Source organism: Arachis ipaensis, chromosome B3 (genome assembly GCF_059453495.1).
Source record: "Arachis ipaensis isolate K30076 ecotype BB chromosome B3, ASM5945349v1, whole genome shotgun sequence".
Taxonomy (NCBI): Eukaryota; Viridiplantae; Streptophyta; class Magnoliopsida; order Fabales; family Fabaceae; genus Arachis; species Arachis ipaensis.
Window position 1 is genome coordinate 19,325,334 of NC_142438.1, and position 72,089 is coordinate 19,397,422.

The 72,089-nt window shown below is 33.8% G+C and overlaps 1 protein-coding gene, 1 long non-coding RNA gene and 1 pseudogene across 3 annotated transcripts; 2 read left to right on the top strand and 1 right to left on the bottom strand.

Moving 5' to 3' along the window:
• The first annotated feature begins 14,846 nt into the window (after positions 1 to 14,846).
• Positions 14,847 to 20,968, top strand: LOC107629933 (uncharacterized). The gene is made up of 13 exons (XM_088506767.1): positions 14,847 to 15,140; positions 16,703 to 16,898; positions 17,011 to 17,069; positions 17,179 to 17,330; positions 17,619 to 17,886; positions 17,991 to 18,139; positions 18,735 to 18,783; positions 18,891 to 18,965; positions 19,453 to 19,545; positions 19,637 to 19,771; positions 19,865 to 19,986; positions 20,662 to 20,731; positions 20,849 to 20,968. Exons 1-13 carry the CDS (start codon positions 14,847 to 14,849, stop codon positions 20,966 to 20,968), a joined length of 1,782 nt encoding a protein of 593 aa, XP_088362893.1.
• Positions 20,969 to 22,042: 1,074 nt separating this feature from the next.
• Positions 22,043 to 25,566, bottom strand: LOC110270012 (protein FAR1-RELATED SEQUENCE 5-like; annotated as a pseudogene).
• Positions 25,567 to 33,747: 8,181 nt separating this feature from the next.
• On the top strand, positions 33,748 to 38,277 carry LOC107629931 (uncharacterized). 2 transcript variants are annotated; one of them, XR_015907039.1, is made up of 9 exons: positions 33,748 to 34,114; positions 34,610 to 34,778; positions 35,175 to 35,228; positions 35,438 to 35,508; positions 35,959 to 36,008; positions 36,388 to 36,488; positions 36,871 to 36,932; positions 37,676 to 37,742; positions 37,967 to 38,277. It is a non-coding gene; the product is annotated as an uncharacterized LOC107629931 (long non-coding RNA). The 2 variants fall into 2 exon arrangements; XR_015907040.1 differs by lacking the exon at positions 35,959 to 36,008 and having other exon boundaries at positions 33,772 to 34,114.
• The last annotated feature ends 33,812 nt before the right edge of the window (positions 38,278 to 72,089 follow it).

A 72,089-nucleotide genomic window follows, 5' to 3' on the forward strand; every position in this document is an offset into this window, starting at 1 on the left:
TTAATAATCTTTGTTTTGATTTTTCCTTTACTTATAAAAAATAATCAAAAAAAAAAAAAAAGAGAGTGGTGAGAATGACGAAAGTTAACAATAAAATAGTGGTTATGTAGACAAAATGATGAAATTATACTTCGATTACAAAAAACAAAAAAAAATATTATATAAAAATGACATTGTAAAAGTTATTTTATAAATTTGTTTTTTGTGGTTATTTTTGTTTGTTGAGAGGTGGTTTCTTATTGATGAATGACTAATAGCACAAATAACTTTCATAGGTAAAGTTGGACAACAACTTATTTTACGGATGAGTTATTTCAGAGAGAGATCGGATGTAATTTATAGGAGTATTTAAAATACACTATGATAAAATAATATATGTAAATTTTAATAGAAAAAATTTTAAATTTTTAAAAATTTTTATAAGAGATTTTAATTACTTAAAGTATGATTTTGATTTCTATCTATTATAAATTTTATGATGTTTATAATTATAATATTTGTCGTAGTTATGAACTTTTACAGCTAAAATTTCAAAAAAGTAATATTATGAAAAGTGTGATTAAATTAAAAGGTGGTGTGGTGTTATATATATTTTAAATAATGAAAAATTAATCATATTATTGTACATTAAAAATTAGTCACTAAATTAGTTATTTATATTAAAATATATATTAAAATATAAAATATTTATTAAAAATAAATAAAATAATACATATATTTAAATTTAAATATATAATAACTAATTTAATAACTAATTTTCATGTATATATAATATTTTTTTTTTTATAAACAAGCAATGTGACCTTAGACACTAGCTATATAATCAATTAATCATAGACGTCATAAAAATCATCTCTATAACAGGACAACTTAATTTTCCTTCATCAATTCAATCACATGTATTATTTAATCCAAACAAAGTACTATGAAACAAATTATGAAAATAATGAATGGACAACGGACGATGTAACGAATGAACTAAACTAAAAATTTGAAACAAACCTGCTATTGAGTATTTTTTTTATTATTAGTTAGTTGTTAATTAACATTAAGTTGTCAATTACGAATAAGGACAAAAAGTTACAATGTACCTTTTTTGTTTCGAAAAGGAAAAGAAGTAAAAAGACTGTGCGTTTGTATGAGATTGGAACAAAATTATATCGGTATAATTTTAATTTTTAAGCAGTAAAATAGTGCTATAAAATAAGGTGAATGCTATGGTGTTTAAGATACGGTGTCTAACTTACTAAAAAAAGTAAAGAAGTAATATTTAATAAATTTTAAATATTTTACTTTTATTTTACACATTTTATTTTTTACTTATAAAAACAAGTTAGATAATTTAGACACCATAATGAAAGGCATCATAAAAACTACCATAAAATAATACTACAAGTATACAAATTCAATATAAACTGTTTAATAATAATGACTGTTAATCTGTCATAGATTACCGACGAAAATATTGTAATAATGAAAAGACTAAGAGATATAAAGCTGATAGCATGAATTAATCACGTTCTTAATTAATCTAAGCAAAAAAGCATAGCCACGTGGCGAAGCATTTGTCATCCACTACAAGAAAAATATCCATTCAGCCACACTTTTTTTAAGCTACATTTAAAAAGCGTAGCCTATTCATAGAATAGGCTACGCTTTTTTCAGTGATGCCTTTTTATAAGAGAAAAAGAAACACAATTTTGGCATCATTTAAAAAGTGTAGCCTTAGGTATTATAGAAATCACTTAAAAAGCGTAGCCGTATGTTAATATTTATGGGTTCACCTTTTGTATCTAAGGGAACGCTTTTAAAGAGTAGCCTATTTATTAAGTTTTGAGTACACTTCAAAAGTGATGCCTAATGTATCTAGAGCAAAAAATTTGACACTTAGTAAATTTTTTTCTTCAGTTTTCGAAAGCAAAACTCACACACTTAATGAAATTTTTGTCCCTCCAAATCCAAAACCCAGACTTAGCCTTCATCTCGATCCCCTTTCAGAACCCTCCAAAGCTCACCATCGAAGAAACACTCTCGCTACAGAAACCCTCTCACTCACCACTCACCGTCGCTTCTCTTCGCCCTCCTCCTCGTCGCTGCGCCGCCCATACCATCGTCATCTCGTCGCTGCGCCGCCCTTACCTTCGCCAACCCTGTCGCGCACAACTCTCACCTTTGCCATTCTTACCATCGCTGTTGACCGTCGCCACCCAATAACCACTCACCGCCAGTCACCACTCACCGTTCACCATCGTCGCTCATCACCTTTGCCATTGTCACCACTGCACAGACCATCGCTCTTCTTCGCCGTTCTGCACAAATCATCATTGCGCCGCCCTCACCATCGTCATCTCCGTGCTTCTCATCATCGTCATCTCCGTGTTGATTATGTATGTATTGATTTCTATTTGGTTCTGAAATTTCAGAGGTTTAGGGTTCCGATTTTAGGGGTTCTAATTTGGGTGTTTTAATCTGTGAAATATGGGTTTTAATTTGGGGGTTTTATGAATTGATGAAGCTGTATGGTTTAACAGATTAATGAGTATTGTTAGATTATTTGTTAATGAAGCTGCGTTGTTTAACCTTCTGATAAAGAATAGAATAGTGTCCTTACAGTGATTTTTCTTAGTGATTTTTCAAAGGATCATATCAATTCTAGTGACCTATATTATATGCAATGCTACTAACAATTTTCCACAAGCAAAGAAAATCTGGGTTTGCGTATGCTTGTCACTGTTATTAACTTATTTATTATGTCTAATTTGATTTATTTATTTCAAGTTCATAAATCTGGGTGAGTTTATGATTTATTTAATTTAGCTAGTTCTTTCGCCGCTGAATGATTCTGTGAAAAATCACAATTCAAGATGAATAATATAAACTTACCTATTCTTCAATTGGGACAAGGTTTGAAGGCTTATGCTTATATCTTGAGTGCTATCCATTTCTATAAACACAGCCTACGGATTCCCATAGATTTCTGATTTGCTGGCTTTCTACTTTATGCTTTTTTTTGGCACTTTTAACCATCTTTCTTCTTATCAACTATAATTAAAAATTATAATATCAAATCTCAGATTCATTCATAAGACTTACTGCTACCGATTCCAAATTCCAATGCTCATTTACCTACTTGTTTATTGAGAACAGCCAGGCTCTTGGTGTGCAAGAGTGAAGAAAATTCCTCAGTGAACTAATAAAGCCACTAAATCAAACTTTGGGGCCTTTTTAATTAGTAATAATATGAGTATTCCTTTTAGTCATTTTTTTAGTACTTTGTGTTTGCTTTCTCAGATTTTACCTATGATTCAGTTTCGTCTTTTAAATTTCAATTCATGAAAATTAATTTCTGTGAGTAAATTTGGTTTCTTTCGCATTAGAATGTGAAACCAGTTTCTGTAAATTGGTTTATAAATATACATATTGAAAAATAGTGGTTTTGCAGAATCTTGTGTCTTTCAAGTGGGATTGATTGAAAATTTTTGGTACCCTTTCAAGCAGAATCTTACATCTCTAATTTATGTTGTTATTACTTGAGTTTTCTTTTTTAATTATTATAGTTAACTTGTTATTACTGTGATTCGATCACTTGTAGGCCAAACTCACTAAGCTTCTCAAGAACCTTATGGCAAAGGTTTCTACTATGAAGAATACAGAGCAGGTGCACACTTTTATCTGATGCAGGGTAGTGGATGACTGCAAAAACAAGTTTCTAGTGTGTGTAATGCTGGTTGTTTTGCTTTTCAAATTGCAGATTTTAGAGCAACTTCCTCGGGTGATATCATCTTTGGATGCATATATGGATAATGGATTGCAAAAGTTAGAACTTCCTCTTATCTGATTGGCTATACTTACATGTTTAGAAATTGGAACCTCCTTTTTAATCTATGTTTGATTTTTCTCAACTAGAATCAAATTCTTGTCTCTAGAATCAATTTGGATTGAAGTGAAAATTTTTACTGTGTTAGAATTACATTGAGAGGAAGTAGCAGACATAAAAACCAGTTATGTTAGAATTAATTATACCTAAAATCAATTATACAAAATTGTATTTTGACAATGTTGCTTGTGTGGTTTTATGAGCTTCACTGATGTGCTAAATTGCTAATTATAGGTGATAACCCGCTAGCAAGTGCAAGTAAACCTCGTTCAAAGTCAGGAGGGAGATGACTGAAGCTTAACAGGGAGCTGTGTTCCACTCACCCAACTGTTCTTCGAGTTTCTTTGCTAGGTGAGGACAGCGACTTCATCTTCTTTCTTTTCTCCTCTAATTCAAAATTCTGATAATTCTCTTGCTCCATTTTTTTTCAGTTTATTCAATTTCTTTTAACACAACTACCACCACAAGCAAAGAGAGGTGAGTGATTTTCTCTCCTTTATGTTTAATTTGGTCGAATGGCTTTGTGAAATGTAACCAAAATTCTGGTTCTTGGAACGGTTAAGGTTTGGGCTCAAGAGAAAAACAGGGACAAGTCTTGTGTATTTGATCAACAAAGAGGTAAGGGTTAGAATAGTTAGATATTGATTTTAGTTGTATTTGGTGATTAAATGGCAGAAACCTTTCCATTGAGTATGCTTATTGACCAGTCAGCTGCTTGATTCTTGGATCTGTATGTGAATGATTGTTGCTTTCTTAATCAGCACAGTTTACTTTGTAGTGGTAAATGGTAATGTTCTAATAAACAAAAATCAAGTACTAATGGGGACTATTATTCATTTGTCTAGAGTAGTTTACTGATTTCATGTTAATTATTTTTGTTTCATATGGATTATATATGCTGCAGTATTTTCGTGGCTCATTGCAATTTGTCAACTATTGTAATAACCAATTAGATTGGAAGATGGCGCATCATTAGAATTCCTAGGTTTAAATAAAGGAAGGCATTCAGTTACACAATGAGAAATTACATACTAAATGTGGTGTCCCTTGATGATCCGTTTTAATCGTTTCAGGATACTTTCTTGAGCTAATTCATTCTAAATGTGGTGGTTAGAGTAGTCTTTTTAACATGGTATTTTTAAATTCAATATTCTAACTTAAAAAAACTGCTCTGCTTCATTAGTGCTTCTGATCACTCTTGCTGGTTTCATTAGTGAATTTAGTTTATTATGCATATTATTTTTTATTATAAGGCATATTATTAGTGCTTTTGATTACTCTTGCTTATTTAATTTTTATTAGTGCTTCTGATCACTTTTGATTCCGAAGGATATGTGTGTGTGTGTGTGTGTGTGTGTGTGGCTTTTGATTTTAGGCAAGGTTGGAGTTCCCCGGCAATTGTTTGTAACAAAAAATCCATCTACTATCCCTTATGAAATCACTAAGGCTGGGATGAAGTTACCATTAGGTACCTATCTTTATTTTCTCATTGAGGTCTGTACTTTCTTTTGATTAGGGTGATGATTATTTAGAACGTGATATATTTTATTAACTGAGATATATGTAGCATTTCAGAAACAAGCCAATCAACCAGGGTAAACAGAATCTATACATAGACATTTTTTATTGCTGTTATGCTCCCATATAATTCTCATATAGTTTTTTTTATTATGGTTATGAAATCTGGGTTCTGATTTTCTGGTCTTCTGAAGGATATGTGTGTGTGTGTGGCTTTTTTCCATTTTTTCTGAATTACTTAAAATGCACAAGTGTTAGCTTGGATCTGTCTTTTGGTTGGTCATCCTAATAAATGGGGTTGCTTGGTGGTTTAGTATTGAGGGTTGTTCTACCTGCTCTGTTTAACTGTTTTGAGGGTATGGTTTATAATATTAGGAGTATGTACGGTCTATTCCAAAGAAATTTCCTTATTATGATTTTGCCCATGAAATTTTCTAACTCCAGTTTCTTTTCACTGGTTTAGGTGGATACCTTTTTGGATTATGATAATTTATCAAAGGGAATTGTCTTTACTACAGATCGGCCATATCAACCAGGTGAGCAGGTAAACATAGATTGAAAGATTAGAATTTGTTATCTAGGATAAAGTTAGCACAAAGCAAACAAGTTCCAAACAAGTTCCATTTTTGAACTGTGGAACACTAATGAAAAATAACTAAATGTACTACCATTTTTTTAAGTAAATTCGTTATTTTTTAGAATTTTATTTATTTACTGATATAGCTTCTGTTTTCATAATGGCCATAAGCCCATAACCTTTCGTTTCTTACTCTCTCTTGATGACTTTATATTATCTGATATGCCTTTAAGATATCATTCCGATGAATACTTTTAACTTTAATTGTTACCAACTTATTTTGTTCTATTTTTGGTCAGATCTCAATGTTTTCCAATACAGATTACTGGTTGGCCATTGGACTTAATGGCTTATGCTTATTTAGCTGTTAGTCCTCCAAGCATGATAGCGCGATCTGAAGAGGTATGAACTAAACTAACTTTTCTGATATTGTTGTTGTAGAACTCAACTAGTGATTCTTTTGACAGATGGCTGCAGCAGCATCAAATAAAAGTACCGCCAAGAAAGATTTGAGATATCCTGAAATAGAGGAGCAAGCATTGTGCGAATCCAGTATATCAAAATACAACAATAATTTGTAATCCTCTTTATATTCATTGATACATGGAAAGTAGTAGTTTAGACATGTTTCATTTTTTTTACTCTATTGTTGAGTGATTGTTCAATTGGATAGTTGGATCCATTGTTTTATGTACTAATATATTGTAACATTACAGTGCTTGTGAATCTTTAGAATGTATTTGCTGTCTTTTGCTAGAATATTTTTTAGTTTAATATAATTGTGTATTTATTTTTATTTTATAATATTTAATTTATTTAATTAAAAATACATAATTATATATATAATCATATTATTAAATATTATGTTGTACAAAAAATTATTAGAATTATATATATATATATAGAAAATAAAAAAAAACAATGAGGGACCTAAGGCTACACTTATATAGAGTAGCTATAATATACAAAAAAAAAAGAGGGACCTAAGGCTACGCTTATAAAAAGTAGCTATGGTATACAATATGACTACGCTTTACAAGTGATGCAGTAGTGTTAAAAAGCGTAGCCTATTCTAGAAAAATAAAAGTTAAAAAGCGTAGCCTTTGGTCCTGGACAGCATCACTTGAAAAGCGTAGCCTATTCTCAAAAGTCAAAAGCGTAGCCCTTGGTGCAGAAAAGCGTAGCCTTTGAGAATAGGCAACGGCCGAATAGAAATCACTCCAAAAAGCGTAGCCGTAGCCCAAAAAGCGTAGCCGTAGCCTAAGGCATCATTTTTTTTCACTTTTGGCTACACTTTTCAAGTGTACCTGAATGGGTGTTTTTCTTGTAGTGATCGTCGCAGGTGGCACGATTCCACTGCAAATTCCAAAAGAAACCAAACAACTCGTTGCAAATGTACCCGACTTTCTTAGATCATTGTTCATTCATTCATTGCCCATGCCACTCGTCCTGTGTGATTTGTGCGTTTATATAACTTTGCCAGCATTTCTAATTGGAAAATTATAGTATACAGATCAATAAGCATACATAAAGCATACAGAGATTCGTTTATTCTTTCTGCTTAAGTTCCTGATCGACACGTGGTTATAGTGTGGAGGCATGGGATGCGGGCTGACAGGGCTGGCGAATAGGGGGCTCTTTAAGCGTGATGGCTGGCTTGCAGCAGTTGTAACGGCGCCACCATAAAGACCGTGCAAACGTAATGGATCTTTGGGCTGGACCTTGTAATCCCCGTAAAATGGGCCCACTCATACGCTTTCTTGTAGGGATGTCAATGGGGCGGGGCGGGAGCGGAAGATGCCTCCCTGCTCCCCGTCCCCGCCCCCCAGAATTAATCCCCATTCCCGCCCCGATTCCTGCCATGGGAGAATAATTGTCCTCATCTCCATTCCCCGCGTTCCTCATATTTTCCGCGGGCTCCATTCCCCATCCCCTTATATTTAATATTCATATGAAAATTATAGTAAAAAATATCAAAAAAATAAAAAACAAACTACATACTATTACAAACACACAAACATATCTTATCCAAGATTATAAGTCCAGAAATACAACATAGCAAATTATAATCCATAAAATAAAATCTTAAAATACAACTTCCATTCTAAAAAAATGCAATAAGATATAGTCTTTAACATCAAGTATTCTTTGATGGTTAGCATACTCAGTAAGAGAAATCATAATTGCTTTAGATACATAGAAGGAGAGAAAATCAAGCAACTATTTCAAAATCAAACCCTAACTATTTCAAAATTATAAACCTATATGTCTAATTGCTTTAGATAATAAAAGGAGAGAAAATCAAAATTATACAACACAGTGAGTAGGAAGACGGAATAATAGGGTTAGAGTTTTTTTAATTGGTAAAATTACTAAAAAACCCACCTATGTTAGAAATAAAGTAAGGTTATTTGAGAAATTTCAAACATTCGGAGAATTATCGGGGATGGGACGGGGATCCCCGCTCGGGTCCCCGCACTTGTCTCGGAGAAATTTTGCTCCCCATCCCCATCCCCACGAGGAAAATTCTCCACTAACGGGGCCCCATTCGGGGCGGTCCCCGTGGGGATCCCCGCCTCCTGGAGATTTTTGACACCCCTACTTTCTTGTCATTGTTTGCTCCCTGTAAGTAGTGAACTGAAAAATGAATTTTTGTAGTGAAAATAAATGGAGTAAAAAAAAAATGAAGGAATGAAAAAAACGCTGGAGGGAGACGGGCCAAAAGGGTAACTATCCATAGAGTGAAATTGCAACCTCAATGGGGTTATGATAAAGTTACTAAATTAAACGGAAAATACAATAGAATAAAATATAATCCAATGGAGATAAAATAGAAAAATTAAAAGTGTGCCTGAATGCTGTGAGTTATGTGTATTCCAATGGATAATTTTTATATTAATTTAATTTAATTTTTGTTTATGGTTACTTTTTTTAAAATTGAATTATTTTTGAGTTATGTGTATTTACTAAAATGAGAACTAGACTTTGTTAGATATCTTTAAATTAAACAAGATAAGCCAAAAAATGTTTATTAATTGGTGACATATTTTTGTTATTGATAACTGTATGACATCTATTAATATTAATATTTTTTAACATATATATACTTGAATAATGTCATAGATACTAATTAATTAATAAATTAGAGAATAAGTTGATATAGGAAGTTAAATTTTATATAGTTAGTTAATTATGACTGGGTCTATTGGTTGAATCTGTGACCCACCGGTTGAACCCGTGACGCAATGACCTGGCCGGGTTGAGTGCCCGGCCGTTTATGATAACTATGGGGTCTGAGGATTGCTCGTTGAAGAAGATGGATATTAGTTCTAGCGGTGTTATCGATTCGGTTTGCGTCGATTTTGAACCTATGAAAAATTGAACCGGCCTGTACGGTCCTGAGCTAATGGCAACCATTTCGGTTGCTGCTTTATGGACAACCGAACCAAATAGAACCGACAGCGGATCGGCTCGGTCAGTTTTCTCGGTTATTTAAAGGCTGATAATCGTAATTTAAATCAGCATAAAAGGAAGTATAAAATCGTAAATGACTTAAACTAAGTTGAGTAAATGTCGTCCGAATTCAATACAACTTCAACTTGACCGAACGCTTAAACATACGAACGAGGATAGTAAAAAATGACTAACAAACGAAAACAACCAAGACAATTTGGAACACACGTTGGATTCGGTTCTGCTCGATTTGGTGTTGAGGGAGACATGGGAAAACCGAACCGACCCGATCGGGTTAAGCCGAAAAAGACCAGATAAACCCTTTTTTTCCTGTTTACCACGTAGCTGGGTAAATGTCGGTATAATTTTGCAGTACATTTCGGGACGGTTTGCTTACTTACACCCGTAACGGCCGACATGAAGATAACAAACATGAAATTAAAGAGTAGTGCATGTGTTACGATAGGTTTAAGTACATATAGATTAGTTTAATGAATACGGAGAAGAAGGGCAGGCATATAAATTTATAAGTCATGTTGTTATCATTAACGATCGTGTGCGGTAAAGGAGAATCATTACCCATATTTGTCATAACCGGAGCGGACTGGTTGGTAGAACTGGAAAACCTGTAAAGCGGACTATGAACCGGATAGGCTTGTGCGTTGGACCGTTTAAGGATGGTAAAGGGCATGAACCGGGTAGAACCGGCAAAGACCGGTTCAATTCGGTAAATCGGGCCACAACCGGTTTGCCCACGGTGGTCTCTATGGTGTTTCGTGGGACGGCATTCCCACCTGTCTGTTTTTCAAAGTTCTGATCTTTTTAGTTATGTACTGTTATTAATAGGAATATAAACTTCACTGAGGATTTATTAATCATTTTCTATGCAAATGTTACTAATGTGATTAAAGTTATCTATTCTGATACTAGAATTGAACTTTATTAATATTATGGAATGGCATTGTTATTTACTAATGGAAATAGAAAGTTTGTCGAAATTTTATTAATGTTTTTCTAGTTTAATGCTAGTATTGTGATTAAACTTATCTGTTTTCAAACTAGTATTGAATTTTATTAATATAATGGAGTGGCATTCTTGTTGCGTCACATCAAAATATTATTGTGTTAGTAGTAAGTAATTGTTTCTTTCATAGTTATTAGAACCGAACCGGTGATCGAATCGGTCAAACCACCGGGTCACTGGGTTATTGGTTCAACCGGTGGGTTACTGGTTGAACCGATTGGCCCGACACTATATGAATAAAAAATAAAAAATACTAAAAAATTTAAAATTAAAATTTAAAATACTTATTTTTACTAATATTTTTTTAATATCTAGCTATTCTAAAATAATATAGAACATGAACAATAAGTATTTTGTGAAGTTTATTCCATCGTAAATTTTTTTAATTTGTTTTTACATTAAAATAACTATTATTTTAAAATTTTAATAATTTGTTAATTAGTTTATATATATTATACTATTATATATTATAAGTATTTACTTAAAAATTAATGTTAATGAATAATTTATTATTATGAAAAGAAAAAATAAGTGACTTTATAAGTATTGTTAAATAAAACTATAATTAATTTAAGAATGAGTGAGTTTACGACTAAGATTAAAATAAGTTAAATAGAAGTAAACTATTTGATGAAACATACTTATATGTATTATAAATTGTATATATGTTAGTAAGGTGCATGCTAGCTCAGTGGTTATGAAAGATGGTCTTTTTCCATGAAGACAGGGGGTGGAACCTCACATCATACATTTCGTGAAATTTTAATTTCAAGCGGTACGGTCAGAGCAGTCTTCAGCTAGTTTGACCGGTTAAATCTGGGCCTAACCGTTTCGTTTCGGTTGGTAACCTTATGCGGTCTAAATATCGGGTCATATCAAAATGGCTCTGGTTCATCGGTTTTTTGCTTGAACCGGCTGGTCCAGTCCGGTTCAAATAACTATGGTTTCCTTACAGCCAGACCCTTTAGCAATAACTTTGTTGATGTGTCACCATAGTTAGTAAAATCGGACTGGACCGACTGGTTTGACCGAAAAACAGGTGAACCGAACCTAAAATTGGTTCGGTCCTGTTTTTGGATCCCATAAGGTACAGAACCGGAACTAACCGGTCAATTTCGGAGTGCTCCGGTCAAAAACAGTCAAACTAGGTAAGCCCGGTCTGACCAAATCGCTTGAAAGTCAAACACTCAAACTTACCCGAAATGTGTGAACTGGGGTTCGTACCCATGTCTTCTGTCACATAAAAACCTTTCTTTGCCACTGAGCTGTCTTATTTCTCAATAACGTATATGCAAACTATAATATATATACTCGTCGTTCATCAAATTGTTTTCTTCTATTTAATTTATTTTAATTTTAATTATAATATCACTCGTTGTTAAATTATTTATATTTTTATTTAACAATAATCATAAACTCAGTTATTTGTTCTTTTCATAGTTGTATAATATATGAATATTATTTTTTAATAAATACTTGAAGTATATAATAGTTTGTTAGAGATAAACTGAATGATAAACTATTAAAATTTAAAAATAATAGGTTTTTTAATATAAAAAGAAAATAAACATACTCGTGATAGAATAAAATTAACAAAATACTTATTGTTCCTATTCCATATTATTTTAGAGTATCTATATATTCTTAAAATATTAGTGAAAATATTTATTTTAAATTTTAGTTTTAAACTTTTTTGTATTATTTATTTTTTATTTATATAGGATCGGGTCAATCTGTTTAACCAATGACCCACCGATTTGAACCAATAATGTAATGACCCAATAGTTTTACTGGTTCGATGACCAGTTCGGATCTGATAACTTTGTGTGTCAATAAATGTCGCTCTATTTATTTTTCCTGATCCCCGGAATGTAACTTGATGCCTTTTTTGTTTTTTTTATAAGTTTGTGGCAAATAGATTTATTTTACGTACAATAGGCTTCATTATTTTGTGGCCTACGTTGACATAACCATTCATGGATAGTTCACATGGGGAATAAAGCTTAAGGTCATTGCCGTGATTCATGGGAAAATGATGTTTGAGGTATTAAGTTATGCACTCATCTAGATGCACCAGCGAATGAGTTGGTCGTTATGCATGGGAAGCTTGAGTCACGTCAATGCGCATGCAACACGTGTAAATTAATAAACACGTAAACTTCATGGCATGGTGCTCGGAAACCTCCATGCATGCATAGCCCTAGTTACTATATGATTGAACTCTAAAGCAATTCGAGCTCGGAGTGAAACTACAAGAGATATGTTAGGCACAAACCATGTTGATATACAGGGGAATTAAAAACTTGTTACATTACTTTGAGATACAGTTTTTTCCCTTGTACAAGAAATAGTAGTAGAAGCAAAAGTATACTAAGACAAAGCATGATACAAAATGAAAAGGACTAACTGTGCCATTCACCACCAAGGAAGACTTGTTGCTTGTGCACGGAGTCGACCGAGGACAGTGAAGGTCATCGAAAACCGGTTGCGTAGCTTGCATGGATTGTTGCTAAACACATTGGTAGAGCGGCAATCTTGCAAGTCACCATGGCCCTCTTAAATGTGAAATTGGCCATGGAGTGCAACAAGGGAGAGATTGCTCGTAGTTGGAGTCTTAGAAAGTTGACGAAATGTTTGCCGATTTCACCCAATCCCATGACTGGATTCGCTTACAACCATACACGTTTGGGAATTTTGGTGTGCATGGCGGGGGTTGGGGTGGGTTGGATCTAGCCAATTTCATTGCTATCTAATGCATTGCCTTCTTGAGTTGGTGTATTTATTGTGAGGTGAGCCGGGTCTAACCCTTGGTCATATTTCCAGTTTGTTTAAAGGAGAACCCTGGTATTTATAGAAGAAAGGGTGACTTGGCCTTGACCCATTCTTGCAATGTTTGCTTGAAAAATAGATTAGTAAACTGCGACGTCGTTTGCACGTTCCTTGGTGGCTCTTCACTTTCCCGCCAACTCCCAATCGTCCATGACGTGAGCATGGTTGATGGGACAAGGTGATTGACAAGGCAAGGTTTTCCATATTGTGTTCTTCGGGAGACGTGCAACACGAAAATGACGATCTTGGACATCCAAATCCTGGGGTTGTATCAACACGTGGCGTGGGGATTGGTGAGATACGTCTTCGTGTTGCTCCTTGCTCAATCTAACAAGGGCATTTCAGTCATATGGCGTAAACGGTGTTATAGTGATGAAGCGGGAATCTTAGGTGGTTGATAAGAAGGGATGCATTGTGCCTTGGTCCTCTTCCCGAACAAGAGCACGTGACTTTATTCTCTCAAACACTCCCACTGTGCGGAAAAGTTGGGGTAACCTCTGAAATCCTATAGCAATGCAACGAATAAGTATTCATCACAAGGGAATCTAACCAAGGGAAATGACAAAATGCGTCGGGTGGAGGTGTATGCCTTTCTGGTGAGGGCTTGCTAATGCGGGACACGTTCTCCATGCTTTGGCGGGACGTCTTCTCACCAAAGCCACGCGTGGTTGGATACCTATGTAAGTAGGAGCCTGTAAGATGTTATAGCCATCCATGTTATAGCTTTATTCCTGCATCGGTCTCTTCATTCGCAGGGGGAAAGTCTGTGGCGTTCCATATTCCATGGTAAGGCCTAGATGATATGTCATATCCCTTGTCGGCCAGTAGGTATTTTTTTTCTTTCTTTAGGTGGCGATATCGAGATGGTTCTCTCCATGGTGGCATATCAGGCCTGCAGAAATTACCGTACTGGCTTTAGGATTGTCCAAATCTTATACCACCATGAACACTAGTTTGACCTCACGGTTATCGAGGGGCGCTTTCAGGAAGGCCAAAAGGGACGGTTATTCTAGACAGTTTCATTCGTGCTTTGTAGGGGTGTTGAGCTCTCTTGTTGCTAATGCAGCCTGTTAGCCCTTGTTTTTTTTGGGTTTGTCATGCTGGGCCTAGAGGCCCAATTTAAGACCCAGACCCTAGTTGACTATGAGAGCCTAGCTGGGACAGTTGCTACTTCGTGTGGGCCCAGTTGTTTTTTTCCCGTTACGCCCGATCCAAGTATTGTTGAACTGCGATAACTTGCACAACGGATACTTTGTTTGTAAATAAATTAGTTGGGATTTTTTTTTTGTTTGCAATGGGCCTTTAGTTGTCTCTGTTGGTTAAAAGCGAGCCCGATAATGATTGGGTTTACACACTGGACTTGCAGCGAATTATTTTATTCAGGGAGCCTTATCCATAACGTGATTAGGCCTATCCCTCATTTTTTTTCAACACCGGACCCATTTTGTGAGATTTCCTCCATAGGGTGCCGTGTGTAACAGGAGCCCTAACCGGTAACCAAAACGCGCCGCACCTTGTTCACCTCTCATCTCTCACAGTGGCACCCAGCCACGCTCGTCCTTACTCTCATGGAGCTCCTCCTCACTCCGCCCCTTCCCTCTGTCCGGCATCTGTACGAAATTGATGACCAGCGCGGAGAAGAGTACTCGAACGCGGCTTGGATGAAGCATCGTAGCAGCCCTCTATCGTCGCCGGTGGTCTTCGTGAAGCCACCACCGCTGTCCGCGTTGCAACACCGGCGGCACGGCGTCGCCCTTATTATGCTGGGATCTGCCTCGTGTTGTTCCTATCTTCTGCCCCTGTTTTCTGGCCAACCCTTGTCCCCAGGGATCCGTCACGATCTGAAGCTACTCCCTCTCTATGTACTGTATGAATTTCAAACCCACTCCATTCTAGGGTTTTTTATTTTCGCTGTTCATGATCTTTCTTGTATTATTCATTCACTTATTGTTTTTCATTATTTTTGTTTGCCTGGTTAGTATGTTTTCTAGTTCATATTTTGCTGTCGGTTTGCTGTAGTTTACAATTTTAATTGTTCTTGTTATTCTCATTTTGAGTTCTAAATGATGGTGTTTAGTTGTTAAATGGATAAATTATTCTTTCTTTGTTGTTCTCTACCTATTGATTGATAGAGTGTGTTTTCCTGTCGTAGCTTTCATGAATTTCCCATTGAGTGGAAGATAAAAACTTGCGATGGAAAACCTACTTCTACCATGTCATAACTGCTCCTATTGGTTTACTATGGCTGAATCCATGCTTCCAAAGAGATTCAACCACGATGATTGGAGCTTCTCGCTGTGGTTGGTCCTGGGATGATTAAGCATGTATGTCTTGTGGCCCACTTTAGGTTTTTAACCTTTTACTTTGTTTTCGAAAATGGGGTGTGGCAATTTTATTTGTTGATATTAGTAATTTTGTTTGTTTATGTGTGAATATATTCTGTAAATATTCCTGATTAAGTCCCACTGATATACATGCCTTTCCTCCCGTAGATTCTGTATTGTTCCATATTGGTGGATATGCAAGTGTGAAATTTTGTGACATATGGTAGTAACTAGTAAGTAGAGTTGTTTGTTCTTTTAACTTCTAAAAGAGATTCCTCGGATGGAACAATGTACATGCTTTTTAAAACCAAATTGTGTCTGTTGAACCAAAATTTTTGTGATCACCGTTTTCAACATATGCAAGCACTTGTATCTACTGGGCCACAAAGGTTATCAATTTCATTCTGGTATTAGTTCATGTTGGGAATGACTTTGTTTTGCAAATTAAATAGTTGCAAAGTTACTGCAAAACAACGGCATGGAATTTAGTAGTGGTCTTGCTCTCATTTATTTTCTTTGTTTTCCTTTGAAAAAATAACATACTAGCTATTGTCTTTGATTGGAATGTAGAAGATAGTACATGTTTTCATGGTTTTATTTTTTGTTGTAACAACCGGTGAAGCATGATTAACTTTTGAAGCATTCATGGAGTAAATGATTAACTTTTAATGTGTTTATTTGTTTTTTATTTTTCGTTTAAAATAATACAGTTTTTCTGGTTCGACCCCGGTCAAACCGTTTGGATCTCTGTACCAGTGTGTGTCCATATATTATAGTACGATAGTTGGAGATACCCTTTAACTTCAAGAAAGTAACTAGTCGTGTGCGTCGATATATTAATTTTCTTTGCTTTTTCATTGTTATTTCATCTCGGGAGCGGAAATCCCCACCTGTTTAGCCATACCCTGTAAACAATGAAACGATCGGTTGGTTGCTGTTATGTACTTGAGTCTTTGCTGCGACATTTTACCGATTCATTAATTTTTGAATCTCATCATCGGTATATGGCTGCATAGCTGCTTGACTCCTATCATTCGTTATGACCGGCTTGAATGTAATCTCATAATCCACAGGAGTTCCTGTTGATATCCTTATATTAGGTTTTTGTATTTTGCAATCGCATGCTGACGTCTTCCGATGTGCTTGTTTCAGTAGTTCCCCCGGTGTTTCCGTTGGCCAGCACCCAGGCGAGAGCCATTTCCAGCCGTGTAATGTTGTTATTCCATGTCAGGTCCATCCCAGTTCAACATGCTCTGTGTCGTGTGCCCGAAAAAGCACGAAAGAAACCCCTGTTAGGTAAGCCGGTGCCTATCTGCCTGGCTTTGTCACATTTTGCTATTTAGTGGGGGTGTTCCATCTCCACCCATGTTGGGACCAGCTTTGTGAGTCTTCAAAAATGTTCTTGCAGGGGTCCATATGCGGGCGACGATGGTTCTCTCTTCTCAGCCGCAAGTTGTGGCTCATCCTGTGGAGCATACCACCACATAAAAATCCTCAACTTGTTACTCTAATTGATTCTGTTATCAAGACAATCGCAAGAGATTATGTGAAATCTACTATTGTTTGTGTCGTGTAGGATTGCAGTCCCGTTGCGGAGACCGTTGTTACCACTGTCTCCGGTATGAAGTACGATATCAAAAGGTTGTCAGATGCCCTCTCCCGACACGATGAGGTGGTTTTGGAGATCAGAGATGCGATCAGAGAACTGGCGGCCGACAAACCCTTTATGTAGGTAACTGCACCTTCTAAGGGCACTTGCGACAGTTGCAAGTGTTGCCAAATGAGAAACCGGTCAGAAACTGGCGTAACGTTAGTGAGAAGTCAGAAACCCGCAAAGCGACCTCGAACGGTCAAAATCCAGAAACCGCACGCCGCAACAAACTGACCAGTTATCGACACCACCTTCAGTGTTGACCACATTCCGTGTAGCACGAGGAGAAAGAAGAAGCCGATGTTGCGATTCCTCTCAAGTCCTACGACATCACCCGCAAAGCCCTCACCTGAAGTGGTATAAAGTATTCCAGTTGTTCTTTGTTCAATTGCCAAAACTTCTTACTCAATTAAAACTTACGTTGCCGCCCTGACACAATCTGGTGGCATTTTTCAAGTGGATTTAACCGCCGACACCGACGGAGACACGCCTGCATTGAACACGGAGGCTAACGTAGAATGTGTGGGTTATGGAGTTGTTGGACGGCATAGGTGCAACGCCCGGCCCCCTGCTCCTGACGACGTGGTCCACTTAGGCAGTCTGCTGAGTATGAAGGTTGAGCGAATCCCACAGGTTAAGATTTACATTCGATTTTTTCAATACAACATGCCGAATCTTCTTATCGAATAACGTCCTCTGATGTGTAAGTTATCAGTAACGTGAACTATATCTTTCAGATTATGGACCTGGTCTTCCATCCGAAGGATGGGATGAATTTGTCCAAGCTGGAGTTAGCCGTAGCAACGTACATCTTTAGCAGAGACCTTCCACATATGTACATAACACTACCCACTGGTGCACGATTTCCTACGCGACTTGTGCATAGGCAAGGTCATGATATGAATTTAATGTGCTAGAGTTCGAGAAGTCAAACTTACTCATAATAAAAATGAAACAAACAGATGAACAACCAATAACAAGTGTCCCCCCTCTAGCGAATCAGGTGATTAGAGAAATCCAAGTTTGATATCCCAAATATAGAAGTTGTTACAAGTATTTTATAGTTTTCATGAAATTGATGCACACACACACACACACACACACACACACACACACATATGTAAAAAAGGTATTTCTGTGTATGTTTGTGTGTTTGTGTTTTTTTTTTTAATTTAATGAATTTAATTTTACTGTTACTCAGAGTAATTAACTTATCTGACACACACATATATGCTGATGTAGTTTTTTATTCGTCGATGATAAATAATATGATAGTTACGAAATCTTTTAGGAAGGCACTAGTAGTAAAAAATTAAAGGTATCCATGTCAGCATATTGAGATAACAAAGAAATACTTAGTAATCTATTTCCTGATTGATGTATTAATTAAATTATGAAAGTTTTTGGTTACATACTTACGTTTATATACCTCAATATCACGACAACGAAATTCTGATCGACGTTGGCGACTGTATCTCTAGTAGGGGAGCGCTTCTTACCCTGGTGCCACAATGTGAGGTTGTCGATGATGTGAGTAAATAGTACTAAACACACAAACTATTCCAACGATTGCCAAGCCGACTATGTTAGCTCTGTAAATCCTGCTGACGAGGTTTTCTATTTTTTTAATACTGCAGGTCCTTAATGTAGTGGTTCGCATGCTCACAACTACCTCCGAAAGACAACGTTGGTTCCTACCCACAAGTATTATGGTAAGACCGGCAACGTCACTGCGTACCAAAAATGAATGCGGTGATGTTCAGCACTAGCTGTACCCCTTACCCTAAGTAGGAGCTGTTTAATTAAGTAGGATTTACATATAGAATGCCGAGAGTTTTTTGCTAACCCCTGACAGAAAATGTTTCCAACTCGAAATTAGAGACACTACCATATAAATCAGCAAGTCTGAGTTATAGCACATTAATCTGACTATATGCAGCATCAGTATTAAGAAGTGACTCCCGAGTCCCGAGAGATGCATTTGACATACGATATCTGTACGTTTCGTTAGGAGTTTCGATGAATAGTGATTCCACTTGTGCATTCCGAGGGCTAACTTTCGTGATTTCAGTGCGTTGTTCATCTTTTTTAGGTCGATTTAACGATTAGTAGAGGTTTCTTGTCGATAAATTATTTATGGATTTGACCCGCCCCTTGAATACCAAATTCTCTAACGATGTGCGTGTTTGTAATTGTTAGCAAGCTGCAATCGACGATCGTTCCATGACGTTCGGGAACATGACATCCCTCCATAATAAGTACATGCGGAGCAAGGTGGATCGTGTCACGAGGGTACGTACACAGGTCTATATTTTCTTTTATGTTGATCACATTGATGGATAACTTTATTGCGTGGCTGATGTTGGCTGCGAGGTATCTGTAGATTTATCAGCCGATGTGGTGTGACCGGCACTGGTACCTAATGATTATTGATGTTCCAAGGAAGAAGTTGATCTATCTTGACTCACTTCGAGACCCGCATCAAGCTGATGCAAGGAAAACAGGGATGATGCGAGTGGTAAGCAACCATTTGGCTGTTAAAATGTGACGTCTTGCAATCTGATGTTTCATGCGCATGAGTATGATTATGAAGTATACCTGTTTTTTGTAGGCGCTGTATCTCGAGGGACTCACGTTAGGAAAGCCATGGTTGTCGGGCGAGGGGGCGCTGCGTCCTAGGTTTTCGGCATTTGATTTCGAAGAGCCAGATGTCCCTCAACAAAAGGGGAACTCGTAAGTAGATGGCATTTTATATATCATGTGTTCCTAGTCCAATCTCTTGTACATGTTACCATCCTATAATGGAAAATACTAAAGACTACAACCAAATGTGACAAACTTTGCATGGTTTTGGTTAACCTTGCTGATTACTCGCACGTGAGAAAAGTGGCATCTGATCTTTCAACACCTATGCAATTTCTGATTGATCGGAGATTAGCTTATAATAATCAAACAGGAAAATGGTGTAAATTTTAATACCGCTGACAACTATTCTCTTGTTATGAAATCTGGAATTAAGTTACTGAGGGAAAATTTTCATTCAGAGTCCTAAAGTTTGAAATTCAAGATCTTGATTCACCAACCTAACGTCTTTATTCTCTTGGATGAGTGTTTACCCAGTTGCAAAATTTACTCAGATGCATTTGCATGTAATGCACTAGTGTGTCTACACTGTGTAACAATTTACTTAGCAGATATAAGTTTAATTTTTTTGTTTGTAATCTAATGGTCTACGAGGAGCGGTCTTGAGAATGCAGATTACTGTGAATGAATGTGATAATCAACGTGATAGTGATCTCTCATTTTCTTGCATGTACAATGATGTGTATTGTATTGTTTCCTGTCATTTATTGCATAGTTACTTTCATTAATGCCAAAATTCCGATAATTAACTGTGTGCCTAAACAGCATGGACTGTGGCGTATGGGTGGCCCAATGGATGATTCGAGAACACTTATGGAAAGATTATGGAGTACAGGTATGCTGACGTGTGTGATTTAGTGAAACTTTTTTATGGTACCTTGCGTGAATTTTACTAGTAAAATATTTTTGGTTGGTAACAATTTTGAGCTGCATGTTTATCCATTTGTTTCAGCATGTGAATAGTGCGACGCGAATGCGGTTAGCTGCGGATTTAGTGCTGAAATCACACAACGAAATCGCACAGGAGGTAGTCGCAAAGGCATTTGCACACTGGGAGATGAAGTCAACCTAGCTGATTGAAAACTGTCTTTGGATCCGACCAGTGGTTACTAATTTTGCAGTGGCGCCAATCAGGGTCCTTAATTTTTTGCTCCAGCCCTCAATGTTTCGGGACAAAGTTGAGATGACGTCTCGAATTTGTTTTTTGTTTCTAAAGTGTGAAACATCACTGCCACCCTCTTGTTAATATGTGTACATAGTAAACTTGTTGCATAGACTTCAAATTTTTTGGGCTTGTATGAAATAATGTATTGTATACCGAAAGGGCTGTTTTAATTAGAAATGATAAGCAGGAGTTTGCATGAAAATGATCCGTGCCTAAAAGCTTCATCTTCATCATCCTTGCACATTAAAAGGCAACCAATTTTTTTTTTCCACCAATTCTGAACGCAATACATGTTAGCAGCATCATGACTTATCACTTGTTAGGGAAACATGTTGAGGCCTTGGATCGGATACACCTACCACGAATAAAGAAACCCCAGCAACCACCTTCCATGACACATTAGTTGGGATAGGCGGCGCATGACACATTAAAACCGCACTTCATTCACCACTATCCCTACTTCCACGTTTTACCTGCAGTTCAGCTATATAATTTCTTGTATCTCGTTTGGTCATGATCGACATGCATTATGCACTTTCTCTTAATAATGTGGGCTAGTATTAGTAAATGTTGGCCCGCTACACATGGTCCTATGGTTCATGGGCATCTGGAAAGAAAAAAATGAGACAACTAATTCACCAAGAAAGTTAAAAGTAAAACAAGCCAAAATTCTTTCAATCAAACTACTAATGCATGTTTTGTATGTGATACATGTTTACATGTTGCCAGTCAAATACACAGCTATCATATTTCCTTAGTTTTTCCAAATACTCATCGAACTCATGAAGGAAGAAGATATTCGACCGCAGTATACATAAGACAAGATACAAACTTGACATGAGCACGACACACATGCACATAACTGAAATTTCTCCCGTAAAAAATTATTGAAAGAAATAGAATACAAGTTGCTCCTGGGGGGTTGAATCCTAACACATAGCGACACTGAAACTAGTGCTTCATTGGCAGCAATCGTCACCCTCATTGCTTGGGGACACTTCCAGGTTTTCGGGTGCCGGCCATTCTACCTACGGCAGTCTATGTAAGGCCAAAAAGAGTTCGCTATCAAACAATTATAACCACATGGCAGGAGAATAAAAGCACAAAATAAGCAGTATTGAAAGAGGGTTCTCCCAATTGTACCTGCCTCAACCACCTCTCAAACAAATCCTTATTTGTCCACGCATTGAGGTTCCCGAAGCTGGGGTTGGCAGCCTGTGTGGATGGCTGAGCAATGTGCCCGGAGCAACTTTTTGTCGTGTAAAATTGCTCGATGTGTTGCCCACCGAGGAAGAAGTTAGCCCTCGCACCCCCAACACCGACGGGGTTGCGGCAAAATGGACTGCTACACCCGTGAGCGATAGACGGAGTCGTCCCATCTGGTTGCGCCGGGGGAGTGTCACCAGGGTTCCCGTTATCCGGTTGTAGTCCCTCCTGATGAAGCAAAAAATTTTCACAAAAATGATCAATTCTCAATGATTTTAGGTCATCTTATGCACGGCCAAATGATTGTTCTAACAATAAATTTGTAAATGATATTTTCATCAATTCATCAATTCATCAATTTCATAGATTCTTAAGAAATATGATACGTAACAAGTTATTTTGGCCTAGCCTACTATAAAATGCACACTCAAGGTAGCTTAATGTCAAGACGCTTATCAATATAGATACAGACAAGGTTTTTTTTTCACAATGACACCTATTTTATCTACCTAACTGTAACATTGAAGGATCTGCCAATCAACACGACTCAAACATTATAATGCAAACATAGCTGCTATATGAGTTACAAAAGGCTTGCTAAGGTCAGCAAGAGGTAACACCAGACTTTTATAACAAAAAGCAACAACACTATACCAAAAACTTTACCAACTTCGTTGAATTCTCTTCTACCAAAATCACACAATATTTGTAGGCAGTTAAAAAGCAATCCAAATTGTATCGGAGAGTTGTACTACTCCAACTGACATAGCCATATCGTATCAACTATTATTTTTAGGGGTGCAATCAATCCTTTGTTTTGTGGCGTCACATTCCGGCAAGTAACCAAACAACATAACCCATTTGTTTCGAATCTACATGAAACTGCTTACTTACCTCGTTTGTGTGACAATGACGGGTCTGTGGCGTTGCGTAAGGGGCAGCTGAATAATGTGAACCATGCTCCACGTAACTTGGACTGCCTGCACCATCAAACCCTGCAGCACCCTCTCCCCGGTGCCACGTGCAAGTCCTCTTCGTGTGACCCGCAACCTCACAGTTGGTACAACATCATCTCTTCGGCACCCTGTCACCCTGACTAGCCGGTTCGGACTCCTTTCCCTTCCTGGGTGCCCCCTTTGTCTTTGATACCACGGGGTCCTTGATCCCGGCCAACGGTGATAGACTGAGTTTGCTCCCAACCCTGTGAAGCCTTCTCCGCTGAAGCGCTTCGGTGAGACTGGCAATCTCATCCGATCCCTAGCCACAACAAACTCTGCAGCATCTTCAGCCCCAAGTTGTGCAACTAAGCTCATTGCCCCACATAAGGCACCATATCGAAGCAAATGGCCTTCAGGGCCGTCTTTACTATCAACCGGGGTCGATCTACGATCCTTTGCTTCCTTGCACCATCTTCTCAAAATAAGACCGGGCGGTATTTCTTCCAAACCCTCGTATTTCATCGCACAGAAGATATGACTACAGGGAATCCCTTCACTGTTCCACATAGAACACTCACACTCTATTTTTTCCTCGTTCGGGTCAATCAATACCTTGTGTGTTTTGTTTGGTTTTCCCATTCGCGAGAATGTGTACACAGTTGTCATGCCGATGCTGTCCTTACCCCGAAACAATAGCGTAGCCACACCCTTAATTTGTTTCTTCACTTCTCTAAACACTGCTCTTGTATACAACTTCGATGCAAACCGCTCGATCGAATCAAGGCCAGTGGTCAGCACCGGACTATAGTACGTGGAGTAGAATTAGGCTGTTACTTCATTATTACGATAGTCCTTTACAACCCAATCTAAACTATGCATAAGTTCCAAAATGCTGTCGGTCGATTTAAGGAAGCCCTTAATGAAAGCATTGATCCCTTCACATCTTGAGGTCGTCCTGTAACCCGCACAAAAGGTTTCCCTAAGGTACGCCATTGCCCAACTTTCTCTGCATTCATACGTGCACTTAACCCAATTGTTATCATCTAGGCCAAGCGACTCCACGGATGCCTTCCAGTACTCATCAAACTCACTGATTTCAAAGTTTGCATAAATGGCTTTCCTAAACACCTTGCAAAATTCTGCTTCTTTCACTCGTTGGACGCAATTCTTCTCCAAGTGCCAACCACATAGTCTATGTGTCACCGTCGGCATCACCTCCGCAATTGCAGTACGCATCGCCTTGTCCCCGTCGGTCACCACTACACACGGCTTCTTCTGCCCCATTACATCGAGCAGGTTTAGCAACACCCACCTATAAGTGCGAATCTCCTCATCCTCCAACAACGCGAACCCAAATATAGATGTCTGTTTGTGGTGATTTAACCCAGAGAAAACCACCAGTGGTTTCTTGTACTTGTTAGATCGGTACGTTGAATCAAAAGCCAAGACGTCACCAAATAGCTGATAATCCATCATCATCTCACCGTCAGCCCAAAATAGGCTACCCAAACAATTGTCCGGGGTTCGTGTGTATCGGGCCATGGTCCTCATGTCAGCATTTGCCTTTCCCTCTAAATAACTGATAGTCGCCGCAGCGTCGTCGTTGAGTTTTTGCACGACCCTTTGCCAGTGAACATAATTATACACATCCCATTTTGTAAATCGAAGCATGCCATACCCACCAGATTGCCCCGCCATGTAAGCCATTATTTTCGACGTGGCGATCCCAAACTACTTCAAACTATCCACATGTGCCTTGCCACCCTCACTCATCCTCCGATGACTAGGAAGGAGACGTGCAAACACTGCTGGGGCAAGCTCATGGTTGTGTTCGTCCACGATGGTTCTGACCCTCCACACGCTATGCTGTATATCATAGTAAATCTTCAACTTTGCCTTACAGTCCGTCCGACTCTCCAACCTCTCCTCCCTTACTCGCTCAAGACGGTCGTAGTGCTTAGGATGTCTTGTACCTTGTCGATGATAGAAAAAGTCTCTCCTAAGCAACACCCCATTTACACGAGCTACATCTCCCTTCCGAACTCCGAAACCCCTTAATTTAGCGAATTCCTTGTAGGCAGCGTAAGCATCCTCCTCAGTTGCAAACTCTTTTCCCAAGAAGTCCTTCGCATCGACTGGCCGGCGGAGACAACCCTCTGCCACATCATCTGCATCACCCGACCCATTACCATCATCGGCACCACCTTCACTATTTTCCCCGCTAGTGCCGCCCGCACTGCATTCGAGGTTTTCGTCGTCGTCGTATGTATCACCACTCGCACAATAATGTCTGCAACTATCATCGGAGGCACTCCCAACCGAGTCTTCACCCTCACTGTTAAACAAATGACTGAAATTCATTGGAAACATCTTGGCAACCTTCTAGCCTGATCACATACAAAATAGACAAATCATGCTCACAACCACGCCGTTGGTACAGTCTAAACATCAACCATAGCTATCATAAAGGGACTATAACTTACTCCACAAATAAGACAAAACCAATGGGTCTAAACATACCTCACCAGCTTTAGTGCATCTTAAATAAGTTAAAAACAAAAAATTAAGAACCTACCTGGCACCATAAGTTCAGCAAGATTCCTGGCAGAATTGTAGCCAAAAGGACAAAACCCCTATCCAAATTTTATCGCCGGGAATTAAAAAACCAAAAAACAGCAACCGGTCATATAACATCAAAAACATATCAAGATCTAATTAGAAATCGGTTACAATCATCTTTTCATGATATAGTCCATGCTTTCCCGCTACGAAAGAAAACATTGAAATTACCATGTCCATGTCTCTAGTGTCTATAAAGGTGTCCTTCCTTAGTAGATTGATACAACTCCTTAATTTCACAACACCACCCATATTTAGCCGCAAACAGGTAAACAACATTCCATTCGGAAAAAACAAACTACTTTACGATAATGGTACATCCAAATGCCGGTTTCACAAAATCACCCTAGCAAAAATCCGAGCCATCAAACTTATTACTAAACCACGACAACTACCTATGGGGCGGTAACAGGAACTGACCTCTCAACAGCCATGTATACATTATGTTGCCTAGATTGCTAGCAGTACCCATTGCATTAACAATTTTCCAAACCCACAATATATTGAACTTACTAATTTCTCACTATAACCTATTTCTAAAGAATCTACCAATTTGTTCATACAAGACTTCCTCAAATGCTAAGAATGATCTAATTTAACTTACTATTTTACCAACTACCTTAATCCTTTATCCACAAGATCAGCGACATTTCAGATTTCCACCTCCAAGCCAATACCAGAATATATAAATTCACAAAACAAGTTTCAGACGCAATACTCAGATCTAACCTAACCTGATGGTGTTTCGAGACATGCACTCAAAGCTGATCCTTCACTGGGCAGACCAGCTCCTACCTTCGACTAAGAAGCACTGTGGATGACGAGCAACAACACTGACTACAGGACAAGCGCACCTCAGAGGCATGGCGTCTGTGATCACCACCGCTCCTTGTCTACCACCGCTCCTTGGGTACCACACATGCTCTTGACAATGGCGTCCGTGGAGAGGTCTTTGACCCGGAGGGAGCAGCCGGAACAAACGAAGAAGCCAAGCGCCGGAGACAGGGAAAGTCACGAGACCCGCGGCGGCTATCTTGGTGAATGCTGCTAGGGTTTTTTTGGATGACAGGGAAAGACCACTACAAAAAAAAAGGCCTATGGCCACGGTAAAAAACTGTGATCATAGCTAGTAAAAAGGGTGACCATAGATCTATGGTCACGGTTTTGGACCTATGGTCACGGTTTTTTACCGTGACCTATTCTCTCGTGGCCATAGGTCTATGGTCACGGTTTTTTGGGCTATGGTCACGGTTTTTATGGTCACGGTTTTAATTTTTAAAATCTGACACTTTAGGCCACGTTTTTTTACCGTGACCATAGGTTAATCTGTGGTCACGGTAAAAAACCGTGACCATAGCCTTATCTATGGTCACGGTTTTCACCGTGGCCATAGCCACTATGGTCACCCCTCCTTAAAACCGTGACTATAGATAAGGCTATGGTCACCCTTCCTTAAAACCGTGACCATAGCCCTATCTATGGTCACGGTTTTCACCGTGGCCATAGACTCTATGGTCACCCCACCTAAAACCGTGACCATAGCCCTATCTATGGTCACGGTTTTTCACCGTGGCCATAGACTCTATGGTCACCCCACCTAAAACCGTGACCATAGCCCTATCTATGATCACGGTTTTTCACCGTGGCCATAGATTCTATGGTCACCCTATGAAAAACCATGACCATAGCCTATCTATGGTCACGGTTTTTCACCGTGGCCAAAGCCTCTATGGTCACCCCTCCTTAAAATCGTGACCATAGCCCTATCTATGGTCACGGTTTTTCACCGTAGCCATAGACTCTATGGTCACCCTCCTTAAAACCGTGACCGTAGCCCTATCTATGGTCACAGTTTTTCACAATGGCTATAGCCTCTATGGTCACGATTTTTTAAAACGGTGACTATAGCCTGTTGTTGTTTATGAGATTCAATTTTTTTAAATTATAATCACATATCTCAAAATGATAATAATAACAAAATAAATCTAAAAATAAGAAATTCAAGAAATCTAAATCACAAAAGTTTCATTATAAGATACATATGTTTAATTTTTAGTCTAAACAACACAAATCAAAATAGAGTGGAATTTTTCCAATTACATGTAATTCCTCAAAAAGTACATAACACATCAAAATATTACATTTACATAACTAAGGTAGTAAGACCCATCTCATGTGATATTTGTATGGAACATATTTTCTTCATCACATCATGTCTTCCTGCACGTAAAAGAAATAAACATGTTAGATATCTTGCAAAAATGCTTTTGATGATGCAATACATATGCAGCAAAAGAAGGGAAACATTCATCCACAGCAACACTCAAGAATTATTCACAACCATCATTCACTTCAAATAGCAGCTATTGCAAGAATGCAGCAGTAGTGATAGCTTAGACTCAGAAATTCATCAAAGTTATCACTACTGCACAAATAATTCAGAATCTGTTCATTCCAGCAGCAGCCAACACAAAAATAAGGTAGCAATAATACTATGCAGCAGCATCATATAAACCAGTTTAGCACAAAAGTAAAACAATGAAACAGCAACATAGGATCAATAACAGTTTAAACCTAATCAATAGCACCAAAGAAACTAATTTAGCATAGGGCAGATCAATGAAGCAGCAGCAGGAAGCTAAATTAGAAGGAAATGTAAATTTGTAAAGGAAAGTAATAATGAATAATTGAAGGAAGTACATCTCAATACATGCTCACACAGACCAAGCAAAATAAAACTCATAATTTTGTATTATACATACACACATACATGCAGTGGAGGGATATTTACACTTATATATTATACACGCCCTTGTGTTATTAGTTGGAGTTGGAGTATAATCTTTTTATTATGCGCGCAATAAACCACACCTAAAGAGAAAGTTTTAATTTAATGCAAGCTACTCTAGAACACACTCGGCGCCTCCATAAGTTGACAAATCAAATCCATACTTAAAAAAAAATATGCCCTTATATTAGGTTCCTGTGACCTAAACACTTAGCTGCTCTTAAAATATATATTATTAAATCCATAAGTTGACAAATCAAATCCATATTATTATTATATTTTTTATAATAAAAATTTGATAAAAATTAATAAAATATATATTTTTTATTTTTTATTATTTTTTATCAAAAAATATATAATATATTAATTTAATATTTTTAAATATATTATTTTTATTCATATATTATCTGTTAAATATAATTTTATTTTTTTATATCTCTCTCTTAGAATCACGTGTCTGTATAAGGGAATACAACCTTAGATTACATGAAACCAAGTTCCCAAGTCCCAAGTACTTTGAGCCAATAGCTGATAACAATACTTAATTGATTAGTTTTTTTTGTTGTTGGATAATGTCGCATTACTTTCAAATAACTAGACGACAAATCTCACACACAACAAAATAAACAAATAAAAAAGACCAGGTTAATTTAAAATATTTTATTTTGTGTGGAGAATTCTCATCTTACCCAACTAATATCTGGGCCAGAAACAAATAGTGTCAACTTTTATAATCCAGATGCAATAGTAGTTTCTATTATGCTCTCTAATATACTCTATTATGCTCTCTAATATACTCTGACCATAGTCAAAATGGTTAGTATTTTTGATAATCCATAATTACATATTTGGAAGGGTTATTGCTGGGATCTAGCCCATCATCAATGTTGGTTAGAAGGACAGGTGTGAAACAGAATTTTAGTTAGTTATAAACAAATTTCATCCATTAAAATATATTCTAATAAAGTCATATTAATTAGCTATTTAAAACAAATATATGTATGTATTGCATGTGAGTTAGAATCTAAAGGTGAATACTTTTTAACTTTTGAATGTCCAAACTCAATGTATGCATGTTGTCCATGCTGTAAATTAATATTACTCACACAGACCAAATCAAAATGGGAAGAATGAGAAGCCAGAATCTTAGTCAAATAAAGTAGTCATATATCAAAGGCAACAAAACAAAGCCTTTCCTTTAACACCAGCCAAGGCAAACAAACAAGTAAACAAACACAATCTAACATATATCATATTTAAACATCCTTCCTTGTCAGAAAAATTCAAAAGGGAAACAAAAACTGCATATGTTATGTTGTTTTCATGTTAAGCACTAAGCAGTAATAGAGAGTAAAAAGAATAATAATTCATTTTATTATTATTATTATTATTATTATAATAATAATAATAATAATAATAATAATAATAATAATAATAAAGTTATGAGTTTTTGTTTTGATGTTTGCATATTTTTGTGCCCATTTCACAATAAAAACAAAGAGATATCCCAATGATATCTTCCACCGAGTGTATAGGAAACACACATAATTGCACCCAACACCAAACCATAGAAACCTGAGCTCCAAAAACCTTTCTTTTCTTTAATTTCATTGTTTTTTACTGCCTCTTTCAGCTACCCTTTTTTCCATTATATATACCCATCAATCTCCAAAAACCTTTCAGATAGAAAGAGTTCAAACCTAAATTCACTACGAAATCAATTGACTACCTAACCACCTAATTCAACTAAGCTAACCTAATCAAACAGCAACCTAATCAACTAATACTAACATGGAGTTTAAACCAAATTTTGAGTTAACTAAAATTAAGTTTTTTGGTACAAGAACATTAGAAGGGGGAAACAATTAAACAGAAAAAGCTGGAATCAAAGGAAAGAAGAATAATTGGAAGTTTGTGCTTTTAGAAACTCACAGCAATGCCTTTTAAATTGAACAACTTCTCTTTTTTGTTGAATTCTAGCATAAGCTCAGCAAGTTGAGGAACATAGTGTCCTGAAGATAAATTGCAAACATGTTTTAATATAAATATAATCAATTATGCAGGAACCAATTTACATAAAGAACAAATGGGAGGAAAATTTACCAGCATAGCTTTCTCCTATTATGAACAAACTTCTGTTTCTGTAGTGTGGGAACTTTACAAACCAGTTTTGCAAGAATATTAAGTTATCCCTACTATAAAGTGAAAGAATAAATCAGAAAACAAAGCAATCTTTAAAGGTGAAAATTCTCTGTAAATTTTGTAAAGTAACATTTGATACTATCTCAAGATGTAGGCATGGCATAACTGTAAAGTATGACAGAATATAATGCAATACACATTACAGGGAACTTTGAGCAAAAGGGACATGGCAGAGTTTTGCAAAATTAGAATAATGGAAACACTACTTCTTCTTTTTTTTCCTTTTAAATTATAAACTTACACTTCATTCCCTTTCAGATAAAAACCTATTTTATTTTGTCCAATCGTTACTTAGAAGATACTTCAACCTAAAGTAGAAGATTGAATGTTACCTAGAGGATTTTGCTGTGAATCAGACTTGCTCTTGTGACAGGAAGCTCGCGGTGAAACTGAACGGGGCACAGCTCAACGGCGGACTCCACCCGTCGTAACGGCGGCAGGGGCTTCCCCTGGCGGTGGCTCAGACGGCAGCAGCAGCCGTAGCAGAGCTTCAACGGTGGCGGTGACGGCACTGGAGGCGGTGACGGATGGACACGAGCTCAGCTATTGACCCCTCTCTCTCTCATCTTCGTGCACTTTCTCTCTCTCTCTTCGAAGTTCCATGGTGGCTGGATAGCGGAGGAGCGCGACACCTACTCTTCTTCCTCGTGGTGACAAGAAGCTCGCGGTGAGACGCGCTAGAGGAGCTCAGTGACGCTAGGGTTTCTACCTTCTTCGATCATGGGGGCTGTGATGAAGTAGGGGTTGGGAGGAAGGTGAACGACAATGGTAGGGGCTGGGAGGAAGGGTAACGACGTACGATGGAGAGGGTTGGGAGGAGCTCGGCGAAGGTGGGGGCTGGCTTGAAGGAAAACGGTGAGAATAGGGTGGGGTGGGGGGGCTGTCACGAAGTGATGATAGGGTTTTTTTTTTTTCTAAGTTACTAATTAGGAGGGAATGGGGATTTGGTTGGGAGGGAGGGGAATTTTGGGATTTGGGGGGGGGGGGGGGGGCTAAAACGACGGCGTTTATGGAGGGAAGAGTATCTATGGTCACCTCCAAAAACCGTGACCATAGATATCTTTAGGCCACTTTCTAAAACCGTGACCATAGACACTTTTAGGTCACCCTTTCGAAAAATCGTGACCATAGATCCTTTTTGGTCATTGTAAAAAACCGTGACCATAGATCCCTTTAGGTCACTTCTAAAACCGTGACCATAGACCCTTTTAGGCCACCCAACAAAACCGTGACCATAGACCACTTTAGGCCACCTCCCAAAACCGTGACCATAGACCCCTTTAAATCACCCTTTTTTGAAAAACCGTGACCATAGACCCTTTTTGGTCACCGTAAAAAACCGTGGCCATAGACGCTTTTAGGTCACCCCTAAAACCGTGACCATAGACCCTTTTAGGTCACCCCACAAAACCGTGACCATAGACTACTTTAGGTCACCCCCAAAACCGTGACCATAGGTACCCTATGGTCACCCTTTTTGTGAAAACCCTGACCATAGACCATTTTTGGTCACTGTAAAAAACCGTGACCATAGACCCCTTTAGGTCACCCCTCAAAACCGTGACCATAGACCCTTTTAGGCCACCCTTTTTTAGAAAACCGTGACCATAGGTACCCTATGGTCACCCTTTCTGTAAAAACCGTGACCATAGCTTTTTTTTTTTGTCACGGTCAAAAACTGTGACCATAGACCCTCTATGGTCACGGTTTTTTACCGTAACCAAAAAAACCGTGGCCATAGACCCAAAATGTTGTAGTGGACTAACCCACAGCAACAACTCCCTTGGTTACACCCACTCTTCTTGGGAAAAAACCTGAAGGCCCAACAACGGCACTAACAGGATACTGTACAGCGAGAACCCCGTTCTAAATGGCGCTATACAGCCGGCTCACCCAGCCCTTGAATGAGCCTCCCCAACTTCCTGAGAGCTACCTGCTTTCAGCCATACAGAGACAACACGTGTTCACAGCAGATTCAATAAAAATAAAAATCTGTAAATCTGTATAAAGATGCATCTTTACAGTAGATCGACCCTTTCTAATTATATTAGATTATGGGATGGGATGGGATGGGAATATTATAGAGGTTAGTGTTAGTTTACTCCTTTTCTTGTTTTTTTTTTCATTTTTTTAATATCAGTTTTATTAGGGATAAAAGATTTAAAACAAATTTAATGAGAGTAAATTGAGACTGGAGGACTAGAATTGAGTAGTATTATATTTGATAATCAGATATTGGAATTAAAATTTCAATTTTAAAACACAAAATTTCAGTTCTTTCAATATCTTTAGAAAGTGCTAAAATTTATAAAGATGAAGACTGAAATTTTAATAATATTTTTTTAAAAATATTTTTATTTATATTTTTTAATTTTCAAATTTTTTTCTTAAATTTTTTATATTTATTTTAAATTAAATATAATACTAACTACTAAGACATAATTCAATCTAATATATTTTATACCAAATACAATATAAAAATTTAATCTAGTCTCTATCAATTTTTATCTTTATTCTAAATGCAACCTAAAAGCGAGTTTATTTATAAAATTTTATGTAAGGTTGTTATTTTCAAAATATCATTTGATTATTTATTTTTCTTTCATCATCATCAATAAATTTTACCTTTTTCTTTTGGATTAAAATAGAAGACAATATTTAGTTTTAGCGACAAAATTTTAGCGGCAATAATACAATAGCAACAATTTTTTTAATTTAATTTATGTTTTTGTGGCTATTATATATTTGCCATCAATATTATATATTATAATGGTAATTATTATTATTGCCACTAAAAATATAAAAAAAATATTTTTAATAAAAAAATTTTAGTGGCAATAGTATTATAGCCAGTATTATTTTTATTAAAATAGTTTTTTTTCACATCAGTTGGTCAATTGGCAAATAGAGAAGAAATGTCACCAAAAAAACACGAAAAGTCACCAAAGCTTAGAGGCAATGAGTGCGAGAAATAGAGATTTAGAGGGAAGGGAGAGCTCCTCGCCAAAACCCTAAGCTCGATGTCGCCGTTATCACCGCCGTCGCCACCTTAGGTCATCTCCTTTTTGCTGTTGCCATAAAGCTTCCGGGATCAAGCGAAGGCACCTCCTCTGCCAATGCATTCCAAATCAGGTAGCAATTTCCAAGCCTTTTCTGTCAACACATTTCCTCCGAGAACGACGTTGTCGCTGCATTCGCTTCCTCTCTGCGAACAATTGTTGCTGCTCTTCTGTTTCTCTTTGGTGGCCAAACTCGTTGCTCAGCTTGCTCTCCGTCGCCGCCATTTGAACTTTGAAGTAGGTAACGATCGCCAATTCTCCCTCTGGGCTTCTTTTTCTTTTTATTTGTACTGGTAATTGTAACTAATTCATAATTTATTGCTTACTGTAATTGCAATTAACTGCATTTTGTTTGTAATTTATACATTGTCGATTCCTGTAATTCTATTTGCAATTGTTGAATTTTCTTTTTAATCAATTAATTATTTGGTTTGAATATTCGGTCTTTCTTGCCAAAAATCTGGTAAATTATGTTGTCATGTACTAATAATATTCATTCCTTCAAATTCATCTTCTCTTCTACAATTTTGTGTTTGACCTCCTCTGTAAATTAGGAGATATGGTGTTGCTATGCTAATTTTGATGAGAAAGAGAAAATGGGTTGATAAATATTTGTAAATCTGGAATGTGATATAGTAAGAATGATATTTATTTGATATCATTTTGTATAGATATTCCATTATTTTTTTTTTATCAATATAATTCATTGATTAGGAATTGCTTTAATTTGCTATAGGTTTTGTTACTTTCCATGTTGCCACAGCTTCAATATAGTGAAATGCCTTCTTTTTTCTTTAACCATGAGGAAGATCCTGATTTTCTTCAAATGCTAAGGGATCAGTTTTCTAACATTGAAAAAAGCTGATTGGGTCCTTTGCAATAGCTTCTACGAGCTGGAAAAACAGGTAATTAATTAGCAGTTCATCAAGTTTTGGATGTTTTCAGTGTTTTATATAACACAAATTAAATTGTGATATAGCATCCTAAACTTGTTAAATATTCTCATAAATTTTTCACAATATCGCTGCAAAATAAATGTGTCTTTTTTGTATTATAATTTTTATCTGAAAATCATCTTTGTCGTTTCAAAATTTTAGTTCTCCAGGATACCAAAAAATGATTGCTAGTTTGCTATAGGTTTAGAGATGAGGCTATGTATGGGTTTTCTGCCTTCATATAGCCATGTTTCTTTATGCAAAAATTTTTGTAGTTCAATGTTTTCTCCTGGTTACTAATACTATATTTCATGTTTTCGGCTTTCAATATTGGCAACTCATAGTTATTGTTTGGGTTTTCTCCAGAATGATCTTGTCCATGGATGGGGAATGGATATGAAACTAGGATATTGTGCACAGGTGAGCACAACACAACTTCTTACTCGAGTCAATTCCAAAATCACCATCATAAATCCATTCAATTCATTTGATATATCATCTTCATTAGGCTGACGTGCACTTAATTTGTATGTTCTTGTTTCATTCTTAATATTTTTTGCAAGACAAGTATAGCTAATAAAGTCAATGTGATTTTTCCATTTCATTTATTATTATTTTTATTTTCTTAGCACTGAAATTCAACCTAAATCAATTCATTCGCTTACCCGGCCAATTCCCAGCACATCCAATGTGATAAAAGGTAAGTTACCAAGACCCAGCTAAATTCTCTGTATTTCTGATATTTCATATCTTGGATTGTTATTAATTCTCGGGGTTTTTTAGAACACTTACATAAAAAATTGTTCTCTTTTTGAAGCTAATCAATTTATTAGTAGAAGATTATGAACTGCATTTTCAATTTTCATATTTAAATTTGAGGCTAAAACCTATTTAATCAAACATAAGTGCATATAACAGAAAAAACAATGTCATAATTTCATGACATGTTATACATTTTTCTCGCTCTCTCTGTTCTGTTTCAATAATCGAATTGGGAAGCATACTCCACTTCGTTGAGGATAAGACCATTCTCATCACTGGAGTCACTGGCTTCCTTGCCAAAAGTACATATATTATTCTCCCTTTCAATGTATAATTCATTCATATTACTAAATGTATTTATGTGTTTGGTTTTGTAACATAAAAATAGTTAAGGTAGAGAAGATACCGGTGGAAAAGATACAAATTTTGCAAAACGAGGTACTATTAATACTTACTTAGTCTGTTACACTTGCTTGCTTTTCCAAGTAATACTATTAATTGTTGCAGATATCATAGGCAAGGACTTGTTTAGATTGCTAAAGGAAAACTTAGGTCCAAACTTCAATTCCTTTATAGCACAAAAATTGACACTCGTCCAAGGGATATTTCTCGCCAAGATTTGGGTTTAGACTCTCATTCTATTTTCAAGCAACAAATTTATAACCAAACACATGCTATTATTAATTTAGCTGCAACTATCAACGTTGATGAAAGCTACATAGTACATATATATATATATATATATATATATATTCATTCTGATGATCTTTTTAATTTTCTTTTAATATAAAATTAATAAATTAATATTATATTACAGGTATGATATATCGTTGGGCCTAAATACCTTTGGAGTTAAGCACATCATAAACTTGTTCAAAAAATGCACTAAACTCAAAGTGTGTGTACCTATATCAACAGGTTTGTATATATATATATATATATATATATATGATTAGCTACTAATCTGGCTATTAAAATGAGACAAGGAGTGAAGCCATGTTCCAAGATTTGTATCAAGTATTTTAATTTTTTGCTTGAAAAGGGGCATTGACTGTTGTGAATATCCAAGAAACCAAGAGTGGTGCCAAGCTCCAAGATTTGTTTATTGTAATAGTAGTATTTTAGTAGGTTGCAAATCTTTGCCATGCCATAATTAGCTGCAGTAGTATGGTACTTCTAGAAAATTTACTTTGGGTCAAAGTAACAAAATATTTAAGTACTGTGTTTGAAAATTTAATTAGAATTTTTGAATTTATTACTACAAGCTTGATTATAATATCTTCTAGTGTTCTTCTCACAGAGGTCACCATTGCCTTCTTCTTTTTCACCGTCGTATGCCGTATCATACGTGCCAAAGATTTGGTACTCTTCTGTTTCTCTTGAGACTTAATTCTAATTGTATATGCAATCAGTGTTTGTACTATATTGTTCATGTTCTATTGTCTTAAAATTGTAAAGAGGACTACATTGATGTGTTACAGTCCAAACATGTATATACTGATTATAATTTAGCATGTACAAAACACCAAAATGCATGCTAGATTTTATCATAGGCACATCAATGTGTTTGTAGTATTCAGAATTTTTTTTGAAAACTGTTTTAAGATTGAAAATGTTTAATTGCCTGAAACTTGTGACTAATCTAGTGGAGTTAGGAGTGTTAATAAATGTTTGTTGTTACACTTAGTCAAAGTTTCAAACCAAAAGCATAGCTATACTCTGGTCAAAAGTTTAGGTCCTTTCACAATAAATTTGGATAGAATTTATGTACATGGATTATTTTTGTAGAATTTAATTTGGAAGGTTTACTACTTGAGTCTCCCAACATCTTTTAAACTCGCTCTACATAGTTTTTTTTTTTACTTTGCCTTTCAATCTCTATTCTTATAGAGTCTTAGGTGGTGTCAGGATGTGATTCTTTTAGTAGTCTCTATAAAGGCATTTTCTCCTTTTCTTCTCTGTTCTGTAATCTGTAATACTCCTCTCTCACTCGAACACGCTTGGCACTGTTGTCATGTTTATATTGAATATATATGAGTGCTGCCGATATGTTTTTCTTGGTCTTTATTGTCTGTTACTTGTTGCTCTATGCCCTTCTAAATCAGGAAAATGTCAACACAAGACATCCTCAGTTGTATGAGTCCAAATTGTACAGGATTCTCCAAGGAAGAAGTAAGGACTGTTGTCTTACATCTTTATTTCATTAGTGCATTTTTCTGAGCCGCTCTCTTTTAATCTGCAAAACATATTTATTATATAAGTTCATAAATTTAATATTGTCACATTAAACTTTAACTTCAAACATAATCTCCTCAATTTTTCTTGCTCCATTAGTTGGTTGCTTTCTGTTATAACTTCTAAGCCTTGGTTTTGTGCTATCTGGTTCATGGTTCAAGTTTCCGAGATAGAAGATATGAATATAAAGGCCTTAATAAGGTTTGGAAGGGAAAACTGTCAGAAGCCAAGGCCAGTGAAAATCCTATGAAGATCCAGGAAGCACAAGTATGGATTATATTTATAAGCTTGTTCATGGTCTAGGTTACTATGGTCAATACATTTTTATGTTGGGTTTCATTTTGTTTGATTATGTTGTGATCCAGGACATGGTTGTATTTATGATTTATTGCAACTTGCTCACAAGTGTATACTTAAGAGAAATTTGTATATCAATATTTTGAGTTTAATGAAATATCTCATTTTGTAGTAATTAATTTCAGTATAATAATAATAATAATAATAATAATAATAATAATAATAATAATAATAAGAAGAAGAAGAAGAAGAAGAAGAAGAAGGGATAAGTACTGTTTTGGTCCCTAAGATTGAGCATAAAAATCGAAACCGTCCCTCATCTAATTTTCGATTTAGAATCGTCCTTAACGTTTTTTTTCGTATTAAAATTGTCCTTTTTATTTTTTTTGGACAAAAATACCCTCACCACTACCAACATAATTACTTCCTCCACCACCACCACCAACACCACTGCCACAACCTCCACCAACACCACCAGCACCACCAACACCACCACCAACGCCGCCGCCGTCCCCCTCCCTGCCTCCCCTTCCCCCCACTCCCCACCCCCACCCCCACCCCCACCCCACGTCCCCTCCCCCTCCCCCTCCCCGTTTTCCCTTCCCCGCACCCGCACCCCCACCCCGCGTCCCCACCCCCTCCCCGTCTCCCCTTCCCCCAACCCCTCACCTCCACCTCCACCTCCACCAAAGAAGCAGAAACAGAAAGCAGAAAATCAACAAATCCAACACAAATTTAACACAAGCAGAAACAGAAAGCAACAAATCAACAAATCCAACACAAAGCCAAATTAACAAATTCAAGCACAAAGAAGCAGATGCAGAAGGTGAATGGCGGCGGCGGCTGGGTGGTTCCTTTCCCCCACCCCCAACGCGGTGGCAGGAGCATGCATGAACGGCGACGTCTTCCTCTGGTCGTGGTTCCGGCGGCGGCTCGTGGGCGGACCAGTGATGGTGGCGGCGGCGGTTCTTTTTCCCCCGCCCCCAACGGGTTTCCTTTGCCCCCCCCCAAAACGTGTTTTTTATTATTTTTTTAAATTTTATTTTTTTATTAAAAAGGACGATTTTAATACAAAAAAAAAGTTAATGACGATTTTAATTCGAAAATTACAAGAGGGACGATTTCGATTCTGGACCAAAACTTTAGGGACCAAAACCATACTTACCCCTAATAATAATAATAATTGGTGATAGAAATAATTGAGATTCTAGAAAAAAAAGGTAGTTCGTTGTTTCTAAAAAATGAGTATAATATAAATAAAAAAAATTTTAAGATTTTAGGGGCAATACTAATGGCAACTAAAAGTAAATAACATTACAATTTTAGAATTATTTTTAGTGGCCATATAAATTGTCGGTAAAATGGGTTTTGGCGGCAATAGTAATGGCCGCTAAAAATGAATAACATTGCAATTTTAGAATTACTTTTGGTGGCCATATAAATTGCCAAGAAAATGGCTGCTAATAGTTATATACTTTTTGCGGCTATTAAAAAGGTCTTTACCGGCAAATGTTATAATTGCCGCTAAAACCTTTTAGCGGCGAAGTATAAGACGGCTAATGTCTAATTGTCACTAAAAACAAAATAAATTACCACTAAAAATAATTTTTCTTGTAGCGTTTTATCTCATGTATTAATTAATGTATTGTATAAATTATATGGATCCTTTTTATTGTAGAATCTTTATCCAATTAAAAATTTAATAAATGGTAAAATTTGGTCATGGTAAAATGTGTTCTAATTTCTTAACAAATATCCAAATACTATATTAAATATTACAAATTCAATAGGTAACTAAATTAAAAATTCTCAAATTTAAAACATAGATAACGTATTTATTTTAATGAGTTACCGGACAATTTTTTATTGAATAACTAATTTAAGTACGAACTAAAAAAATATTACTACAAATATTATCCAATTGCAATAACCGTGATATACATAACATCATTTAGTGATAAGAAACAAATTTTAATTAAATTACAGTAACTAGATAATAAACTTTTGATGATAAAATTTTTTTATCAAATTAAAATTTAATAATGTATAAAATATAACATAAACACCAAAAAAAAAAAACAAAATAAATTACAATGAATAAACTAATTTTTAAAAATATTTCTGCAATTTTAATGGACAAAATCCTCGTTATATCGTTAATTTGTCATAATAAATTTTAAAAATTAAATTAAAAATATTATAAATTAATAGACGACATTCAAAATTGTTAAAGAAATACAATAAAAGCATTATCATTTTGAAAATATTCTTTGTATATTTCAGCATAGTTGAGAATAAAAATCTATTCTATCGAATATCTCACCTCATATATTACCTAAAACTTTAAACTATGACAATTTTATATTACCTATTTATTGTGTGCTTTTATAATTTAACATTTTAAAAGTTTTTTTATAGTAATTTTAATTTCAATAAAATATGATATAAATAAGATCACATCAATATTAAAATAAAAAAATACTTAGCTAATAAATTTGAAAGGTAAATAATATATTAATAAAAAAATAAAATTAATTTCTTAAAAATAATAAAAAGTGGCTGAACAGAGCTGCTAGTATTAATAATACCAATAATAACTAAACTTCTAATTTTAATTTTTTGTATATATAGAATCAAGAATTATTTTTTGTTCTCTTGACAGATAATTTTTCGCAGGTAGACGTTTTGGCGGTTTTACTCAGTTCACTATTGTTAGTCGTTCATGAATGAATAGAAAATATAATTATTTATTATTCAAATAATGATGGTCAATTAATAATCTTTGTTTTGATTTTCCTTTACTTATAAAAAACAATCAAAAATAAAAAAAGAGAGTGGTGAAAATGACGAAAGTTAACAATAAAATAGTGGTTATGTAGACAAAATGATGAAATTATACTTCGATTACAAAAAACAAAAACAAAAAAAATTATATAAAAATGACATTGTAAAAGTTATTTTATAAATTTATTTTTTGTGGTTATTTTTGTTTGTGGAGAGGTGATTTTTTATTGATGAATGACTAATCGCGCAAATAATTTTCATAGGTAAAGTTGGACAACAACTTATTTTATGAATGAGTTATTTCAGGAGAGATCGGATGCAATTTATAGGAGTTTTAAAATACACTATGATAAAATAATATATGTAGATTTTAATAGAAAAATTTTTAAATTTTTAGAAATTTTTATAAGAGATTTTAATTACTTAAAGTATGATTTTGATTTCTATCTATTATAAATTTTATGATGTCTATAATTATAATATTTGTCGTAGTTATGAACTTTTACCGCTAAAATTTCAAAAAAGTAACATTATGAAAAGTGTGATTAAATTAAAAGGTGATGTGGTGTTATATATATTTTAAATAATGAAAAATTAATCATATTATTGTACATTAAAAATTAGTCACTAAATTAGTTATTTATATTAAAATATATATTAAAATATAAAATATTTATTAAAAATAAATAAAATAATACATATATTTAAATTTAAATATATAATAACTAATTTAATAATTAATTTTCATGTATATATAATATTTTTTTTTATAAACAAGCAATGTGACCTTAGACACTAGCTATATAATCAATTAATCATAGACGTCATAAAAATCATCTCTATAACAGGACAACTTAAATTTCCTTCATCAATTCAATCACATGTATTATTTAATCCAAACAAAGTACTATGAAACAAATTATGAAAATAATGAATGGACAACGGACGATGTAACTAATGAACTAAACTAAAAAATTGAAACAAACCTGCTATTGAGTATTTTTTTTATTATTAGTTAGTTGTTAATTAACATTAAGTTGTCAATTACGAATAAGGACAAAAAGTTACAATGTACCTTTTTTTGTTTCGAAAAGGAAAAGAAGTAAAAAGACTGTGCGTTTGTATGAGATTGGAACAAAATTATATCGGTATAATTTTAATTTTTAAGCAGTAAAATAGTGCTATAAAATAAGGTGAATGCTATGGTGTTAAAAATATGGTGTCTAACTTACTAAAAAAAGTAAAGAAGTAATATTTAATAAATTTTAAATATTTTACTTTTACTTTACACATTTTATTTTTTACTTATAAAAACAAGTTAGATAATTTAGACACCATAATGAAAGGCACCATAGAAACTACCATAAAATAATACTACAAGTATACAAATTCAATATAAACTGTTTAATAATAATGACTGTTAATCTGTCATAGATTACCGACGAAAATATTGTAATAATGAAAAGACTAAGAGATATAAAGCTGATAGCATGAATTAATCACGTTCTTAATTAATCTAAGCAAAAAAGCATAGCCACGTGGCGAAGCATTTGTCATCGTCGCAGGTGGCACGATTCCACTGCAAATTCCAAAAGAAACCAAACAACTCGTTGCAAATGTACCCGACTTTCTTAGATCATTGTTCATTCATTCATTGCCCATGCCACTCGTCCTGTGTGATTTGTGCGTTTATATAACTTTGCCAGCATTTCTAATTATATCAGATTATGGGATTGGATGGGATGGGAATATTATAGAGGTTAGTGTTAGTTTGCTCCTTTTCTTGTTTTTTTTTTTTTCATTTTTTTAATATCAGTTTTATTAGGGATAAAAGATTTAAAACAAATTTGAATGAGAGTAAATTGAGACTCGAGGACTAGAATTGAGTAGTATATTTGATAATGGATATTGGAATTAAAATTTTAATTTTAAAATACAAAATTTCAGTTTTTTCAATATCTTTAGAAAGTACTAAAATTTTTAAACATAAAGACTGAAATTTTAATAATATTTTTTAAAAATATTTTTATTTTTATTTTTTAAATTTTTTTTTATTTTTTATATTTATTTTAAATTAAATATAATACTAACTACTGAGACATAATTCAATCTAATATATTTTATACTAAATACAATACAAAAATTTATTCTAATCTCTATCAATTTTTATCTTTATTCTAAATACAACCTAAAAGCGAGTTTATTTATAAAATTTTATGTAAGGTTGTTTTTTTCAAAATATCATTTGATTATTTATTTTTCTTACATCATCATCAATAAATTTTACCTTTTTCTTTTGGATTAAAATAGATGACAATAAGTATATTATTTTAGATTTGTTAGCAACAATTTTATTTCTTTCATCAAGCGTGTATTATTATGCTACAAGCACTAATTATTACCAATAATAAAATGTTTTAATACATTTTTATACTAAACTTATTTTAATATAATCAAATTTTAATTCTAAAAAAACAGAAAACAAATTTATATTTTTTAGACAAGTATTTCATATTAGATATAATCACATTCAATATTAAGTAGCACATTAAGTTAATAAGCCAATACAAAATTACTTAATTTAATATTCAAAGTCAAACACAAGTAAATTACAAATCATTTAAATAGAAAAAGAAATACCAAATATTGTGTGTTTACAAAATTTTAACCTAAGATCCCAAATGGACATATTAATTAATAGGGCTTCATGTTTGAGCCTAATAAAAACCCGCAACAAAAGAAGTGAGTACAATGAATTATTGTTCCAAACAAAAGCCAATTCAAAAAAGGCCCATATCTTAAATAATAATTCAAGTATTACATAAATTACTGTTTTAATCTCTAAAAGGCCCACTAGTTGAAATTAACATTTTTTCTTCCAAAAATATTTTTTTCCCGTTATGATTTTTTTAGTTAGCAATAAAAATCTTATTTATAGTAGTCATAATAGTAATTTTAGTGATTTGAGAGAGAAAATAACAAAAAATAAAAAAATAAAAAGAAAATAATAGAGAAATAATTTTGACTAGAGACTACAAAAAAAAAAAAAAAACATATAAGATGTTTGAGATAAAAATATTACGTTTCAAATATTAGAAATGAAATTAGGGTTTAGCACAAATGTTAGAGATCAAATAATACTTTATCTAAAAAATAGCTTAATTATATTTTTTAATCAACTGCAACTTGCTAACACCACATTGAACGCTTTGTAGCATAGTTATCAAATTCGGTTCGACTCAATCAATTGAATTAAGCAACATCCACGTAGATCTTAGCAAAAACAATCTGGTACCTACACCAAGGAACCTGTCGAGTAGGATTTAAAAAAAAAAGGCATGTAATTCTTAAAGAAATAGAGACATCCACAATTGCAACACAAGAAAACTCAAAAAATATATAAAGAAACTTTCATTTTTTATGAAAACGAAACATGATGCTGCTTAACAGAAGAAAAATCCACTTAGATATTGGCAAAAACAAACAGGTACCTACACCAAGAAACATGTCGAGAAATATTTAAGAAAAAAAGTCATGCAATTCTTAAAGAAATAAAGACATCCACAATTGTAACATAAGAAAACTCAAAAAATATATAAAGAAATTTTCATTTAGTATGAAAACAAAATATGCTGCTACTTAACAGAAGAAAAATTCACTTAGATCTTGGCAAAAACAAACAGGTACCTACACTAAGAAACATGCCTATCAAGGAATATTTAATAAAAGAAAATCCATACAATTCTTAAAGAAATAGAGACATCCACAACTGCAACACAAGAAAATTCAGAAAATATATAAAGAAATTTTCATTTAATATGAAAACGAAAAATGCTACTGCTTAAGAGAAGAAAAATTCACTTAGATATTGGCAAAAACACACATGTACCTACATCAAAAAACATGCCGAGGTATATTTAAGAAAAGAAAAGCTATGCAATTATTAAAAAATAGAGACATCCACAACTGCAACACAGAAAAACTTGAAAAATATATAAAAAAATAACTATTTAGTATGAAAAAAGAAAAATACTGATGTCTAACAGAAGCACATCTATGTAGATTTTGACAAAAATAATCAGGTACCTGCACAAAAACATGTTGTGTAGGACTTAAAATAGAAAAGACATCAAAGTCTTAAAGACTTATAAACATCCACAACTGTAACACAAGGAAATTCTTGAAACAGTATCAAAAGTGTCTCAAACGGTGACGACATCACATGTATACATTATCATAAATTTTCTAGGCATCTTTCTTCATTTGTTGTCTTCCTCCCTTGCAAGGCTTTTTCGTAGGTAACCTCGCCCGCTGCAACATGGTCTTTGTGCTCGGTGTTGTGAAGCGGGGTTCTAACCTCTTTACGTTTGTTTCTGGGCTGGTTGCGGCGTACAGGATGGTCGTCCAACGCCATCAGAGCTTTTTCAATGAGTGAATTCTTAGGACCCATAACTATTTCAAGCATTATTTCCTTTAAAAACTCCTTTAAGATGTCCTGAATGGCAAAATTGGTTGTTAGTGAGAGATTTAAAAGTGACAAAGTAATTAGTTTGAAAGAAGTGTAAGTTAATTATAATAAGATTGTTAAATTGACTTGGTCACAATATAGTAGATCACTGGCTGACTGGCTTCACTCCAACACTCCATAAATTTTATGACATAGACCCCACAATCAAAACTACATGTATGGAAAGATTAGGTTTTATCAGGAGACTAAGTATGGATATCAAGTGAATTACAAGTACATTTATTGATAGGTTTCGATGCAACTCACTGGTTTGGTTGTTTGGGAATGCTGGCATATGCACGAGGCAGGCCATTCTCTGTGGGCTCGTATTGACACTTTAGTGATGTCTTCAATAAGTCTCTCTTAAAAAGCAGGTACAGTTGGATCGCTATTGTATGTTACAAGTTTAATAATTAAGGATATCTTCATGGTATATGGGTCATATATTCTTACCGTATATGCATCTATTTTCATCCGTTGAGCATCATGCACTTCAGGATGTAGACTATTTAGTACCAACAGCCTTTTTCGTGCGACCTCAAATGCATAAACCCACTAATGACTATGAGGATAGAAGGAAAAAAATCACTATGATAAAGTACACACATATCAAAACATACAGAATATGACAACTCCCAAAACGAAGTAAAGATATCGACTCACATGAATGTGAGAAATCCAACGAATTAGATAGACAGAACCACTAACATGCAAGAACCAATTCAATTCATGTAATCAAAATCTAAAATAAGAGAAAAGAAACATCCAATTTTTAATCATATAGCAGATTGACTTACCCATTATCTCTTGAAAGCTTCTACCTTATCAAAATATCTAGTATCAGCACCGAAATGCAGACCTAAACCCACATAACTAGGGGTTGGGCCATCCTTGAAGAAATGTATATTCCTCTGGTGTATAACTGTTTTATGTTAAAATAACACTATTGAGTATGCTCACACGAATTTTAAACACTAAAAGTCTACTATATTGTGTATACCAAAATTTCTGGAGAAACGCAGTAGAAGTCACGCCTAAATTGTGATGATGCCGAGTCGTTAAATGTGAAACACATCCAATGAATGATCTGCATGGTCAATTTCATTTTATCATTATGTCACCTTTTTAAAAAATAAAATATATTAAAAATGCACTCATTCTGGAGCATTGTTGGTCTGTTTTACTTATGTTGTTGTTGACCCAGCGACCGACTTGCAGCGTGCATATGTCTTTCCTGAGTAGTACTAGATGTGGTCTACCTTCGTACGATGCCACGATATGCTCTTTGCTGAATGACGCATTGACAGTCCATTGTCGGACTCGTTGCTTATTATCCTCGTCGATCTTTTGATCCTTTAGCGACGGATGCACTGATATAAGAGTGGATTGAGTATGGGTCTTTTCCATCTGAATCATTTCGGGGTAGATGCTGGGGCCTGGTGGACTAGGTGTGTGGCAAGACGGACTCCTCGGAATCACGGTCTGGAGGGATTTTGTGTACTAAAGTTGTTCAAGGTATAGCTATATTTTTTCGCTCTCTGGGTCTCGCATCGACAAGAAGTCAGGGTTACTGTGTCAAAATCAACCGATGTTAGACCGGGAAACAGTTTGTATTTTTTTAATTTAAAAAGTTCTTATTATGAGCAAAATAGCCACAGGAAATAGAGTTTTGCATCAGGAACTTGCTTGTCAAATTCCTATTTTGTTTGTTGCACTAGTGCTTTTGATGGAGTGATTGGATCGTAAACTTTGGAGTCGGTTGTTTTTGAAGGTATTTTTTCTTGATTGAGGTTCCCCTCGGTGGACTCCATTTTTTACCTGCGTGTTGAAACAATCGGCACATCCTCTTAGCAAGAGGCTCATTGTCCTCATCTACCTCTGGGCACAGTGAGGCAGCTTTCTTTGCGGATGGTATTGTGTTGGCTTTACGTGCTCAGTCTTTGGTAACTCTCCTCTTTCTCTTAGTAGCGGCTAGGCTTTCCTATTTTGGAAACATCGAAAATGTCATTTAAAGAAACATCCAGTTGCTTTCAAAAAGGACTTATCTTATAAAGAACTGAAACTATACACATTCAGAAATATACACATTCGGGGACACTTTCGATCTCTCTGCGCGTAGCGACCGTTCTTGTTCTAGAGGTGGTTTTGTTGTGCATTTACGGGGCTGGCTTTTTATGGATTCCTACTTGCTTTCCATAGTGATAGAGCTTCCCTGTTTGTAAACACCAGATGAATTAGAAAAATAATAATGCAATTATTTACAGAGGAGGACCAACATTGTAACCAAATGAAACATCCATTTCATACTGCGAATAAAGAAATACTGGTACAATTAGAGAACCACAGGCCACATACCAAATAATTTACCTATAGAACATGGCATCATACTCTTAAAATATTCAGACTTAAATATGTGCTTACCATTGGAGCAACTAAAGCTTTTCTTGTGGGCATCGGCTGTGCTTTTTTGGAAAGTGGTTTTCTTGAAGCCTTACTTTTTTCCCATCTGGCTATGATGCGTCACTGATTTAAGACATCCAATGAATCAGGTAACTAAAATCTAACTTATAAGTAAGAAATAGCATTCGGAAAGAAACAACCAGTACCAACCCAACATAAAAATCAAATTATTCACAAAAACCTTTCTCAAATGTAAGTTATATTAACATCCATTCATAAGATATATTTGACAAAACATGTTTATAACCAGAATCATATTATTGATGTAGGCAAAAAGTTTCACATTTCAATATAAAAGAAATACTCGTATAATTGAGTACCTTGGAAAGGATATATGTCGCCTTATTTTCTAGTTTTTCGGCAGTCCATGCAGCGATCCATGGCTCCAATTCATGGCAATTATCTAGCAGAACATGTTTTAGTCATTGAAAGTATAGTACATAGACAGAAGATGGAGACAAATGCTCTGCAACGTAAATGATATGCTCAATTTACTAATACTTATACAATGCAACCTACTAACATGACAAACATGCAATCCTCACAGGTTTTGTTCCTTTTAAGCTTATATTTGTCGACTTCCTTATCCAACCACTTTAAAGTATTCAACGGTTAGCTGAATCTACTTGGATCAGCAACATTCAGGATAGGGTAAATGTGTCACAACAAAATTACTTGTTGTGTTGTTGGGAACAAGAACATTTTTAGGACGACTAGTATGAAATGTCGTTTAAACTCCATCTTGTCTGCTTCGGTTTCCATAGTGCAGCTGTATACAAAATCGCAGAGTTTAGTGGTTGTTCATCTATGGAATCGCCTTTTGATGGCCACGTACGTCGGATTCTTGTTGTCAACATGGACGTGTGTCAGTCTAGAAACATTGGATATAAACATCGAAGGAATGCCGAAAACCCGCCCAATTAACTTGGTATTGAGGCGGATGTTGCCAACATCTACTATCAAGGTTCTTGTGCTAAAATAGTTGGATCAAGCCAAATAAACCATAGTGTCTTGCTTCACAGCCCAATATGGGATGTGCTTCAAGAATCCAAAACCAATTGCCTTTATTTCCTCAAGCTTTGCATCTGCCTGGATTTTAGTAAGATGGCTCATCATATTATGAATGTATCTGAGCGAGCATCATGTCTCTAACAATTTTTGTCAATAGCAAAAATAGCTGTAAGAAGCAAATATGATCATGTTGAAGTAGTAGTTGATAACAAATAACAGCATATTACCTTTTTCTCATGTCATTTGGCTTTTCAGCAACACAAGTCAGGTAGTTTTTTGTAATATGTAAAGACTCGTTTTTGGGTAAGGCTTCACACAAGGGAAACTTACAATGTAATTCCATGGCGATATATATAATAACTATACATTGTCGTCATAAAAAATTTACGGGAATCCACTAATTTAGGAAAGAAACAGTAGTATTAAAAACAAGTGACATACACTTTTTGAATGGGATAGAGTTAAATTTTTTTTTAAAAAGAAAATCATCCAATATCTAATAACAACAACATCCAATCTCTAGTTACATGCAATCTCTATCCATGCTACAATTTTAAATGAGCATATTCAGAACATACACTTAAACATCTAAATTTAATTTAGAGAACAACATTATGTAGTAATTTAGCAAACTTAAATCACCTATAGAACACACCCTAGATGAACATGTACAGGCGGAATCAAATAAATTTTAGCCATTTTGCCATAAATTACAACATTCACAAAATCAATAAAGAACTATCTACATACACAGTAAAACAAACATCCGTGTGATGTGATCATAAACATCTAAAAATTGAAGGAAAAAAAGGGCCATATTTCACCATGTTTAAATAACTGAATCAATTGTGATTGTGTAGTTAGATTTTAAACAATAGATATAACATACAACCAGTTGAGCGTGTACAAGTAGAGTAAACTAAATTGCAACTATTCATAATAAATTTGAAAACCATCCGCATACATGTTAGAATTGACATCCATGTTTGTTGATTAGTAAAATCCAACAATGCTAAAAATAAAAAGACTCTTGCACTATATTTAAGACCAAACTTAAATTCAACCAAAATTAACCTAAATTTAATCTAATTTTAGCATCGAACTCCCTAAACCACCTTTAGAAAACAAAAAACTTGTGCAGTGCGTAGCAATTCAAGAAACAAATATCAGTATAGAAAACAAATAAAATCCACTTTTAAATGGGAAAGAACAAAAATTTCTTTTTAAAAAAACTATAAATCAATAATAACAGTAACATCTAATCTCTAATCACCTGCAATTCAGCTACATCCAGCAATTCAGCAAAATTAAATTACATTAACTACAACCACAGTTTTTGAACCCTAGCACAGATTACCAACATTCACTGTCAAATGAAACCCTAACCATCAACTTAATTTTCGGAGACAAATGAGGTGGTTGTAGAGCAGCAATGTGCGACGGAATTGGAGGACACGAATCCATGCGTCTTGGAGGCAATGCTGGCCTTCACGTTGCCGCGTTGAATGATGAAGGAGGCGGAGCTTCGACTGAGCTAACAGAGAAGACGAGTCTGCGGCAGCGATTTTGATTGGGGTTCGAAGCAGAGGCAGAAGCAACAACAATCACGGTCGACAAAGATGGATACCTCGCGTGCGATGGCGGTGTCTTTGAGTTCGGAGCACTGGACGACGCTAATAGTGGTTGGTGATGGCAGTGAAAGGCGACGCGAGTGAAAGGGCAGGGATGTGCCGCCGTGGGAGCAATGCTTGCCGATGGGATGGAAGTGGAACGGTGATAAGCGGTGGTAGTAAAAGACAATAGGTGTAACCGTGAATTTTGAATTAATTAGGGTAAAAGCTAGGTAATTGGGTAGATAATTTTTCGTTAAGATGAGTTTTGGGTCCAACCTTTTGGAAAACTAATAGAAGTTAGCTAGACTCCCTATTTGATACCTAGTGGAATATATATATATATATATATATATATATATATATATATATATAGAGAGAGAGAGAGAGAGAGAGAGAGAGAGAGAGAGAGAGAGAGAGAGAGAGAGAGAGAGAGAGAGAGAGAGGATATTGTTTCTGCTGTTTAGACTTTTTTTTAAAGGATATTAGGAACATTGTAGTTTTTTAGATTTTTCTTAGAACCGGTTATTTTTTTTATTATTTTTTATTTTATGAATTTATATAATTATTTAGTTTTCTAATACTTTCTTTTTATGATTCATAAACTTATAAATTGATCTATGTTTCTGATTCATGAATGCAAGTTCAAAAATTAGCATAAGCTAAACAAATTGTTGTTATAAACTAAAGTATAGCTTGCGGACGAATTATTTGCTTGTGATAAAAATTTTAGTTCTTTATCACCTGGATTAATCTAATAAAAGAGTCATTGCACTCCATCAATTAAGCTTTGATTATAGTTAAGAATAATTCGATCATAATCTCATCATTAAATTGACCTTTCAACACTTGTACATTCATTCTCATCTTATAATAATTGCTTTCTTAGGTCTTAGATTTTACTTATCTACCCATTATATTATTTGAACTCTCAAATAGTGACTCTTTTAAGTAAATTAGCACTACTTGTTAGCAATTTTCAAGAAAACGACAAATTTTTTATTCACTTTCTTATTATTTACCATGAACTACACTTACTGAAACTGATGAGTTGTATAAATTTTATAACAATATAAATGTGGTTTAAGTCATAATAATAAGTAGATGGGGTTTAGTTTGTGCTCCAAGTCCACTAATAATAATGTTCTTTCCTTAATACCCTCGAGCAAGCTGGTAGCCAGAGAGCGAGTATGATATCTTCAACTACCAAAGAGAGACATCAATTCCAAGCAACACAAAAGACACCACATAGTCCTCAGGTTGCTCTCAAACAACTACAACAATAGGCTCCAGCTATGAATTACCGATGATACGGACAGAGACACGTAACTCGTTATAGGATATAAGTATACCAAAAATATATTGATTTTTTTTTTTAGTTAACAATCAACTAACAATTATTTTTTTTTCTTCTTTAAATTTCTTCTCTCAATCCTTACTCATTCACTACTAATTAAGTTCTGATGAATGTTAGGAGTCCGTGCATATTGTTAGCAAAAGAAAATTGAGAATTGACTAATATTAGTTCAAATATAAAAAAAAAAAAAAAAAGCATTAGTTACTTGATTTTTTTTAGTTATTATGTTGACTTTTGAAACAGTTTTAGTGCAAGTCATTTGTGTCCATGCACAAGTTTGTTTGAAAAATCATAGAAAGATAAAATATATATTTTTTTTTTAAAATTTATTAAAAATATTTTTAAATATTAATTTTATTTTAAAATTTTTTTATATGCATCAAATATACTTTTAACATTTAATTTTAGAATTAATTTAAGAATAATTTCACGTATAAGGATAACCTTTAACATTAGTAAATTAGATATAAAAGTCTTTTATTAACTTTTAATTGTTAAGTATTATTGTTGAATTGGTTCTAAATTTTTTAAAAATTTAGTTGTTATTAGGAATACATTTGATATAAATAAAAATTTTTAAAAAATATTTAAAAAATAAAATTTAAAAATATTTTTAACAAACTTAAAAAATATATAATTTTCTTTTTATTGACACTTACAAACTCCATATCTCACATGCAATTTGCTTTTGAAGTGTCTCAGAGGTTGTTTGATTATATAGATGTACATATAACTTGTGGTATATGTCCCTTTGAATATCAGTTAAAGGAATTGGATACCTCGCTTAATTATTTAGTATTTTCATATTTTAATTTAGAGAAATAATATTTACACTATATATTATATATATATTTTTTAGTATAAAAAGTAATTTTTTATTTTCCTTCATTTATTATTAATCATTTTTAATATTAAAAATATATAGAAGAAATATACATAAGGTCTTAAAACAAATATAAAAGAAACAAAAAAAAAAAAAAAAAAACTTCTTTTTAGTCATCGTTTTTTATTCTTGTGACTGGGCTCTGCAGATGACTGAGTTGAAAGATCAAATCTATTGAATCCAAAGACTATTTAATTGTGAAAATTAAAATAACAGAGTCGGACACTCGATATATAAAAGTAAACTTCAATTTTGAGGGCACCTGTCTCCAGCTTGTGTTACAACTTACAACCCCTAACATGTGGAGCAGCTAAGTTTACAAGTATTATTCTAATAATGGAATCAACATTCACATCACATACAACCACCATCTTTGGACCTTCACATGATTCAAGGATCTAAAGAATGGAGATAAAAGAATAATTGATAACGCTAGGGACACTAATCCCCACTAGCATGCGCATGGTTGTTGACCCCCAATGTATGAAATCTCAGTGATTAGTTATAATATAGATGTTTTATTTGGTTATTCTATTTAGTATTTACTATATTCTATCTAATAATTGAAGAAATTTAGAGTGCGTGTATCTGGATGTGCATGTTGTTTGATACTTTGATTACATCATATTTCTATGGGAAGCCCGAGAAATGCAAAGCAAAAGTGCAAAGCCAGTCAACATTTATTACTACCGACTTTCAAATTTTATATAATTAATTACTCTTGTCATATATATATATATATATATATATTATTTGTATATTAAAATTAATCATTAAAATTAACTACTAATGTATTTGTATATAAATATATGTGTGATTTAATTTATTTTTAATATATATTTATATTTTAATATATATTTTATATTATTGACTGATTTTAGTAGTTAATTTTAATATACATGTAACATAACTCATATATATATATATATATATATATATATATATATATATATATATATATATATTAGGTGATTGGGGTCAAAATGACAAGTAATTTGAAAATCACTATGCTACACGACGTTAAAGTATTTTTGTAGTTAATTTCAATTAAGATGACACAAATTTAATAATAAAAATAGTATGTATGTGTTATTGTTTTTTTTTAATCAAATTTTTTATTGAATAATACAAAAATTTATTGATATAATACTTAAATTTTTATACATAATATAAAAAATTTTACACAGCAAAAATTGTATGATATAATATAAAATTTTTTACATATAATATAAAAAATTTTATTCATAATACAGAAATTTTTGTAAATAGCACAAATTTTTTACATAAATGTAATTTATTGATTGGATAAGCCAATTTTTTAAATACGTGGTTCTTAAAAAATTTTGTATTGTGCATAAAAGATTTATGTGTTGTGCGTTAAAAATTTTGGTGATGTACAATAATTTCGGTGCTTAATGTAATTGTTGGATTGGTGCTAATGTTTTGGATATGTAGTTTTTCAAGAATTTTTGTGCCGCGTATCAAAATTTATGTGTTATGCACTAAATTTTATGTGCTGTGTACTAAAATTTTTGTCTTGTACGTATTTTGTTGGTCAGATGTTAATATTTTGGATATGTGTCGTCTTTTAAAAATTTATATGCCGTATATTAAAATTTCTGTGAAGTAAATCAAAATTTATGTGCTCTAATTTTTTGAATATATATAAAAGAAAAAGAAGAAAACAATAATAATGACAACGATGATGATGATAAAAGAGAATGAGAAGAAACAGACGACACGATATCGATAAAAAAAGAAGTAAGGAGGATGACGATGATGACAAAGGAGGAGGAGAAGAAGCAATAACAACGCACATATACATACGTTTGAAGAAGTGCATTGTGACTTAGTCGAGTACTTGGTTTAGAATTTTAGACACCTGATTTTATTGATTTGAAAATACTAGATAAAAAAAAGTAATTTGAAAATAAAAATTTTTATACCTTTTTTTTCAAAAGTTTAAGTTAAATTTTTTAAATGTTTAAGCTAATAAGATGGGGTATAAGAATGATTATATTTTTAATATGTTTTTTTAAATAAGAGTTTCTTTTTGAGTTTGTTTAAATTTTTTGTATAAATTTTTTTTTGTCTTATGTTAACTTTTTTTTTGGGAGTTCAACAAGAATCAAATTCTAAATTTTTCGATCATATAAGTTCTAATATTATGTTATGATACTATTTTTTCTAAAACTTAAACTGATACGAAAAAGTATATGAATGATTATATCTCTAACCTTCCTAATCCTTATAATTTTTTATGTTAGATAAAAAAAATTAAAACTTTACTATCATGTATTTTGTAAATACATCAATAAATTTAGATTTTTTTATTTTAAAAGTGTATAATAATAAATGTATTAACAAATTAAATCTTATATATTTATTATAATTTTTTTAGATTAATAATCTACTTAATAACATGTATGCTCAGCTTAGAGTATATGAGTTCAACTCTAAAAATTAATCTCAAACGGATTCAAATAGATGACCAAACTGGTGAAAATACATGCAAATTTATTGTTACGGTTCTTGGAAGATGCAAGAATAGAGAGAAAATAGCAAACTGATTCTGTTATAGCAGTTACATTGCTGTAAACAGATTTAAGTACACCCTTACTATCATTCAATTACAGTTGGCTTTTCCTTCTCCATAACATTTAATGTCCAAAACTTTTAGCTCTATCATTTATTATTTCATCGTAGTAGTATTTATTAATAATTCATTGAAGGATAATGTGTCCTTGTGGGGTCACTGATTGTTAGGAACTCCGTTCGATCAAAGTTCACAAATCAAAACATTGCGACCGACCATATACCTTCATGCACAATTTCATATGAATTAGCTCACCTTGCTTGCTGTCTCAACATAACAAAAACATGGCTCCACTTCATTTAAGGGAATTTATTACTTTTTCAATTTTTAAATAAATGTTTGTTTCTAAATATTCCTCCTTCTAATAAAGGTTTTTTTAACTTATTTCTTAAGGATATATTTTAAGATTAATATAAAAAAATATTTTATTAAAAATTATTAAAAAAATAAATTTATTTTGTATTTTTAATGTATTAAATGCTACAAAAAATTAAAAATTTGAACATATGTCCAAATAGGTTCTTAAGAAATTTTTGTGTCGAATATTTTTTTACCCTAAAAAAAGTTTTTTATATTGAAATTTTTGTACTTTACAAAAATAAGACATATAAATTCTTATCTTAGCCAATTTTATTATTTTCACTTAGACAAATAAATTTTTAAAAATATAAAAATAACCTATATATCATACTTTTATAAAATTCAGAAATTTCAACGTAATAAAATTTTTTAGAAAATGAAAATGTTCAACGTAAAATTTTTTAAGAATTTATTTGGATATATACTCTAAAAAATTTCTATTATTAGCCTCTTAAAATATGTTCTAAAAGTACAAAATAACTAAATCTTTTAATAAATAAGTATTTGTTTAGTATATCAATGTAATATTATTATATTTTTCAAGTCAAACTTATAAATAAATTGGATGAGAGAAAATAAAAGTAATAAAATAATTAAGGTAATTTTTACTGTACACTAAAAAGTAATTTTGTAATTTTGTAATTTTTTTTTTAAATTTTGTAATTAAGGTAATTTTTACTGTAAGCTATCCAACCTCTCCTCGTCTCATTTGCGCTTCGTTGCGATGTGAGATCGCGCTGCAGCAACCGCGTGCGTTCTCCTTTTCGCTGCTCATCCGTCGTCGGCTGTGTAGGCCCATCGTAGCCTTACCATGCGCGATAGTATCGTCGACATCCAACGTCATATGTTGCTACATTTTCATACGTACATAATCGTCACATGCACGTAAATGGAGTCCAACTTGGATGAACCGCTTTGTGGATGAACCGCTTTGTATATATGCTGTATATTCAATTCATTATGTATATGAGTGGTTATCTTAATGTTAGGATTTAGAGAGTAATTTGAGAATGGAATATTTTTTTATTTTGTTAGGCCAATTCTAAAACTTATTATTCACAAAAATTATTGTCTACTTAACAAAAATTATTTAGAATTATTACTAACTTAGTTACTATCATTATTAAACTATTCTTTAATTTTTAGTACTAGCAAGGATGATAGTAACTGATAAGTTGGAATTAATAAAATAAATAAATTATCACTAGTTTTAATTATCTAAAGACAATAAGAATATAAGATGAAAGTGATATATATATATATATATATATATATATATATATATATATATATATAATATATAAATAATATATGTGTGTGTGAATTTTACCCGACCCTCTTTAAAATAATATATAAATTATTTTTCATGATGTGTTATATTTTAATTGGATATTTGTTTTTAATTTGAGTTAATATCTTAATTATAATTAAATTATATTGTAATTAAATTTTTAAAAGAGGTAAATGTATAATTTATTAAAAGAGTAGAAATTGATTTTTTTTTAAATTTTCCAAATCACGTTAACGACTTAACGGTGACCCTAATCCTAAATTTTTCTTCTTCGTTCTCTCTCAATGTCATGTTAGCGAGGCCTGCACCTTTGATATGACTGGTTGCTTATTGGTTAGTGTCTCCCAGCAGGAAAACGGATGCGCCCTAACGCTATAGGCTTTCGCGCTAGCGCGCCCCTCTCTCGTTAGTCGTTGTTTGTTTGGTCGAGCGTCTTCAAACCTCTCCTGTTTATTGATTAGGGCGAGTCACTTCGTCCCTTTCTTTAAGAATCCCACACCTTGCAAATTCCTTTTTAAAGAGGCGAATCACTCAGCAACTCTTCCTTACCAGTCAGCCTCTTCTAAAAGTCATGATCGTCGGCTCCTCTTATTCGTCTCACCTGCTCAGGTATGTGGTTCCCCTGTTCTACGTCGTCGCGTCTCCTTGCTCCAGTGCATCTCTCGTCGTCGCGTCGTCGTCCGTTGCTGTTGTCGCCCCTGGTCAGAGTCTGCTTCGCCGTGCTTGGACAGGTTGGTTTTCTCTTTTCTCTACGTTCTTGAAACTCCCTATCAATTTTTTTAGTTATTCAATTGGCTTATAATTTGATTACAATCAACGAGGCGATGCTGCTTGGGAGGTGCGACGAGGATGAAGGAATGAGAGAGGAGCGAAAGGTCAAAAGCCATTACAGAGGGTTAGAATAGATCTTCTGGAAATGATTTGAGAAAACGCCATGTTTCAATTTTTAATACTTTAAAAATTGTATAATGACCTATTTTAAAAACTAATTTAATTATAAAATAGTCTAACCATGGTTAATCTAATAACCAATTAGTCACCAAAAAAATCTAATAACCAATTAAAAAGTGACACATCACACAGAATAAAATTACATGTTATTTTATATATGCTAGATATTCAATTCATTATATGTACGAGTGGTTATCCTAATGTTAGGATTTAGAGTAATTTAAAGGTGGAATATTTTTTATTTTGTTAGGCCAATTCTAAAACTTATTGTTCACAAAAATTATTGAGACTTACTACTAACTTAGTTACTATCATTATTAAACTATTCTTTAATTTTTAGTACTAGCAAGGATGATAGTAACTGATAAGTTGGAATTAATAAAATAAATAAATTATCACTAGCTTTAATTATCTAAAGACAATAATAATAAGATGAAAGTTATATATATATATATATATATATGAATTTTACCCAATTTTCTTTAAAATAATATATAAATCACTTTTTATGATGTGTTATATTTTAATTGGATATTTATTTTTAATTTGAGTTACTATTTTAACTATAATTAAATTATATTGTAATTAAATTTTTAAAAGGGGTAAATGTATAATTTATTAAAAGAGTAGAAATTGATTTTTTTTTTTAATTTTCCAAATCACGTTAACGGTGACTCTAATCCTAAATTCTTCTTCCTCGTTCTCTCTCAATGTCATGTTAGCGAAGCCTGCACCTCTGATATGACTGGTTGCTTATTGGTTAGTGTCTCCCAGGAAGAAAACGGATGCGCGCGTTAACGCTATAGGCTTTCGCGCTAGCGCGCCCCTCTCTCGTTAGCCGTTGCTTGTTTGGTCGAGCGTCTTCAAACCTCTCCTGTTTATTGATTAAGGTGAGTCACTTCGTCCATTTCTTTAAGAATCCCACACCTTGCAAATTCCTTTCCAAAGAGGCGAATCACTCAGCAACTCTTCCTTACCAGTCAGCCTCTCCTGAAGTCTCGAATGGCCGAACTCCAGAGTCTAGAAGTCATGATCGTCGACTCCTCTTATTCATCTCACCTGTTCAGGTATGTGGTTCCCCTGTTCTGCATCGTCACGTCTCCTTGCTCCAGTGCGTCTCTCGTCGTCGCGTTCTCGTCCGTCCACAACTAGAAAATTAGTTATTACAGACGGATATTTTCGACGAATTTTATCCCACGGAAATACAGACGGAATTTCAGAGAGATTTTTTGTTGGAAAACAAAAAAAATGAATTAGCATAAATTACAGACGGAAAAGAGAATCCGTCGATAATTCTGTCGGAAAAATTAACCTTTTTTTATAGAAAATAGTTACAGACGGAAAATCTGTCTGTAATTAAATGAACAAAAAATTACGTTTTATTAAATTATTACAGACGAATTTTCCGTCTGTAATTTAAAATTTTCCGTCAGAAAATATATTGAAATTAGGGTTGTCACCCATAGTTCCTCTATTCAGTCACGATCCTTCTACTTCTCCACACTCATCTCCTCCAAATGCTCCGTCAGCGGCGCCTCTCAGCCTTGCACCGCCGTCGCACCGAAGCTCCGTCACACTCCTTCCCGGATCTTCTCCCTGTGTTGCTCGCGTCTCTCCTTTCAAACCCTAACCTGCAATCCGCTAATTTAGCCAAAGTTTGTAGGTTAGATTTTCAATTTCATGCAATTAATTCCTCTTATTCCAATAGATCTTCTCCATCACGCTCTCTTCGTTCCTTCTCCTCCTCCACCGCCGCCTCTGCTGCTATTGTTCGGTCGTTCGCCACTACCTCGCACCACAACAACCACCGCTAGAACCACAAGTTTCTAGATTCCAATATCTTCTTTGGAAGCTGGCAGCCTCCGTAGGACCCGAAGGAGGCTGAGGCGAAGCTGGCGATGCTCCGAAGGGGCTACGCAAAGCAGGTGAAGGAGGTTCGCAATCTGTACATCCACGAAATGGAGCTGCTTCAGATCGAGAAGGAGCGCAAGGACGAAGCTTGCAGAGAATCCCTTAATTAGAGTTGCCAATGAGGAGCGCAAGAAGCTCAAGGCCGAAGCTGCGCAGATCAGGGCTCCGGAGCACAAGATCGCGCAACAAGAATTCAGAGAAACACTCGTGCGTTTTTCTTTTTCTTCTTCCTTTCCCTCTATGAATTTCGCTGTGCACACCAAGTGTTCGATGGTTTGCTTATTTGTTGGTTTGAGCTAACAAGCACATCAAATGTTTGTTAATTAGTCTCACTGGATAATAAGATAGATATATGCACATCAAATGTTTGCACTAAATGCCTGTGATTCAATAATTTTTTTTCGTTGTTTCATTTGCACTTTCTGATAAAGAAGTTGTTTGCAGCTATTTGATGGTCACAATGGAACTGCTGCTGCTATTTATGCCAAGGAGAATCTTCTAAACAACATTTTATGTGCAATTCCTTCAGATCTTAACAGAGATGAGTGGATAGCAGTATTGCTCAGGGCTTTGGTTGCAGGATTTGTGAAAACTGACAAATATTTTCAACAGAAAGGTATGACTAATTATTTCTCTTGTAGTATTTGTTCCACCCTTTACTAATTATTTAGTTGTGTGGCAAATTGAAGTACTTTTGGAATATTCTGAGTATTGCCAAATGGGCTTGCACATGCCCAATTCCAGAAGTTAGCAAATTAAAGAATAAAATAGTAATATTTATCTAAACCCTGTTGGTGGATTGCAAGTTGCACTACCTGTTACTTAAGCCATAATGACTGAGAATGGTCTAATATTGTTCACTCATGTTGGTTCAGCTGTTTTTACACGTATTTGTCTATTTGATATATAATATATATTAATAGTTTAATACATAGTTGCTGAAGAGTAAGATGTTACTGAGAAACTTTTTGGTTGAGAAACTGTTTGTAATCACTCTTACACAGACTAGTCTCACCTTTCTTTTCTCTTTTCCAGGAGGGTCCGCATAACCTGCAACGGGGTTGAGGTTGGCCGCCTAAATACAGGTGGAGGAGCAGAGGTACATTTTGTTTTAATCGCTTTTAACTCAGACAAACTGATGCCTCTGCCAATACTATTTCTTTGCACATGATGCTTGGGCGTTAAACTACGTAATTAGGTAATTAGATATAAAAAAGAAAACTACGTCAATCATACCAATGAATGTAATGAGGCGAGCTAATTGAAATCTAGTCACATGATCCTGTCTCTCACTTAACATACTCATTGTGAGGGTTATTAAATATTCACAATTTTTTGACGAACATTTTGTTTAAATGTTTTTTTTTGTGACAATGTTACCATTTGTATTGATGATATAAACCATCTTCCTTTGGAGTAAATTTTCATTTTTTATGCCTAATGAGATTAATGATTTTTATAGGTTGGGTCTTTGAGATGTTGGCCTGGTGGCTTGTGTCTTTCGAGATCCATTGGTGATGCGGATGTTGGTGAATTTATTGTTCCTGTGCCATATTTTGATTAGTTATTTTTCTGTTGCTTCCTTTCTTAATTTACTTTGATGTATTGTGTATGTAATCCATCACTTTTGTATCTTATCGTTTTCTTAAGAATATTTGTTGCCTTTAAGGTCAATAAACTCGCCGTGCAAGTTGATGCAAACCCTTTTCATAAAATTATGTTTATTCTTATTTTATGTGAAGAGAAATTCCAGCGTTTGAGCCTCTCTATTTCTTTTCATGCAGCTTTCTAGTGCCGGAGGAAGGCTTGTTATCAGCAGTGATGGTGTCTGGGACTCTCTAACTCCAGAAGTGGCCTTGGATTGTTGTCGTGGCATGTCAGCAGAGGCTGCAGCACCACAAATTGTGAATGTATGCCTATCTAAGGTATTAACAATCTCTCTACTTTTTCAAAAGTAATCCAATAAATTGTTCTTTGCTACATAGGCCAAAAGCACCACCACCACCCTTTCCCTTCCATGCTTTCACATGACTTGAACAAAACAAAGTTTGAATCTTTTCATGGTGGAGAAGCATTAGCAGCAACCCTCACCTTCTCTAACCCATTGGAAACCTGAATCAATCAATTTTAGTTTCTCTTTCTTTAATGGGTAGAATCTTCCTGTGCTAGTGTTAAAGGTCACACTTTTTCAAGAACCCAGTTGCAGATTTGTCCTTGTTTCAATTGAAGATGGGTATTTGCAACCAGGATGCAATCAAGCAGTTGCAATCCATGATGGAAAATGGCGTGTTCTTCACAACCTTCAAAATAAATAAATAAATCAGTCTCATCTCGCATTCTTGTTTTACTTCCATGATCTCTAATTGATAAAGATTCCTTCTTTTTTGTTTTGTCTCGTTCCAGTGAATGAGCAGCAGAAGATCACATTCCAGGTTTGCTTTTTTTTTTTTTTCCTTTTAGTTAATATGCTTAGATTCTTATATGTTTGATCTTGGATATAGAAAAGATTTAAGGGAAAAAGAAACAATTTAACTTATGATTCATGATCTGCAACTTGATTTGGTAAAGGAGAAGAAAGAAACAAGCTTTTCTTTTTGTTTGTTTGTTTGAAATTCCAAATTAAGAGAATCAAATGATTTAATAAGCATCAGTTTTTTTTTTTTTTGGTTAAATTGACCTGGATCACTTTTGTTGCCTCGCATATGCTAAGGAGTGTTTTTATTGGTGGTTATAATATACATTTGAAGGGATTAAGAATTCAAGATTTGAATTCAAGTAATGTACTTTTTAATGAATAATTGTTCTTTTCAATGTTTGTTCAACACTCTTCAAGAATCATCATTCTGAATTTTAGTGATATTAAACCAATAAGTGCCTTTTCTTGTTTTTTACTCTTATTTTAATAAATCCCTCCTTTTTTTCCCCTAAAATATTTTACTTCATATTTCAGAACATGCATCAGGGATATCCAAAGGACTGGAATGTTGCCAAAGCCCATAAAATGGTTAGTTAGATCTTTTTATGCTTAAGGTCTTTAGCTGGTTCGGTTGTTTGGTTGTTCTTAGAATTACTCTGAGTTGTGTTCTTTCAATGTGTATACTTTGCTAACGACTTAAAATTTTACAGATAATCGATTGTTTACAATGGAGAGTTGAAAATGAGATTGACAATGTTTTATTAGTAAGTTCCTTCACTATGTATGTATTCACATGTTTTCTCTTTTCTGTTGATAGAATACTGCGTTAGAAACTACTATATTTACTGGATTCTTAGATAAGAATGCTAAATTTGCTACCTAATGTCAATGGATAAAATCAATATTGATGAAGAAGTCCTTCATTGATCTGATGGCTTTTTTAGTTATTTTCCTTGTTTAAACTTTAATGATATATTATTTTTTGGATGCTGAATTGCTGATTGCAGTATTTATTTTTTTAATTCTATTTATTTATTTATGGGTATGAATCACACAGTTTTTCGAGTTTCTGGTGTCTATTGACTTGTATGATTCACCTTTGGGAATAAGTTTAACACTTCCACACATAACAAGTTCGCAAGTTTTTAAATTAAATTGAACATCTCCAAATCAAGTCACAGATCATGATGATTTCATACTCCGTTGGAACTTACCTTTCTTTCTAATATTTTCTACTCTCACAGTCATAGGATAGATTGAATGGGTTGAATCAGGGAGGACCAAGACAAATAAGCTTTGGCTGCTTTAAACTCTGCATTTAAATCATCATTCGGAACCAAAAGTTCTAGCCCTAATAAGACAACTGGAAGAAGTCAAGGATCATAAAGAGCAGCAGCAGTAGCTGCTCTCTCAAGTTCTTACTGTTGAGAAGAAGAAACAATCACCTGATTCTTCTCTTACTGCTGAGAAGAAGAAACAAGAGGACTATGATGATGAGGAGGATGAAGATGACACTGAAGACTATAGCTGATAGTTTTAGTATGGTTGAACAATATACTAGGAATTATAGTTGATGATCAATACATTTTGTTTATGTTTTGAATTATATTGACTTGCTTGTTTATAGTACTTCATAATACAATGAATTTGTTTATTTTTTGAAATATTATAAATATTCGAATACAAATTAGATAAAAATTTGTATTAAATTTATATTTATTTTGCATGAAAACAAGTTTATTTTGCAATTAGAAAAATAAAAAAAATTCTATTTTACCTTACTGACGGATTTACAGACGGATTTTTTGTCTGTAATCAGAACGTAGGATGATTTTCCAAAGTTCAAATTACAGACGGAAAATCCGTCGAAAAATTCGTCTGTAATTACAGACGAAAAATCCGTCTGAAAATCCGTCTGTAATTACAGACGAAAAATCCGTCGAAAAATCCGTCTGTAATTACAGACAGAAAATCCGTCAGAAAGTTTGTCGCCTTTGGAAAATGGATAGAAAATTTACAGAGGAAAAATCCGTCGGTAACTGGTAAAAATCCGTCTGTAATTTTTCGACGGAAAAAAAATCCGTCGGTAAATAATTTCCGACGGAACTTTTACAGAGGGACAAAATCCGTCGGTAATTTTGTCGGTAACCAAAAATTCGTCTGTAATAAAGACCAAATCCGTCTGTAAATCTGTCTGTATTAATCCATTTTCTAGTTGTGGTCGCTGCTGTCACTCCTAGCCAGAGTCTGTTTCGCGGTGCTTGGACAGGTTGGTTTTCTCTCTTCTCTGCGTTCTTGAAATTTTCTATCAGTTTTTTTAGTTATTCAGTTGGCTTATAATTTGATTACAGTCAACGAGGAAGTGCTGCTTGGGAGACGCAACAAGAATGAAGGAATGGGAGAGGAGCGAAAGGTCGAAAGCCATTACATAGGGTTAGAAGACATCTTCTGAAAATGATTTGAAAAAAGCCATATTTCAATTTTTTAATACTTTAAAAATTGTATAATTATCTATTTTAAAAACTAATTTAATTATAAAATAGTCTAATCATGGTTAATCTAATAACCAATTAATCACAAAAAAATTTAATAACCAATTAAAAAGTGACACATCACATAAAATAAAATTACATGTTATTTTATAAAGAGTACAGTAGAATTCATCTTTTATATATATATATATATATATATATATATAGAGGACGGATTAATGTGCTAATTTCCAGCCATGTATACGGTGCCAGCTGTTCTTTCCTCCGTTTTCTTCCAAATTTATTTGGTTAGGAAGGGAGATAATTCCGAAAAGAGGTGGGTTGTTTTAACTATTCTGAATTAAAATAAATAAATTGAATCGACATGCATGTTGGCCTTATAAGAGCACGAATAGTTGTAGCAGTTAGCAAAGAAAATCACCCAATACATAATTTAAGGGCAAATCCATGCGCTGGTGATTTCAATTGCGGCTCAGTTCTCTTCAATTTTTATCACCACTTTCACTTTCGATAAGCTAAGACATGTGAGATTGATTGATTTATTTATTTATTTCGTTAGGATAATATGAGATTGATTTTATCTCTGGATTTTATTAGGATCGGAGTGGACAATTTTGTTTCTTTTTAAATAATGAAACTTTGTCCTAACTTCAAGCTAAGTGTCCCACTCGCTCACTGAAGCTTACATATGCCAAGAAACCCAAAAAATAAAGAATAATGAAACATGTAAAGTGATATATTCTAAGCCAATGTATTTAAACTCAGATTATATATAAAAAAATATTATTTATATATTAAAATTTGTTATTAAAATTTGCCATTATATATTTATGTATAAATATATATGTAATTTAATTCATTTTTAATATATATTTTATACGAATAATTAATTTTAGTGTACACCTTATATGATTGATATAAATATATTAATTTAAAATAAAATAGACAAAAAATTAAACTAATATATCCATTTTGGTAAGACATATTTCGTTTCTCTTTGATCTTTAATCGATGTAAAACTTTTTTTTAGACGTATTTTGATGGATAAATGTGAGAATTTTATCGTTTCTATCATCAAAAATAAAATTGCTAGACTCGAAATATCAAAACAGCCAGTATCTTCAAAAGAATGAAATGAGCCGTTACAACTGCCACCACTCAACATCGTCTCCTCCCACACCTCTAGCCCCCCTTAGCTCTCACCCTCACCTTACACTCCCAAAGGTAAAATAAAGCATGTAAACTTTGTTCATTGAGAAAAGTCCATATATATAAAGAATAACAAACACATGACAAGTTGACAACTACTTTAATGGTTCACCTAGAGTTGGGGCGAAGTTAGATGAAATATTAGAGGGAAGTTAAAAATATTTATACAATAAAATAGTATTAAAAAAATTTTTAAAAAGACTAAACTGAGATTTACATATAATTTACATGTAAAAAATTAAAATTAGGAGGCCATCACCCCCTTACTGAGTATGTAGCTCCGCCCCGGCCCTAGACTATTTCTTTAGCCTTTAACAAAAGGAACCAACACAGTAAATAATTTGACTAACTGAATGAATCTTTAAGGACTTCCAAACTGATTTATGAGATTATTAAGTGAAAAAATACAATAATAATAATAATAATAATATATAAATATTATGTGTATATTAAAATTAATTATTAAATATATTATTAAATTTATTTTTAATATATATTTTATATTTATATATATATTTTTTATTAATAATTAATTTAATAGTTAATTTTTAAGATATATTTATGATTATTGATAGAAAAATATTAAAAAATTAATAGAAATTCATTATTTTTAATAAATAATTATTTGATAATATTTAAAAATGTATTTTTAAATTGTTAGATTAAAAAAAATTAGAGCGATAATAATATATAAAAGACAATTGTCCTTGTTCAAAGTCATTTTGTGTATGATTATTGGTAAGAGAATTCCCATAAAGAAAGGGGACCCATGTTGGAGAGGGATACAATACCTATACCTAATGAAACCTTCCCCACATATACTTTTCCAACACAAGATCACAGCCCTACATACATTATTATTTCTCTTTCTCTAAACTAAACTAAACAATTCTATTTAAAGAGAACCCCCTTCCCTCCCATTCATCATACACAAATATGTTGAGAATAATGAAGAACAATAATCTTGCTATTTTTTCCCTTCTTCTACTATTACTATCACTACTTCAAGTTGAAGCAGCCATAGCCAATGATCACTCTGAGGCACACTCACCTCTTCCAGTAGAAGAGGTAAAACATAAAGATGCTCAATTATCATCGGAAGAACATTCCAAGAAGGCAGCCGAAGCTCCGGAATCGAATATCCGAAAGCTCGGAAGGCATCGGTCTTCGTCGGACAAGTCGATGGCAGGTGGAGGTGTCATCATTGGTGGCCTTGTAACCGCCATTTTCGCTGCTGTCTTTTGCTACATTCGAGTCACAAGAAGAAAGGGACATGGTGATGACGATGACTATTGTGCTAATACCAGCAAGTGAAAATAAATATATAGCGAGTGATACTTATTTTCAGAGATTCGTAGGACAAGCTACTAAGTTAGTTTGAACTTTAAACTTTCAAGTTGTAGCCCTACATAGTATTGTTATTGATTAGCTAGTGTGATATAGTTCAATATACATACTTAATATGCATTATTGTCATTGTGAATATAAGATTCCTTACAACTCTTCTTCTCTCTATTACTACTAATTATTAGTTTAAGAGCTTGAATATTAAGATTTGTTAGTTTATTTATTGTTAATAACACTCTTCTCATCGGTTTAATTTGTGTTTTGTTTTCTTGTTATTTATGCATGCTTTTCCTGTTTTTATTATCAATTTCAATAATATTTCAATATTTATTTGCGAGTAACCAAGCAATTCAATGTGTGTATATGCTGAGACTCAGATTGAGAAGATGCATCTATGTGGAATTGTAGATTGTGTATCATTCATCAGTTATATAAAAAAATAAAAAGTAGAGATGTTGCTATATCTAGATATATAGATTGGTATATATGTAAATGATGTTGCTGGATATGTTGTGCTATTCAATATTCATTTGATAATCTCTCCGGTTCAAGACTGCAATCTAATCTAAAGTGATTGGCAACTAACGCTATAGATTGCTAACAAGTTTCTTAAACATTTTTCTAAATAACAAATTTAAAAATTGATATAATATTAGTATCTTAGAGTAGTCTTAAAATTGTACACTCTTTCTTTGAAATAATTAAGATGCTTAAAAAGTTTAGCATGATAAATTTTGTATTCATCAAGATTTTATGATTTTGATAAAGAAAAAAAGAGTTAATTAACAACTTTAATTAACTATTTTTTTATAGTAAGTGATTCAGTGTATTTTTTATTTGTAGAAGCTACAAAAAGTGGACTGATTTTAATTTTGATTATTTTTTTTTGTTGATAATAATGTCAAAAATAACTACAAAGAGATATCTTTTTGTTTAGTTAGTTACTTTGTTATGTTGAACTTTTTACTTTAAAAAAAACTTGTAAAAATTTTTATAGACAATAGATAACAAATAATTAATAGAAAGAAGTGGTGCCTATTATTCTGTTTTTTTTTTTTTAATAATAATATGATGCGTGTGGTTCTTATACAATCTCAAAATTTGTGAACCCTTTCGTAAATTGTTTAAGTTTGTCCAAGATGCAGGTCAAATATCCATTTACATTTTCTAGCAAAGGTCGGTGATGATCCTAAGATCATGTTTTGAACTTTTTCTTTTTATTTATTATTTATCTATTTTTTTTATCTTATTAAATGGGAGTCCACCATGACAAGATGCCGGACATGGTGAAGAACTTTGAATGAGTACATGTGATTCAAAATGGGTTTTGGTTTGGCTTTTGCAAAGGAACAAATTTAATCATATCACTATTTTTTTTTTTTCCGTCTATTTTTGAAATATTCACTGTCCAGTATTGTGATTAAGATTTTTTTGGCTTATACTCACTTCTATAGAAAATTTCTTCATGTCTAAGTTAGAAAATCAAATGCTTGACATTTAACTAAAAAAAGGATGAACCTCTTCAATTCAACGACATTATCCAAATTTAATGAAAATCTCGTATATATACAAGGGTAATTGATTCGAATTTTAATTTATTATGCAGTTTCTTTTAGGTGTTATGCATGAATCTAACATTGAACAAATAAGCAAGTTTAATACGATATTTAAGTTAGAAGACTCTTTCACCTAAAAAATTACCTTTTTAGATTGAGATTTTGTTTTCATGAATTTTTATCCTAACTATTGTTATATTTTTTAATTAAACTTTAAACAATAACGAGGACTAGCTCTAAATTAAATCACGGCGGCAATAGTGAAATGATTGTGTAGAATAGTGATTAGAAACAAATAAGACATTCAAGAAGTCAGTTATATTTAAGTCACTATGGAAAATGACCCATACACGCCCACAATATTATGAGTTTCACTTCGAGTAAATAGATAAACTCAATAATTCACTAGGCATTCTAATCCAATAAATTCCTATTTGATGATCACGGGGAATCTCCTCATATAAAACAGATGATATACTACAATCATGTCATAATTTTATGTGGAGTTTGACTTGTTGGTTTCATTTTAAGAAGTCCAATTTTGGATTTGCTAAAACTAGTGCTAGCAAAATACTCTCTTTTAAAAATTGCAATTGTGACTGGAGAAAGGATTTAAATTCATTATTGTTGAAATATACTCAATTCAAGCCTCTCAAATCAGGCTACTATCTTAAGAACACAAAGAAGCTAAACGAAGTTGTCTCTGAAATTTTTATTTTATTGTATTGTTTATAAGTTATTTTTCTAACGTATGTGTCTTTCGAACGACAATTATGGTGACTGATAAATTGAAAAAAAAAAATAGATGCATTTATGGACGACAATTGGAGTAGGTCCCTCTATAACATCCGGTAACCATACATAAAAGGAAAATTGGACAGATTTAACTACAAAATTGCAAAATAGCACTAGAGCACACAAAATAACAAAAAAAAACATTAAGATAATTATTAAAAATTAAGTTATTAAATATTTGAAATAAATTCTGAAATTTCAAATTATTCGTTATCCGATAAAGACCTAAAATACCTAATAATAAACTAAAATTTTCTACATGATTAGTTATAAATGCCTTTTGACAAGTAATTGCTGTAATAGGATGTGTAAATCAAAAATCTATTAATAGATAAGAACACATTTCAACTAATTTCCAAAAGATATAAATTTGGATCAAATTCAAACTAGTAATTAATCCCAACATTGAAGCATTAAAAAAACTCATATAAACAAAAAATTTCAAATATCCTTGATCATGAGACATATAATTATCACTATAAATAAGAACCAAAATGTCAACAGTAGTGATTAATATTAACATAATAAAGGTAAGTGAATTGATAAAGTAACCAAATTCTAAAGAAAGATCATTATTTATAGCCCAAGACCACACATATTGATAGATGAAACTCTTATTGTTATTTATTTGATCAATCGACAGCGCCACGAAAAAAAAGCATAACTATATCTAATAATAAAATACTGAGAAAAGCCCACCTACATTGAAGATTTTTTGTTGCTGTGGGAAAAAATAGAAGTCCCGCCCCTATCGAACTGGAAGTGGAATGAAAGGTATAATCCATAAAGATTGATGTGTATATTCCATAAAAAAAATAAAAGATAAAATATTTTTTCCTAATGAGTTTTGTTTCTTATTCGGCGGTTTTATCTCTTTTATAAAGGTTTCAATTAATAAAAAAAAGAGTGAACATATAAATAGAATTATTTATTTTTCTAAATCTTTGTACAATACTTCTAATATTTTCGAATATTTTAAAGTACTAAAAAAGGTCGAATAAACAAATTCAAATTCCTAATACACTTTTTTTTAATACTAATATACTTTTTTTTAATATTTGTATTTTAGTAAAATTTAATATTTGTATTTTAGTAAAAAATTTTCATAAAAATGAAATTTGTCAAATCAAATAAAAATATTTATTTATTTTATTTGATATGCAGTAAAATTAAATTCATATGACATGACCCAATCAAATAAATAAGAATTTTATTTTTTATTTCAAAAGTATTAGTATTTTTGAACTAATTTCTTTTTTATATTAAACAAATATCTACGTTTGGCAAAATTTTGAAAAAAGTATTATAATATTTAAAGTTTTACTTTAAATAGAAAGATAGAAAAAAAGAGGGGATTAAAAAATGGCTAATTAATTAAAGGGTTAAGTACTTTTTTCGTCCTTAAGGTTTGGGCTGAAAATCAAATTTGTCTCCAACCTTTTTTTGTTATTAAAATCATCCCTAACGTTATAAAATGTTATAAAATCATCTTTTTATCCATAAACAATACTTTTTGGACAATTTTACCCTTAAACAAAACTAAAAAATATTAAAAAAATAAACCACCCACCCCACCCCTTACCCCCACCCCTTCCACCTAAAACCGAAAAACAAAATAGAAACCAAAAGACGCAGAACAAAAGAAAAGAGAAATAGACAAGAAGAAGAAAGAAAAGAGAAGGAAACAAAGCAGAGCAACAGCCGAAAACGGAAGGGATGGAAGGAAGCTTTCTGTCGTCACGAGTGGAGGTTCTGGCGAGGACGAGTCACGTAGTCACGAGTCGCCGCAGCTGTCTGTCGTCTTCATCGTTGCTTCGGTCGCGAGTCACGAGTCATGAGTCACGAGTCACGGTGGCGGTTCCGGCGAGGACTAGCGAATGCTTTCCTTCATGATCGCCATTCAGCGAGAGAGATCAAGGGTTGTGTTCATGTTCTCTGCTTGAAGAGGGTTTCTTGGGAGGGTTTGGGGTTCATGTGGCATGTGGATCTAGAACCTCTGGGAAGAAGGAGATAAAAAAGAGAAGACTTGTTGTAAGGCCCACATCGGTTGGAGAGGGGAACGAAGCATGCCTTATAAGGGTGTGGATACCTCTCCCTAGCATGACGCGTTTTGACGAGTGAGTGTGGGGGCTTTGGCTAGCATCCCTATCGTCAAAGGCAAAACCGTGAGGTCTTGTGTGCCAAAGCGGACAATATCGTGCTAGCGGGTGGTCTGGGCTGTTACATTATGGTATCAGAGCAGTTCGTTCCTATAGAGCCTGAGGGATGGACTGACTATGCTTCTGTGCATTCTCTGTGTGTGTGTTATGTGCTATTAGTATATCTGCTTGATATAATTGGCATAAACGTTCATGAGCATGCATTTGGGACTTTGAAGCACTAGACTTCCGATATTGAGACTGATCAACTTAATATCGATTGTTGGGTGTGTATAGGAACCAGATGGCGCCT

What these genes read in the sequence shown, in the direction of transcription:
- LOC107629933 (XM_088506767.1), top strand. Translation starts at nt 14,847, where the DNA reads ATGGAGCTCCTCCTCACTCCGCCCCTTCCCTCTGTCCGGCATCTGTAC. An exon ending in ACGAAAGAAACCCCTGTTAG is followed by an intron (nt 16,899 to 17,010) that starts GTAAGCCGGTGC and finishes ATGTTCTTGCAG; the next exon opens with GGGTCCATATGCGGGCGACG. An exon ending in GCGGCCGACAAACCCTTTAT is followed by an intron (nt 17,331 to 17,618) that starts GTAGGTAACTGC and finishes AGTGGTATAAAG; the next exon opens with TATTCCAGTTGTTCTTTGTT.